Genomic DNA, 64,293 nt, shown 5'->3' with positions numbered 1-64,293 from the left:
AAGCTGGAACCAAGACAATATTGAGCAGTAACTTCACGCCAGATTCTGTGTTGGGTTCCTTACATGCACAGATATCATTTAACTTTCACAGCCTTAGTCTAAAGTCTGTATTATGCTCCCTAATTCAAAAAAATGAGGCAATTGGGGCTCTGTAGATTTTCCATTCATTAAAAAAATATTTATTAAGCCAATACTCCACCAGATCCTTTTCTAGACACTGGGGTTAGACTTGCAATCAACAATAACACACTTACTTCATGATGGCATGGAGCTCACAGACTAAGGGAGAACTCAGCTCCTTATACAATAGACACAATAATGAATGTAAAATCACAGACTAAGAAGTTGGCCCTGTAAAAATCCCAGTTTTTCCACACAGGTGTGATCAAAACATTTACAGGCAAGGGAGTTTAGGGCATTGGTATGATTATTACATAAATAAGAAGGGAAAGAAAGAAAGGAGAAGCCTGGGAGATTGGAGGGAGAACAGAGGTATCTTGATGAAGAAGTGTCCAGTGGAAGTTGTGTTGTTCGGTCGCTCAGTCATGTCCGACTCTTTGCAATTCCATGGACTGCAGCACACCAGGCTTCCCTGTCCATCACCAACTTCTGGAGCTTACTCAAACTCATGTCCATCAAGTTGGTGATGCCATCCAACCATCTCATCCTCCGTCGTCCCCTTCTCCTCCTGCCCTCAATCTTTCCCAGCATCAGGATCTTTTCTAATGAGTTGGCACTTCACATCAGGTGGCCAAAGTATTGGAGCTTTAGCTTCAGCATCAGTCCTTCCAATGAATAGTCAGGGTTGATTTCCTTTAAGATTGACTGGTTTGATCTTGCTGTCCAAGGCACTCTCAAGAGTCTTCTCCGACACCAGTGGGAGTAGCTCATCCTGTAATAAGCAAGAAGAGATGGCTGTAGTCAGTCAGATGACTGATTTCCTTATTAGAGGGGGAATAGGGTATGGTCTTGAGAGTGGGTGACTGAGGTGGAATGCAAAAAAAAAAAAAAAACGGTCTTTAGAACTAAAGAAGTTTGGAGAACCAGAAAGACAAGATGCCTTTCATGTGGCTGTTGAAGAACTTGCAAGATAATAGCAGGACTTGGGATGACGAGTTGATACCGAAGAGGTTGATGACCAAGGAAAAGAGGTCAGGAAGTCAACAAATACCAGCAACTAGGAGGAGGTGGTCAAGTTAAACAAGTTTCCAGAAAATGAACCTGTTAATGTTCTCCCAAGGAGTTAGGGATAGTTGTCTGGACACAACAGTAAGAAGCAAGAATAATATCAGTTAACATACATTAAAAGCACAAAATCACACCTAGAGAATGATGAAGCTAGTATTTAAATTCAAGAACCTGAAAAATCCTGGCAGCATTATTGGTCTCCTTATTAACTGGGCAAAATAACTTCCGTCTCCCTTCCTCCTGAAGATCACCTGCCTTCATTTCTGCTTGATCCTAGCACCTTTTCCGATTCACCACCACCATCTCTTTGAGGTGACTCTGGTCCTCTCCACCCACGTTCTTTTTCTGGGGAGTACCATGTTTCATGATAAGCATTATTTCATGATAAGTATTATTACCCTCTTTTTAAAGTGAGATTAGATTGTCACTAGCAAGTTAGTGTGAAAGTATTTATCCACATACTTTCATCTCTCAGGTACACAGGATTACTCTAGCTGATAATAGAGGCCAGGTATTTAACATGTGAGTTATTTGACACATCGAATCTATTTTCAGGCTTTCTTTTAATTTGAAGCCCCCCTGCCCCCCGCCTACTGCCCATACCCTATAACTTCATTTAGCATGGGAAGAGAGGGAGGGGCCTTGTGATTCAAGGAGAAAAGAGAAAATCCTCAGAGGTTTAGGCATGGCTGGTGGGGAAGGTAGACCTTATCACTGTAAGTCAATTAACCTCAGAAACAACTTTGAAAGATCCTGGGCTTCTTTGTTGGGAACTCAACCTCACCCTTTACCACCACCACCACCTTCCAGGGCCCCCTCCCTCCTGCAAGGAAAAAGTCTGGGAAGGTGTTTGCCTGGATTCATTTCCCATTATGGTTGCAGATCAATGTGTCGATCAGAGGCATTCCTGTGACGTTTGGAGAGGGGAAGTTTTTACAGTGGCCAGTTTTCTCCAAGGCAATTATCTTCTCTCTCTGTTTTTTTAGAAAGCTATTGGGTTGGCAAAAAAAGTTTGTTCAGGTTTCCCCGAAACATCTTACAAAAACCTAGACGAACTTTTTGGCCAAACAGCCATGAAATTGAAAGATGCTTGCTCCTTGGAAGAAAAATTATGACCAGCCTAGACAGCATATTAAAAAGCAGAGACATCACTTTGCCAACAGGGGGCTTCCCTCGTGGCTCAAATGGTAAAGCATCTGCCTGCAATGTGGGAGACCCAGGTTTGATCCCTGGGTTGGGAAGATCCCCTGGGGAAGGAAATGGCAACCCACTCCAGTACTCTTGCCTGAAAAGATTCCATGGACAGGGGAGCCTGGTGGGCTATAGTCCATGGGGTCACAAAGAGTCAGACACGACTGAGCAGCTTTACACTTACACTCACTCACTACTTTGCCAACAAAGGTCCACCTAGTCAAAGCTAGGGTTTTTCCAGTAGTCATGTATGATGGGAGAGTTGGTCTATAAAGAAAGCTGAGCACTGAAGAATTAATGCTTTTGAACTGTGGTGTTGGAGAAGACTCTTGAGAGTCCCATGGACAGCAAGGAAATCCAACCAGTCCATCCTAAAGGAAATCAGCCCTGAATATTCATTGGAAAGACTGATGCTGAAGCTGAAACTCCAGTCCTTCGGCCACCTGATGCGAAGAGCTGACTCACTGGAAAAGACCCTGATGCTGGAAAAGATTGAAGGCAGGAGGATAAGGGGACAACAGAGGATGGGATGGTTGGATGGCATCACCAACTCAATGGGCATGAGTTTGAGTAAACTCCGGGAATTAGCGATGGACAGGGAGGTCTGACGTGCTGCAGTCCATGAGGTCACAAAGAGTTGGACATGACTGAGTGACTGAACTGAACCGATACATTCAAAGAATCTGCCTGCAAGGTAGGAGACCTGGGTTCGATTCCTGAGCTGGAAGTTCCCCTGGAGAAGGAAATGGCAACCCACTCCAGTATTCTTGCCTGGAGAATCCCATGAACAGAGGAGCCTGGCAGGCTACAGCCCATGGAGTTGCAAGAGACAGACACAACTTAGTGACTAAACCACTATACATTCGTTAAAACTTTTGGTGCAGATTTTCTTGAACACGTTATCTAATAAGGAAACCCATTAAGTCACAATGGGGTTCTTTTATGATTTTATTTTCTACTTGTTAATCTCTGCTTTTAATTATTTCCTTTTGTCAGCTTCCCTGATTGTATCTTGTTGTTTTTATTTTTTTAACTTTATTTTAATTTTGGTGAGGTAACACTGGTTTATAATGTTATGTCTTAATTGCATAAAACCCAATGCAAAGAGGCCTTTCCATAAACATAAATACCCATTACCTTAACAATATTTAAATTGAAACTTCCTGAAGTCTGTAAAAATATTCTCTAACATAAGCAGAGTAAATAAAATAAAAATCACATTAAACTTAAATAATTACTGCACAGTGTCAGATAGTGTATTTTTAATGCCCGAAATATGAGTGGAAATGTTCGTATAAATTCCAAAAGTGTTCATATTATCTAGGTCCTATTAGAACTATTTCATAAGGCACTCCAGTTTTTACCATCTAAACATATTTAACATTTAATATTCTTATATGCTAACAATATTGTCCAATTGTTCTGTTTCTCTGGAGAACTCTAACTGATACAATAATGAATCTTACATACTTGCATACCATTAATTTATCCAGAAATAGATTAGTGAACATCTACTTAGTACCAGCAATATAACAGACACCAAGATGGATAAAATCCCTTCTGTAAACAAGGATTTACTATCACAGGGAAAAATACTCAATATTTTATAATAACCTACAATGGAAAAGAATCTGAAAAAATATATATATATATTATATAGATGTGTGTGTGTGTATAGATAGATAGATAGATAGATAGATAGATAGGGCTTCCCATGTGGCCCTAGTGGGAAAGAACCCGATTGCCAATGCGGGAGACCTAAGAGATGCAGGTTTGATCCCTGGATCAGGAAGATTCCCTGGAGGAGGGCACATAGCAACCCACTCCAGTATTTTTGCCTGGAAAATCCCCATGGACAGAGGAGCCTGGCAGGCTACAGTCCACGGGGTCGCAAAGAGACAGACACGACTGATGTAATTTAGCATGCACGCACGCATATATGTATAAACTGAATCACTTTGCTGTATACCTGAAATTATCAATAAACAATATTGTAAACCAACTACACTTAGATTTTAAAAATCTCTCCTGGGGACTTCCTTGGTGGCCCAGTGGTTAAGACTCAACCTTCCAGTGCAGGGGTCATGGGTTTGATCCCTGGTCAATGACTAATATCCCACATGCCTTGAGGCCAAAAAACCAAAACATAAAAAAGAAGCAATATTGTAACAATTCAATAAAAACTTTGAAGATGGGCCACGTCAAAAAATAAGTAAATACATAAAAAAGTAAATAAGCAATCCCTTCCATTATGGCTCTTCTATTTTAGAAAGTGAAAGTGAAGCCGCTCTGTCGTGTCCAACTCTTTTCGACCACATGGACTATGGCCTATTAGGCTCCTCCGTCCATGGGATTTTCCAGGCAAGAGTACTGGAATGGATTGCCATTTCCTTCTCCAGGGGATTTTCCCAACCAAGGGATTGAACCCGGATCTCCTGCATTGTAGGCAGACATTTTACCATCTGAGCCAGCAGGGAAACCTTCTATTTTAGAGGGAAGAAACAAATATAAGTGATTAAGCATATTAATATATAGCAGGTAGTAACAAAGCAAGGTAGGGAAAGATACCAGAAGGGCCGTGTTGAACAGAGTGGGTCTGAGAAGTCCTCTCTGATAGAGAGCGTTTAAGCACAATCTGTACCAAGTGATGGGGCATGGCCTGCAGGTAACTGGAGGAAAAATGCTCCAATAGGTGGAACTGAAGGTCCACAGCCCTGTATGGGGCTGTGTGTGCCCAGTCTGGGTGTATGCAGTCCTGTAGTGTTTGATCCATGTGAAAGAGTCCATTCCTAGGCAAGTTAGTCCAGGGTCCCCAATGAGGAGAAAGGGGCCTGGGGCTCTCAAGGAGGAGTTAGGGGGTCTGAAATTCTCAAGGAGGAGGAAAGGACAAACATCTTTTTTTTCTCTCCATTCAGATACGGCTTAGCGACTAAACCACCACCACCACATTCCTTAGTCTTAGTCACATAAAACGGTTTTTTCTTTAAACCCAGAACTGATGATTACCCAACAAAAAACTCAGTTTAAACTTTGGATTATATAACAACAATGTATTCTGCTTGAGGACAGTTTCTCCTTCCTGAAAACCTTCTGATTAATCCTGATAGGGTCTGGTGGGATTTTTCTATTGTTAAATTCTAATCTTGTTACCCTAAAATGTAAATTGTGGGAGTGGATCTGGTAAAATTTTGACAACTTTGAGGCATTCTTTTGATTTATTGTAATAACTAATTTTAAAAGTACATAACTTCCTTGCTAACACTAGCAAGGGGGGCACTCTCTGTCCTCCCTCTCCTGATGTCTATGTCAGAGGCTTTCTCTGTCCCTTTTAATACTTTAATAAAACTCTGCTACACAAAACTCATTGGAAGGACTGATGTTGAAGCTGAAACTCCAATACTTTGGCCACCTTATACGAAGAGCTGACTCATTTGAAAAGACCCTGATGCTGGGAAAGATTGAAGGCGGGAGAAGAAGGGGACAACAGAGGATGATATAGTTGGATGGCATCACTGACTCAATAGACATGAGTTTGAGTAAACAGCAGTTGGTGATGGACAGGGAGGGCTGGCGTGCTGTGGTTCATGGGGTCGCAAAGAATCGGACACAACTGAGCAACTGAACTGAACTGACACAAAAGCCCTTGAGTGATCAAGCCTGGTCCCTGGTCCTAAAGTTAAATCTCCTTCTCCAGAGATCATGAATCCGACACCATAAGCTATCACCGTAAGCTATCACATGGAACGTGCCCTGGGCTGTAGTCAAGGAAGAGATCCTCTCACTGTCCAGCCATCATTTTACTTTCTGGTCTCTGATTCTTTACTGGAAAGATGAAGGATTAGGACCAGATCCTTGTCTCCTGTCCAAAATACCCATAGTCATCCTTCACTCTACATCCTCCTCCCAGTGGTTCTCAGTGGACAAATAAAGGCCCTGAGGAACGTTCCAGTAAAGGATCCTGCATAACTTAATCCACTGTCTTCCAACTTACTTGGTCTTGAAAGCTTAGCTCCATTATTAATTGAGCTTTGGTTCATTGAAAACACCCGTAGAAACATGAGCCTCAAAGAGCTAATTCATCTTTCAATTCTAAAGTTGCCTGAATTAAATATCATATGATATCGCTTATACGTGGAATCTTGAAAAAATTGTACAAATGAACTTATTTACAAAACAGAAGAGTCACAGACATAGAGAACAAACTTATGGTTACCAGGGGAAAAAGGAATTGGGAGGGATGAGTCAGGAGATTGGGACTGACATATACATGCTGCTATATATGAACTAGATAACTAACAGGAACATACTGAATAGCACAAGGAACTCGACTCAATACTCTGTAATGAGTAGAGTTGGGAAAAAAATCTTAAAAAGAGTGGATATATGTATAACTGTTTCACTTTGCTGTACAAACACAACACTGCAAATCAATTTAAATTTTTTTAAAAAATTTAAATAAATTTGTCTGAAAAATGGGACATATTAAAAAGCACAGACGTTACTTTGCCAACTGATGCTTTTGAGCTGTGGTGTTGGAGAAGACTCTTGAGAGTCCCTTGGACTGCAAGGAGATCAAACCAGTCAATCCTAAAGGAAATCAGTCCTGAATATTTATTGGAAGGACTGATGCTGAAGCTGAAACTCCAATACTTTGGCCACTTGATGAGAAGAACTGACTCATTTGAAAAGGCACTGAGGCTGGGAAAAATTGAAGGCAGGAAAAGGGGACGACAGAGGATGAGGTGGTTGGATGGCATCACCGACTCTATGGGACATGAGTTCGGGCAGTTGGTGATGGACAGTAAAGCCTGGCATGCTGCAGTCCATGGGGTCGCAAAGAATCGGACACGACTGAGTGAATGAACTGAACTGAACAGAATGGAACATAAAATCTTGCACACATATGCCCAGAGCCCCGGTTCTATGACTTTAAACAGGAGTGCAGCTTTTACACTTATTTTTAGCATCAGAATCTTTCTTATACATACATTCCAATGTGAAACATGAGTAAACAAAACAGATAAAATCAAAGATGCCTGGGCTGCAGCATAGTTCAGACTAGATGGAAATCAGTAGGCTCAATTCGGTGTGTGTGCTGTGGTGATACCGCCCTCTAGCGTCTAATCTTCAAAGAAAGTAAAGCTTACTACAGAAGACTTTTTTGCAGCTTTCAGCCCAAGAGTTGACCAAGTCGGCTATTTGCTAAGCAGTGACTCTCCAAGTGAGGTCTCCAATAAGCAGCATCAGCATCACCCGGGGACTTGTTAGAGATTAAAATTTTCAGTATGAACCTGTATCTCCCTCCCCAAGACCCACTGACTCAGTTCATGGGGGAAGAACCCAAAACTCAGTGCTTAAACACATCCTCCTGATGAGAAGTAAAATCACAATCCAGCCTGGGTTAAATTTTTTTTAAAAATTTATCACCCCACCCCGAGGTGGAGCAGAAAAATTTTAAACCATATTGCCTTCAATTAAGAAAAAAATGAACTTGGGAACAGTCTGTCAAAAACCCAAAAGTTCATAAAGAGAAGAGATTCTGTACTTCGCATTTGGTAAGCAGTTTTCATCCATTCCAACAGGATGTTACATCCATTCCAACAAACCACTGGAGCCAAATTGCTGTAGCATTGCCATGAATAACAAAAGAACATTCTAGAACGGACCTAATCGACCCATTATAAACACCCATTCTAAAAAAAAAAAAAAAAATACCCACATGCTTTGCACTTTGAAGTAGTGGTGAAAACTGTATAAAGCTGACCTATGATAAGATGAACAGAGGATGATATTTCTAGCATAAGTTTTGTTTTTTTCTGGCCAGCCGTCATGAATTTATACAGTGTGCATGATCGGGGAACCAGATAAATGTGCATGAATAAATTAAATCAATTTCACTGCAAGAAAAATAAATGGCTCTCTTTCTTCTTCCTTCCCCAGAGGCTGCCTGAACTCTTAGGATGGATGAGGGCTCTGTTGGCTGAAGATATGAATTCATGAAATGTCCTGGGAGCACCAGACTCCTATACAAGACACAGCTCCATTGTCACCATGGCACACTTGTTTACAAAACTTGACAACTTGATAAAGAAGATGTCAGCCAAAAAGAGAGCAATAGCTATAAATAACCATCTCAAGTGGAAAATCAGTACAAAATAAATTTACAAGTAATGACTAAGCTATAACTAAATTTACAAATTTTTTACTTGAAAATTATAATTTGCTTTAAAAGACAGGTCACCTAAAAGGGTGAGGCAACCCTTTATCACTTCTGCAATATATAACATTACATTTAAAAAACTAACATTTCACTCTTACGAGAATGCTTAAGTTTCCAAATAGCCACCACATGGGGTGTAACCAGCATTTATTACCTAGCTAACAATACTTATGAGTAGCTGTGAAAACAAGCTGGAAAATTTTACTCCATGTGCAAATAAAGACTCACCTGTCCTACTTATGTTTAACGATAATAAAAGTATGGATACATGGAAATCCAGATAGACTATATCTAATGAAAATCTTAAAATGCGAAATGCATCTTACATTTTATCCAAATTATCTAAAACTCAGGGTAAATATATCAGAGTCTACCTCAGTTTCCTAGAGCAGCTGTAATAAAGTATCACAAAACGTGGTTTAAAGCAACAAAAATTTATTGTCTCACAGTTCTGAGGATTATAAGCCCAGCAGTACGTCAGTGGGACCATTCTCGCTCCCTGAAGCCTATCGTGGAAGATCCTGCCTTGTGACTGGTAGCTTCTGGTGCTTGCTGTCAATCCTTGGTGGTCTGTGGCTTGTAAACACATCACTCCAATCTTTGCCCCTGTTATCACATGGCCATCTTCCCCCTGTGTGCCTTTGTGTCTCTTCCTCTTAAAAACATTTCAGTCATAGTGAAGGAAGGAACCACCCTCCACCAGCATGACCTCATCTTAACTAACTACATCTGCAATAATCCTGAAAGTGAAAGTCATTCAGTCGTGTCCAACTCTTCGCGACCTCATGGACTATACAGTCCATGGAATTCTTGATGCCAGAATAGTGGAGTGGGTAGCCTTTCCCTTCTCCTGGGGATCTTCCCAACCCAGGGATTGAACCTAGGCCTCCTGCAATAATCCTATTTCCAAATAAATCCCATCCTGAGGTCCTGGGAATAAGACCTCAGCACATTTTAGGGGAGGACACAGTTCAACCCTTAACAGTCTACCCTCTGCCCTGTCCCCAAATTCACGTCCTTCCCCATATGCAAAATATATTCACCTTATTCCCAACATTCTCAAATGTCTTAAACATTCCAGTATCAACTCAAAGTCCAGAATTCACCTCAATATCATCAATTCAAAGTCCCAAATTTCATTATCTAAATCATCTAAATCAATACGAGTGTGATTCATCTTGGGATAAAATTCTCCATCTGAGAAACTGTGAAATCAGAGAATAAGTTGTCTGCTTACTAAATACATTATCCAGGCATAGAATAGACATGTTCTTTCCAAACAGGAGAAATTGGAACGGAAAAGGAGATAATAGGTCCCAGGCAAGTCTTAAAAACTAGCAGGGAAAGTTTCATTAGATTTCAAAGCCTGGAAATAATCCTCTGTGGCCTGATGCTCTGTTCCCTGGGCAGAAGATCTCATCATCACAAGCTTCTGTATTTTTGTTCTGTCCTAAGAGTCATTCTTTCTTCATTTCATGCTGTCTCTGTCCCTTTTATTCCAGGATGGTAGTATTTTTGCTGGTATATTCTCAAAAACCTTGTCAGTCTCCCATGTAACTTCCAGAGTCCTAAGTCATCAGACAAGAGTGTTCTCCTTAGAGCTCTACTGGAGAGTGAAGTCAGTGAAGTGAAGTCGCTCAGTCATGTCCGACTCTATGCAACCCCATGGACTGTGGCCCACCAGGCTCCTCCGTCCATGGGATTCTCCAGGCAAGAATACTGGAGTGGGTTGCCATTTCTTTCTCCAGGGGATCTTCCCAACCCAGGGATCAAACCCAGGTCTCCTGCATTGGAGGCAGATACTTTAACCTCTGAGCCACCAGGGAAGCCCCTGGATAACACCATCTCTATTCCTGACTTCTGCCGAGATTAGATCCACTGTTAGTCGCTCTGTTCCGTCGCTCAGTCGTGTCCGACTCTTTGCGACCCCATGAATCGCAGCACCCCAGGCCTCCCTGTCCATCACCAACTCCCGGAGTTCACTCAGACTCACATCCATTGGGTCAGTGATGTCATCCAGCTATCTCATCCTCTGTCGTCCCCTTCTCCTCCTGCCCCCAATCCCTCCCAGCATCAGAGTCTTTTCCAATGAGTCAACTCTTCCCATGAGGTGGCCAAAGTATTGGAGTTTCAGCTTTAGTATCATTCCTTCCAAAGAAATCCGAGGGCTGATCTCCTTCAGAATGGACTGGTTGGATCTCCTTGCAGTCCAAGGGACTCTCAAGAGTCTTCTCCAACATCACAGTTCAAAAGCATCAATTCTTTGGCACTCAGCCTTCTTCACAGTCCAGCTCTCACATCCATACATGACTACTGGAAAAACCATAGCCTTGACTAGACGGACCTTGTCGGCAAAAGTAATGTCTCTGCTTTTGAATATGCTATCTAGGTTGGTCATAACTTTTCTTCCAAGGAGTAAGTGTCTTTTAATTTCATGGCTGCAGTCACCATCTGCAGTGATTTGGGAGCCCTCCAAAATAAAGTCTGACACTGTTTCCACTGTTTCCCCATCTATTTCCCATGAAGTGATGGGACCAGATGCCATGATCTTCGTTTTCTGAATGTTGAGCTCTAAGCCAACTTTTTCACTCTCCTCTTTCACTTTCATCAAGAGGCTTTTTAGTTCCTCTTCACTTTCTGCCATAAGGGTGGTGTCATCTGCATATCTGAGGTTATTGATATTTCTCCCGTCAATCTTGATTCCAGCTTGTGTTTCTTCCAGTCCAGCGTTTCTCATAATGTACTCTGCATAGAAGTTAAATAAGCAGGTTGACAATATACAGCCTTGACGTACTCCTTTTCCTATTTGGAACCAGTCTGTTGTTCCACATACAGTTCTAACTGTTGCTTCCTGACCTGCATATAGGTTTCTCAAGAGGCAGGTCAGGTGGTCTGGTATTCTCCTCTCTTTCAGAATTTTCCACAGTTTATTGTGATCCACACAGTCAAAGGCTTTGGCATAGTCAAGAAAGCAGATATAGATGTTTTTCTGGAACTCTCTTGCTTTTTCGATGATCCAGCGGATGTTTGCAATTTGATCTCTGGTTCCTCTGCCTTTTCTAAAACCAGCTTGAACATCTGGAAGTTCACGGTTCATGTATTGCTGAAGCCTGGCTTGGAGAATTTTGAGCATTACTCTACTAGCATGTGAGATGAGTGCAATTGTGCGGTAGTTTGAGCATTCTTTGGCATTGCTTTTCTTTGGAATTGGAATGAAAACTGACCTTTTCCAGTCCTGTGGCCACTGCTGAATTTTCCACATTTGCTGGCATATTGAGTGCAGCACCTTCACAGCATCATCTTTTAGGATTTGAAATAGCTCAACTGGAATTCCATCACCTCCACTAGCTTTGTTCGTAGTGATGCTTTCTAAGGCCCACTTGACTTCACATTCCAGGATGTCTGGCTCTAGGTGAGTGATCACACCATCGTGATTATCTGGGTCATGAAGATCAGAGTACATCATGAGAACACGGGGCTGGAAGAAGCACAAGCTGGAATCAAGATTGCCAGGAGAAATATCAATAACCTCAGATATGCAGATGACACCACCCTTATGGCAGAAAGTGAAGAGGAACTAAAAAGCCTCTTGATGCAAGTGAAAGTGGAGAGTGAAAAAGTTGGCTTAAAGCTCAACATTCAGAAAATGAAGATCATGGCATCTGGTCCCATCACTTCATGGGAAATAGATGGGGAAACAGTGGAAACAGTGTCAGACTTTATTTTGGGGGGCTCCCAAATCACTGCAGATGGTGACTGCAGCCATGAAATTAAAAGACACTTACTCCTTGGAAGGAAAGTAATGACCAACCTAGATAGCATATTCAAAAGCAGAGACATTACTTTGCCGACAAGGTCCGTCTAGTCAAGGCTATGGTTTTTCCAGTAGTCATGTATGGATGTGAGAGTTGGACTGTGAAGAAGGCTGAGTACCAAAGAATTGATGCTTTTGAACTGTGATGTTGGAGAAGACTCTTGAGAGTCCCTTGGACTGCAAGGAGATCCAACCAGTCCAATTTAAAGGAGATCATCCCTGGTTGATCATTGGAAGGAATGATACTAAAGCTGAAACTCCAATACTTTGGCCACCTCATGGGAAGAGTTGACTCATTGGAAAATACTCTGATGCTGGGAGGGATTGGAGGCAGGAGAAAAAGGGGACAACAGAGGATGAGATGGCTGGATGGCATCACTGAGTTGATGGACGTGAGTCTGAGTGAACTCCGGGAGTTGGTGATGGACAGGGAGGCCTGGGGTGCTGCGATTCATGGGGTCGCAAAGAGTCGGACACGACTGAGCGACTGAACTGAACTGAACTGAAGACAGTCTTGGATGGTAAATTCAGTATTCCTATTTTTTTGAAGTTACAACTCCACCCCTAATTTTTAAAATTTAAAGAAAATGCCTTTGAATTGGAAAGAAAAAAAAAGCTCTAAGAAAGGAGTGTTTCATCTTTCAGGTTGAGTTTTTTTTTTTTTTTTCTTCCTTCAATGTTAGCAGAGATCACATGTTAGGAGGACTATTGTGCCCTCATGTTTTCAAAGTTCTTCCTTGAACGTCATCAGTTTTCCATAGACCATAAGGAAAAATCATTCATTTCAAAGGAGCTGTCCAGGCAGAACATCCATAGATAAAATAAAAACACATATATGGCTGGGTCGCTTTGCTGTGCACCTGAAACTGTTACAGTACTGTTTACTTGGCTTCAATATAAAATAAAAAGGTTAAGTAAAAAACATTGTCTTTTTGCAGTAATAATAGCAGGGGACAAAATTGGAGCCTATCCTATTTGGAGCATTGAAAATCTCACATATGAGGGAATTTACTGCACTATTTCTCCATGTTTTTGTTTAGTCGCTAAGTCATGTCCAATTCTCTCATGATCCTATAGACTGTAGCCTTCCAGGCTCCTCTGTCCATGGGATTTCCCAGGCAAGAACGCTGGAGTGGGTTGCCATTTCCTTCTTGAGGGGATCTTCCTGACCCAAGGATCAAACTCTCGTCTCCTTCATTGGCAGGAGGATTGTTTATCACTGCACCACCCGGGAAGCCCATTTCTCCCTGTACTCAATCACTTGTTGTTGAGTCTTTACCTTCTGGTGGTAATAGATTTCATAGTCTAGCCAAACCAATCCACCCATTTTAAGTCCAATATTCTGCTTTACAAACTGGCTGCCAACATTCGGGGTGGAATCATTTTCAGCATAAAAGCCTAAGACATGATCTCTTTGAAACCGAAGTCACTGGTCTTAGAAATGATATTTCATCCCTGCCAACACCTGAGGCATGGATTCAGAAAGATGATTTGAGATTTCCTCGATATGACCTCTGTCATAAACTGATTCTACTCTGCATTTTGTTAGTAGTATCCCAAGCATTACTAGTCTCTCAAAAGCACTTTCAGAAACTTCAGTGGGTATGACAGTGAGAAATTATGAATTTTTATAAAGTATACAGTTACTTAATATGTCACTCTTTAGGGGGTTATTTCCTGATGAGTAGAAAGCTCCCTTGGCTGTTTCCCTTGACTGCCAGCAGGACTGATCTGTGTAAAAACAATCTAAAGCACTAAGTGTATTCACTTAACACCTAATTGTCCCAGGTTCTAGAACCTCCCTGCAGGTTTAGCAGGTCATAGTCCAACAGAAACCAGCTCAATGGTGCCAAACGCCACCACTGTCTAGTATTTTCCCTGTTCATACCCACAGAAGTTGGGTGTGGATTCTCTAGCTAGAGGTGGGAATCTAGCCCATGTTATACATCTGCAACAATGACAGGCATCATACCAAGAAATTTCCACACAACTACACTTGTGTGATAGACATTACTACCACTGGGCAGGTGAAGAAAATATTGAGGTCTCAGCAGAATAGGAAACTTATCCAGGGTCACAATCGAGATTTGAATTTGCTCAGCCAAAAGCCCATGTTCTTCCCATCAGGAAATCCTCTTTTCCTTATTCCCAAACTGCTCCAAGAGTAACCTACACATTCTTGAAAATCAAATGGTGCGTAGTTCCCACTCCAGAGAACACCTTTAAATAACAACACTTGGAAAGCATCTTGCTTTTATAATTTTGATTTTTTCTGGCCAGTTAGAAAACCTTATTTGGTTCAATAGCTGTACAGCATTTCCAGGAGACCTTCAATGTGCCAGATCCTGCGCTAGACTCTGGGTGACAAAGATGAATCTCTGCTCCCAAGGAGCTTCCCAGGTTAAGGAGCAGAACTGTGCGTCCATACATTAGTACCTTTCAGGCCATCAATATTACAGATTGCATGCTCGTGCTTAGCAACTGACCTTGTTCTAACAATTAGAGGATTACTAATGTGTGTAATCCTCATCATATAAGGTAGTTATTTATCAACCTCATTTTACACACAAGCAATCTGTACAAAGAGGTCCAGAAACTTGTTGAAGGTCACATGGATGTAAGTAGCAGAGAAGGAGTTGGACCTATTTGACTCCAGAACCCTGTTCTTGTTGGAAATATAAATTCTCAAGCCCCACTCAAGATCTGCTAAATCTGAATGTCTGCTTTTTAAAAACTGAATGATAATTATTTTCCAATGCTGTGTTGGTTTCTGCCATACATCAATATGATTAGCCATAAGTACACATATGTCCCCTCCTTCTTGAACCTCTCTCCTACCCTCCACCCCGAATGTCTGTTTTTAGCCATTCCTCCAGATTAATCTGAAATTTGCTAACATTTGAGAAGCACTGCTTTAAGCCATTGGGCAATAAAAAGATTAGATAAGGAATTGTATTAGTTCAACTTTCTTCAGGGAAGAAGAGAAAAAAAAAAAACCTGTCACTAACATCTGATTTACAGCCTGGTTATTCAGCAGATGGAGCATGACAATTTTATCTCCCTTTCTTCCTTGCCTTGCCCAGCCACCATCCACATTCCTCTCAGCCCCACACCAAGGAAACTTTGCCCCCTAAACCAATCCACCATTTTTTCCTCACACTAAACACAAGTCAAACTTGAATGCCAGTAAGTGAAAATTTAGGGGGAGCTGGGAGCTATTGCTGGGCTAGATTTAGATTCCAGATTGTCATAAAAAAGCAGATTTGAAATGTAGCTTTTGCTGGGTTGGTAATTATCCCTAAAGGCCAGGAAGAGCAAGAATACCTTCTACCAAACTTTAGGAATGCATAGATAGGGCTATCTGAGAATGCTTAGATAGTGGTAGAGTAGCTAGGAATCAGCCTGCCAGTGCAGGAGATGTGGGTTCAATCCCTGGTACAGGAAGATCCCACGTGCCTCAGAATAACTAGAGCTTGGCCCTGCAGCCACTGAGCCCATGCTCTAGAACCCAGGAGCCACAGCTACTGAGACCTCTCCCCCCAGAGCCCGTGCTCTGCAAGAGGAGACGCTCCTGCGATGAGAAGCCCGCGCACCACTCTGAGAGAGTAACCCCTGCTCATGGCAACTAGAGAAAGCCCATGCAACAGCAAAGACCCAGCGTAGCAAAAAAAAAAAAAACAACATAACCTATATCTTAAAAAAAGAAAAGAACACTTAGATAAAAGTCTACTGGGGAACCTAAATGCCATATTAAAAAGCACAGACGTTACTTTGCGAACAAAGGTCCACCTAGTCAAAGCTAGGGTTTTTCCAGTAGTCGGATATGGATGTGAGAGTTGGACTATAAAGAAAGAAAGCTGAGTGCCGAAGAATTGATGCTTTTGAACTGCGGTGTTGGAGAAGGAAATCAGTCCTGAATATTCATTGGAAGGACTGATGCTGAAGCTGAAACTCCAATACTTTGGCCACCTGATGAGAAGAACTGACTCATTGGAAAAGACCCTGATGCTGGGAAATGTTGAAGGTGGGAGAAGTGGATGACAGAAGATGACATGGTGGGACATGAGTTTGAGTAAACTCCAGGAGTTGGTGATGGACAGGGAGGCCTGGTGGCTGCAGTCCATGGGGTTGCAAAGAGTCAGACACGATGGAGTGACTAAACGGAACTGAACTGGGGATCTCAAGAAGTGAGGACACAGATTCTGTCAAGACAAAGGACATTCTCGGGCTCAGTAAATCAGTGGGTTTATTTCAGTTGTTTGAGAGACACTAGGATTCGAGCGGGTATAAGCCAACCCCCTCATGTCGTATTCTGTCCACTATACCTTCCTCTTAAGGAAACTGAAATAATCACATGTTACTGATCCTTGGAAGAAAAGTTATGACCAACCTAGATAGTATATTCAAAAGCAGAAACATTACTTGCCGACTAAGTTCCTTCTAGTCAAGGCTATGGTTTTTCCAGTGGTCATGTATGGATGTGAGAGTTGGACTGTGAAGAAGGCTGAGCGCTGAAGAATTGATGCTTTTGAACTGTGGTGTTGGAGAAGACTCTTGAGGGTCCCTTGGACTGCAAGGAGATCCAACCAGTCCATTCTGAAGGAGATCAACCCTGGGATTTCTTTGGAAGAAATGATGCTAAAGCTGAAGCTCCAGTACTTTGGCCACCTCATGCGAAGAGTTGACTCATTGGAAAAGATGCTGGGAGGGGTTGGGGGCAGGAGGAGAAGGGGATGACCCAGGATGAGATGGCTGGATGGCATCACAGACTCGATGGACGTGAATCTGAGTGAACTCCAGGAGATGGTGATGGACAGGGAGGCCCGGCGTGCTGCGATTCATGGGGTCGCAGAGTCAGACACGACTGAGCGACTGAACTGAACTGAACTGATGGGCTCAGGTAATTTTGCTGATACAGCCAGTGTTCCTTGGGAAACTGTGACCCAAACTGACTTAAGCAAATGACTGACTGAGCAGTCTCTCATGGCTCCTCCGGTACAGCCAAGTGAAATAAGGCCAAGAATGTGGAAGAGCAAGACACACCAGTAAATTTCTTTATTTGACTCTCAGCCTTGAAATATCATTTGTTTTATAGTTGCCTGATTACTATGATGGTATCTCAGTTTGGTCTGGGCATTTACACTGATGCAGATCAAAGGTGAAGGTGCTCAGGTTCTTCCAGGACTGAAACATCCTTTTTACCCTCATGGTTCTGACTTTGAAGAAGAGTAAATGACTAAGTGCTCACAGGCAGCAGTACCTGAGCATGAATTGCCCTGGAACTACCACGCGGTGTGAGAGATGAATGAATGTACGCATGGTGACCTCTTTTCCCAGCCTCCACAGCTTATGCAGATCAAATCACATGTTAAAATGTAAGAAGCACTTAAAGACTACGGGCAATAGCTGCTCTTTCCTTACACTTGGAGGAACGAATCCACATGTCATAAACGTCTATTATCTTTGCAGTTTGTTTCCTCAAATTTCAGTTGTCTTTTGTTTTTCATTCTACTATCAGAAAAGCATGTAAAGTATCAAAGTGGACCCCCTTGGTCAGAGGCCAACCGATGTGTCCTCAGATTGATACATGCCATATGCTAATGTCACGATGCATTTCTCTTCCTGGAACTTTGTCCTCACATCCTGTCCATTTAATCTTGTAGATCACAAAAGACATCTTTCACTTTGAATTTTTTTTGTCAAGTAGGGGAGTCTTTCGTTTTGAACACACTTTTGTCTGGCATTGCCGCTCCTGATGTTTTTCCTCACTTATTATGTCTATTACAAGCCAGTCATCCTCCAGGGAATTAGCTTCATCATTTGCTGGCTGCTGCTCTTGTTTGGCCAAGGAGTCAGGACCATGCAGGTGCTGGAATTCTTCTATGGGATGGTCACCGCCACCGAGGTGGCCTACTATGCCTACATTTACAGCGTGGTCAGCCCGGAGCACTACCAGAAGGTGAGCGGCTACTGCAGGATGTCACGCTGGTGGCCTACACGGCGGCCTCTGCGCTGGCCCAGCTCTTGGTATCCCTGGCCGGCCAGTCCTACTTTTACCTCAACGTCATATCCTTGGCCTCTGTCTCCGTGGCCTTCTTCTTCTCACTTTTCCTACCCATGCCTAAGAAGAGTGTGTTTTTTCATGCAAAACCCAGTAAAGAAGCTCCCTCATAGCCACCAGGTGTGAAATGAAAATACTTCCTGTCATATCAACAAACAAGAAATGTCACAGCCATCAGTGATTTCTGGCCTCCAAATGTGAATGAGGCCTCCCCAAACTGAGATCCAGTGCATGCTGCCACCTTGCTGAGGAGCAGCTGAGGAGCTAGGGGAATGCAAGAAGCAAGGTGAACAAGGAAACAGATTGGCCCCAGAGAGCTGAGGTGCCTATGAAAGGAATGGAAACAGTGAGCCCAGAGGCTTGCATCTTCCCATACATACCATGCTAAATTCCTTAACTTGATACCTGATCTTTGATGTTCAGACTGCCCAATCCGTTTGTTGCAAACTTGTGTACAGCCTGATTTCCCTCCTGCCTCCTTGGAGCAGTTTCCTCAGAGCTACTGAGATGCTATCTCCCAGGCCCGGAGTCCTAAACACTCTCACCAAATAGAATAACTACTTTCAGGCTGTGACTATATCATTTAGTTGACACAGGAAAGGATGCTGTCCCAGAGGAACATCAAAAAGATCACAAAGCAGCGGGGAAAGAAGTATTCATGATTTAAGGAACCCCGATGGTGGCCAGGTAACCGACCCAAAGCCATAAAATGTAGCTCTGAGCGTGTCCACAGAAGTTCTGAGACTTGAATGAGTGTTACTCCTTTATTCATCATTTTTACTGGTCCCAATCCGGTACACTTTCTCCATAGCAGGTTTTAACCAGGTTTTGAATTATGTTCAAATCCTGTGAGACTACAAGGCACCATCTCAGAGTTCCATGATACAATATAGAACAATAGAAGCCCTTACAAGCTATGGGGGTAAGCATAGTTTATCTTTGTGGCTATGTATAGTTATCCTATTTAATTATCCTATACATACCCCCAAAGATAAACTATACTTACCCCCCACAGTTTGCAAAAGCTTCTACACTCCATTATATATTATGGAACTCTGGGAGGTTGATATAGTCAAAGCTATGGTTTTTCCAGTAGTCATTTATGGATGTGAGAGCTGGACAATAAAAAAGGCTGAGCGCCAAAGAATTGATGCCTTTGAATTGTGGTGCTGGAGAAGACTATTAAGAGTCCCTTAATAGTCCCCAAGATCAAACCATTCAACCCTTAAGGAAATCAATCCTGAATATTCATTGGAAAGACTGATGCTGAAGCTCAAGCTCCAGTACTTTGGCCACCTGATGCGAAGAACTGATTCATTCGAAAAGACACTGATGCTGGAAAAGATTGAAGGCAGGAGGAGAAGGGGACAACAGAGAATGAGATGGTTGGTTGGCATCACCAACTCAATGAACATGAGTTTGAACAAACTCCAAGAGATGGTAAAGGACAGGACAGCCTGGCATGCTGCAGTCCATGGGGTCGTGAAGAGTTGGACATGATTGAGTGACTGAACAACAATCAATGTGCAAGAAATGTCTTCTTTCAAATTGTATTCTTGGATAATCTTGTAGTGATTTCAACAATGAATACCAGCTACTTTGGAAAATAAAAGAGTTTTGTCACAAAATGTAAAAGAGACAAGGAATATAACAAAATGTTTTGTTGAAGCTATATATGAGTATCACTCATCTCTAAAAACAGGGGCTGCAAATTGGTGTCCCACGGGTCAAACACCATTTGACCACGGAAAGTTAAATAGTTCAAGGACAGACCGTCAAAACTCTTTCCTCTCTTTAACCTTTTAGTAGCTCTAATCTTTAATCTGTGATTTGCAAACCATTAATATGAGGTGGCAAATGATGGCCAATGGGCTACCATAGCTAACAGTTTTTACACCTTTAAAACATTGTAAGGGGGAGAGGGGACTTCCCTAGTAGTCCAGTGGTTGAGAATTCTCCTTTCAATTCAAGGGACAGGAGTTCGATCTCTGGTCAGGGAACTGAGATCCCACAACTACTGAGCCTGTGTGCCACAGCTAGGGAAGCCTGCTCATTGCAAACAAAGAAGAGCCTACAAGGAGAGATCCGGCATGCTACAAGTAAGACCTGACACAGATTAATTAATTAAAATAATAAAACATTGTAAGGGAGAAAAAAGAATATATGACAAGGGTTGTGAAAATAAATAGATCCCATCTAATAGCCAAGTAAAAACAAAGAAAGATATGTGGCCCACAAGCTTGAAATACATACTATCTGGCACTTTACAACAGACAGATCTTAAAATCAAGTTAGGGGATCTCTAATCAGAATAGAATAGACTAGAGCATATCGACTTATAAGGATGAATTCTGTATTGTGACAATTCAGTTTACAAATGCACATGAACTAACGTGTAAAATATATTTCTTCCTCAGACTATAGTCCAAGAAGTTTGGAAGTTTACTGCTCTAGGATCTATCTTATCATTTCAAAGATTCCCAGTTGAGACAACTGAAATAATTGTATCTTTCCCTCACTATACATTTAGGGATTTGCCGAAGTTTTTGCCCTCTATTAAGACTATTTTCCACACCCAGCTATCCCCTTCCCTACCATATCCTGATATATGCTAGAATAAAAGTGAATCCAGCCTGGATTCTAATAAACTTCCATCCAGTCTCCTCTCCACAATCAAGTTATTGTGTTATCCCATATACTTGTCTCACCGGCCTTTCATTCATATAATACTTCTACTCAATTGTCATTAGTAAGAACAAGGACACAGTGCCCTTAGCAAATAAACAGTAATCCTTGATTTTTGGTGAAAATGGCAGCAGAGGACAAACAGCATTCTAGAAAGGCTCAGGCCCTTCAAGAGGACATGGTGAATCTGAGTGTTTACAGCTTTTCCTTGAGTTGTCTGATATATGCCTGTTTCATCCTTATTTACTACAGACAGATTTCTGACATTGCGTCTTGTCCAGTAGAAAGAAGCCAGGGAGAACAAGTGGCCTGGAGAAGCCTTGGGAAGGTCTCTAGTGGGTGGAGGGCCTCCAGCTTCTGTTACTGGAGTGGGTATTACCTTCCACCCCTCCTGAGCTTTTCATTTTAGCAAAACTTCCCTCCCAGCTGAGAAGCTATGGTCTTTGGTGGTTTTAGATGTGTATCCAGACACCCTTCCTTGTTCCTAGAACATATTGTGAAATTTGAAACACTTTTCCGGAAGGAGTAGTGTGCAGAGAGAGAGGGAAGGTGGGCTGATGCAGGAGTTAATATCCTACAGTCTGGGCAGAACCCAAAGCCAGCTTTGAAATTAGCCCAACAATGCACACGGACCTTCCTGAAGAAACAAAGCCTTCATATCAAATAAGACTTTGAAGATACTTGTTTTTGAAGTTGGGGTGTTCCACACCCACTTATTTATTGAGCATTTCAGGGTCCATTGTTGAGCTCATATTCTTCTCATTTCCCTTTCTGGAAATTCTATTTTGACTCCTAGAAAACTGTTCTGGTTGGTTCTCCTCCACGTATTTCCTCTGTAAGTACTTGGTCCTGGGGAGAAGCAGGGAAAAAAATTGTCTTCTCTCCAGGTAATGTACCCTTACTTAGGCCATGTGTACAAAAGATAAAATTCTCGTAAAATGTACTATTTATAAGCCCCTTAAACACAGTCTTTATAGTCTCTTGGTAATAGGGAAGACCTTACTTCAGTTCAGTTCAGTCGCTCAGTCGCGTCCAACTCTTTGTGACCCGATGAATTGCAGCTCGCCAGGCCTCCCTGTCCATCACCAACAGAGTTCACTCAAACTCACATCCATTGAGTTGGTGATGCCATCCAGCCATCTCATCCTCTGTCGTCCCTTCTCCTCCTGTCCCCAATCCCTCCCAGACCTTACTTAGTGTCAAATTTTTAGGCAAAACAAAGTAAAGTAGGATTGGGTTGCTGACTTAAAGATGCATGTAAAGTAAACCACACCTTTAAGAAAGAAAGCCTTCCCTGGTGTCTCAGATGGTAAGAATCACCTGCAATGCAGGAGACCCAGGTTTGATCCCTGGGTCAGGAAGACTCCCTGGAGAAGGGAATGACAACCAACTCCAGTATTCTTGCCTAGAGAATCCCACGGACAGTGGAGCCTGGTGGGCTACAGTCCATGGAGTTCCCAAGTCATGACTGAATGACTAACACTTGAAGAAAGCAAGCTGAGAGTAGTAAGAAATTTGACAATTGACTACTTGGCTCCCAGCGCATTGTGGGAACACACTGGAAAGACATCTGTATAATGTATATTATAAAATATAACTCTCCTAAGGATGTGTCCTGTGGCCACATGTGTTTCCAAGCACTCCATTAGTTGGGCAAGGGCTTGGGTCAGGGTTTCTCATCCTCACACTATTGACATTTTGAGAGGGGATAATTCTTTGTCATGGGGCAGGGGGAGGTGGGGGAACGGATCCTGTCCTGTACATTGTAGGATGTTCAGCACATTCTGCAGTCTCCAGCCCACTAAATCCCACTAGCAACTCCCTCCTCCAGTCACGACAACAAAAAATGTCTTCAAATATGGCCATCTTTCCCCTGGAGGCAAAAACAATCCTGGTGATAACCATTTGGTTAGGGTTAGGTTCCATTTGAGTTAGGGTCAGAACTTTTACAATCTTTATCACAAACTATTAAAACTATAGATTTATTACTACATGGTATCACTTATATGGGGCTTTGCAGGTGGCACTAGTGGTAAAGAACCTGCCTGCCAGTGCAGAAAACCTAAGAGACACAGGTTCAACCCCTGAGGGGGTGGGAAAAATCCCTTGGAGAAGGAATGGCAACCCACATCAGTATTCTTGCCTGGAAAATCCCATGGACAGAGGAACCTGGCAGGCTACAGTCCCTAGGGTCTCACAGAGTGGAATATGACTGAAGCAACTTAGCACACATGCACACATCACCATCAAAAATGTGACATGTTATCTATGAAACAGAGACAGACACACGGTCATAAAGAACAGACTTGTGGTTGCCAAGGGGGAGAGGAGGTGGGGAAGGGATGGATTGGAAGTTTGAAATTAGTAGATGCAGACTATTATATATAGATTGGATAAACGACAAAGTCCTGTTCTATAGCACAGGGAACTGTATTCAATATCCTGTGATAAACCATAATGGAAAAGAATATGAAAAGTAATACATATATATGTATAACTGAGTCACTTTGCTGTACAGCAGAAAGGAACACATTGTAAATCAACTATAATAGATTTCTTTAAAAACTACTAATTTGTCTCATTTTCCCGGTAAGTTATATGATTTTCAAGAGCAAGAGTCAGCCCTGTAAAGATCCAGCGGGGTGGGATGGGGGTGGGAGGAAAGCACAAGAGGGAGGGGATATGTGTATAGCTATGGCTGATTCCCATTGTTGTACAGCAGAAACCAACAAAACATTGTAAAGCAATTATCCTCCAATAAAAAATAATTTTATTTTTTTAGAAAAAAAGAGCCAGGGTCCATAGTTTAGCACCACAATTTCCCACAGAGAAGCTCAGAAATTCTTGGTGGGCAAATAAGTGAATGAATGAGGAAGTGAAGGAATAAAGAAGAGATGAGCAAACGCACAAGTGGGGAAGAAGTGTGTAGAGAGAATTCTGGAAGAGAAGTTTGGTATCTGTCGGGGATCTTGAAGGAATATTTTAAATGATATTTCCGAGACAAATAGAACCAAATAGAGAAAAATAGAACCAAGGGCAAAGAGAGAGGTCATACTTGCTAGAGCATCACCACATGGCACGAAGGAATGGTGTGCTGGAATGAGCTGAGACTTCAGTTGAGAAACTTGGCACCTCACTGGATCACGTTGTAACTGTCCATTTCTTACCTATTGCTTTTTCTTGACCAAACTTTAATCCGGCTCCTCTCTTTCCTGCAGGTCCCTACAGCCTGCATGCCCACAACCCTGAACAATGATGAAAAAATGTGGACCGCGCCCAAACCCTCCGCCACGGCCTGCCCCTCCTTCTCAGCTTCTCCCGGGAATTGGCTGACCACAGCGGGACACCTTCCTGTCAGACTCCACCGGTCACTTCCCCTGGCTTGTCCAGCGTCCCCTCCAAAGTTCTGCCGACCTCTGCTTGCCCATAGCAAAGGATTATCTTTGAAAAGAAACCCCCTTTTCAGATTGATTTTAAGACACTTGCAGATTCCAATAATCGCAGCAATTCTCCCAATTCCAGTAGTCTTTCTCATCAATAAGGCTCTCCCTGTAGAAGTCTGGATTTGCTTTTGACACCAGATTTCTAGCCTGAGTTTAACGTCTAGCAAAGAGAAGAGAAGAGGAGAAAAAAAATGGCTTCTATGGGTCCTTTCCAGTCTATGATTTATGGAGACCCGAATTTAGGTGGTCTATTTCAAATGTTAAGAGAAAAAAGCTATGTGCAGTTCACAGAGTTGGATCAAGTGATTTTTCATTCAAAGTTCACAAGTCAACCTTATGTACCATAGCCTAGAAACGCTTCAGTGCTTACACAGTTTGAATTTTGGCAAAATGGTGCACTACTTTATTATGCAGAGAATAATGAGGTGACTGTTGTTTCCTCTCTCTTCAGGGGCAGAGGGCAGTGGGCCACACGAGTGTCAACTGAAATCTTCTGGGAGAGTGGGCTTTGGGAATCCCTCTGCAGCTGATGCAGGTGCTCTTTTTCTCAACCACAGCTAATATTCGGGTGTGCTCCGCTGGTCTATAACATTCAAGTTACAAGCTTCTTATAACTAGCAGCTTAGGTATTTATCATTTCTTTATTTAACTGTGTAAATCTGAAGCAACAAAATACATTTCTTTCTTTTTTCGTCCAGTTTCTCTGCATAGCATTTTGCATTATTTATATATAATGCTTCACATAAGAGACGATGGAACTATATTCCTATTTTTAACCAACTTTCTCTTGGGACTTACTGTTAATTAGGCAAGAAAATTCAGAGTTCTCACAGTTAATAAACAGGGACATACATTTTCAGGTTTTGATTTTTTATCATTTTGGTATTCTATTTATTTATTTGACAGAATGCTTTTATTGATTTTTTTTTCTTTCATAGAGCTCCCCCATTTTTCTGGTAAGAACACTTAACATGAAGTCTGTCCTCTTAACAGATTTTTCAGTATACAATACAGCATGGTTACCTATAAGTACAATGTTGTACATCTGCTCTCTAGAACTTTATTCATGTTGCGTTACTGAAATATACACATTTATATTACAGTTCCTCATTTAAATGTACAGTTTAAATCCCCAGTTTAAATATACAGTTCTTCATTTTCCTCTCTACCCAGCCCTTGGAAACCACCATTCTTTGCTTCCATGAGTTTGATACAATGGAATATATCAGAATAATGGAATCAGGCAGCATTTGTCCTGCTGTCACTGTGGTGTAATGTCATACAGGTTCATCCATGTCATCCTATATTGCAGAATTTCTCTTTTTAAAGGCTGAATAATAGTCCATTGTGTGTATATACCTCATATTCTTTATCCATTAATCCTTCAGTGGACATGTAGGTGGTTCCCATATCTTGGTTTATGTGAATAGTGCTACAATGAATATGGCAATGCTCACAGCTCTTCAAGACCCAATCTCTGCAACTACATTCACATCTAATGGTTATTTTAACTTCTAAGCAAATTTTAAAATGAACTTAACAAGTGTAGGGTATTAAGTGTATCTCTAATGCACAGGGTTAGTGTTCAGGTTTGGAAGAAAGTCTGAAAGTCATTGACCATGTTTTCAACCATCATGTAATATAAGAAGTTCACATAAAATAATTGTGTTTCTTCTATAAAAAATATATTACTTCCTATTTCCTTTTCACAATACAAAAACTGATAAATTTCATTCAATATCAGACAAAGTAGTTCAGTTCAGTTCAGTCAGTCCAGTTCAGTTACTCAGTCATGTCCGACTCTTTGCGACCCCATGAACTGCAGCACACCAGGCCTCCCTGTCCATCACCGACTCCTGGATTCCATCCAAGCAGTTATCTAGTACCAATTACTTATTCTCTGGTACAGTGTGAGCCCTGGGAGGGTAGAGTCAAGCTTCTGCATGATTATATACCTGGTGTTTACCCTGGTTCTTGCTCCACAGTGAGTACTTGACTAGCATTTCTAGAGGAAAAAAAAGAATAAATACAACATTAAAAAATAAAAGTTTGGGCTATTGAATTTTCAAACATTCTATTTTCATATAAGCACAAATTAGTGTTCTTATTACTTTCCTTGAAGTTACAGGGTAAATTGGTAAATGCCAATCTCATGATTCCATAATACATGGGACATAACCAAATGACAATTCAAGGTGATTCTATCTTTTAAAGTATCAGTTAAGTTCAGTTCAGCCACTCAGTCGTGTCGACTCTTTGCGACCCCATGAATTGCAGCATGCCAGGCCTCCCTGTCCATCACCAACTCCCGGAGTTCACTCAGACTCACGTCCATCAACTCAGTGATGCCATCCAGTCATCTCATCCTCGGTTGTCCCCTTCTCCTCCTGCCCCCAATCCCTCCCAGCATCAGAGTCTTTTCCAATGAGTCAACTCTTCACATGAGGTGGCCAAAGTACTGGAGTTTCAGCTTTAGCATCATTCCCTCCAAAGAAATCCCAGGGCTGATCTCTTTCAGAATGGACTGGTTGGATCTCCTTGCAGTCCAAGGGACTCTCAAGAGTCTTCTCCAACATCACAGTTCAAAAGCATCAATTCTTCAGCGCTCAGCTTTCTTCACAGTCCAACTCTCACATCCATACATGACCACTGGAAAAACCATAGCCTTGACTAGATGGACCTTAGTCGGCAAAGTAATGTCTCTGCTTTTCAATATGCTGTCTAGGTTGGTCATAACTTTTCTTCCAAGGAGTAAGCGTCTTTTAATTTCATGGCTGCAGTCACCATCTGCAGTGATTTGGGAGCCCCCCAAAATAAAGTCTGACACTGTTTCCACTGTTTCCCCATCTATTTCCCATGAAGTGATGGCACCAGATGCCATGATCTTCATTTTCTGAATGTTGAGCTTTAAGCCAACTTTTTCACTCTCCACTTTCACTTTCGTCAAGAGGCTTTTTAGCTCCTCTTCACTTTCTGCCATAAGGGTGGTGTCATCTGCATATCTGAGGTTATTGATATTTCTCCTGGCAATCTTGATTCCAGCTTGTGTTTCTTCCAGCCCAGCGTTTCTCATGATGTACTCTGCGTAGAAGTTAAATAAGCAGGGTGACAATATACAACCTTGACGTTCTCCTTTTCCTATTTGGAACCAGTCTGTTGTTCCATGTCCAGTTCTAACTGTTGGACTATCCCAAAGACTCACTTGTATTAAGTGCTAAATGCCTAACAGAAGAACATGAATACTATTCTTTTTCTAAGAACTTTTTAGCTGGGACCAGGTACTCTGCATGGTAGCATTATGGTGAATAAGCAGGTGCCATTGAGAAATGACCCAGCAGGAATTTTGAAATAGGTCTTAGATAATATGATTATACATGCAATTTCAGGTATCTGGAAAAGTAATTTCTGGGTTTAGACTGAGAAATCTTAGGAGTCAATGCCACGCTCAGCCTGCCCTCAAAATTGTGTTTTCTTCCAAATTCACTATGTGTATGCTGCTAAGTCACTTCAGTTGAGTCCGACTCTGTGCAACCCCATTGACGGCAGCCCACCAGGCTCCGCCGTCCCTAGGATTCTCCAGGCAAGAACACTGGAGTAGGTTGCCATTTCCTTCTCCAATGCATGAAAGTAAAAAGTGAAAGTGAAGTTGCTAAGTCGTGTCTGACTCTTCGTGACCCCATGGACTGCAGCTTACCAGGCTCCTCCGCCCATGGGATTTTCCAGGCAAGAGTACTGGAGTAGGTTGCCACTGCCTTCTCCTCATATATGCTAGTCTTGTCTAACTAAATTTAAAAGCCAGTATAATTGCCAGATTGTATCACCTGTGAAAGGAAATAATTTGTGAGTTTTCCAGAGAAAAAATTCACCTTTAGACTCTGAAACTGCTAATTTAGACAATCAGTGATCCAATGAACAGTCTTCAAAGAAGTAAATGTTCATCAATTGACCTGTGTTTTCACTCACTGATATGGCTCATTTAAAAAGGCACTAATGCTCTTTAAGGGGCTTCCCTGGTGGCTCAGATGTAAAGAATCCACTTGCCAAATGCAGGAGATGTGGTTTCAATCCCTGGGTTGGGAAGATCCTCTGGAGAAGAAATGCACTCCAGTATTCTTGCCTGCAAAATCCCATGGACAGAGAAGCCTGGAGGGCTACAGTCCATGGGGTTGCAAAGAGTCAGACATGACTTAGCAACTAAACAACAAATACACTGTAATGGCTTATATGGGAAAAGCGTCTTTAAAAGAGCGGGTATATGTATTTGTATAAAAGATTCACTTTGCTGTAATATGAAACTAACACAACTTAGTAAATCAATTATGCCTCTATAAAAATTGAAAAACTAAAGAAAAGTCTTTAAAAAGTGACGGCCGAACCTCAGCTACATCACATAATGTTCATGTTCTTTAGTTTTGGAGGAGTGGAATACTTATCTTAATTTTAGAACAAGTTCTTATCATAATCTATCACATCCCATGGAATGTTAAAATACAACATTTCACTATCCCATTTATCCTTTCCTTCTTCTCTGCTAGAAGAGTTCTTAAGAAGAAACTGTCAACAAAAGCCTGGGCTTCTGAGCAAAGCAATACCATTTACCGCTCTGTATTTAAAACCCAACATATGTGCTCTTTCAAAACTCTTCCGCATGTACCATATGAGATTTCAGGTCATTTTTAATCTCAGCATGGAACCCTGCTCTCTAGTATTGGAGGTCATGTCTTCATTGCTTTGCTGACCCAGACCATCCTGACGTGCCATGGTTGATAATCAGGGACCTGGGCTTCCAGCCAACATTCAGGTAAGTGCATTGCTTCTGGGTCCACACTGACACAGAAGCATATCTTTTAAAATACATATTTTAAAAAAAATTAGATTTATTGAGGGACTTCCCTGACTGTCCAGGGGTTAAGACACCAACCTTCCAACACAGGAGGTGTGGGTTCTATCCCTGGTCAGAGAACTAAGATTTCACATGCCACGTGGAAAGGCCAAAAAAATTTTTAAAAGAAAGAATACTCTAGATGAGGGGGTAGCAGTCAGCAAGTTTGTCCATTTGAATAAAATTCAGACTTAAAAAAGAAAATGTCCTAGAAATGCAATCACATATTATACAACCTTTTGTTTCTGGCGTCTTTCATGTCTCATAGTATCTTCAGGTGGAATAATTCTGTACTGAGAAATAGAAATATAATGTACTTAAGATGCATTCTGTTTTTTAAGAATCTTTTTCATTAAACAGATGAACTTTTTATTCAACAGGTGAAAGAATTAGAAAAATAGAGCCATAAAGTCACACCAGTTTAAGTGGATCTCATTACTTATTGAGTTTTTTCCTGGTTACTTGTTTTTTCCTTTTTACTTGTTTCCATTACTTACACAGGTTTTTCCTTGTTTTGGTTAAAGTTCATTCTTATTAAAGCTTAGTTCACAAACTGTAAACCTACCCAATCTCATTAACAAAATGGTTAGTCTTACATATCTCTATAAATATTTACTTCAAAACATTTAGTATATTGAGCCACTTTGAAAACAAAAAGATAAAATCAATTCATAAAGCACAATTAAATAAAATAACATCAGAATATTTTTTAATTTATTTTAATCCCCTACATTTTAATAGAAGGAAGGATATCTTTATTTAGTAAATATTAAAAGGTTCATAAGGACTCAATAATATTTGGGATAATAAAGCAAGCAGTTTTTACTTTATAAAATTATTTTTGAATTCCCAATTTATTATCTGGCTGGAAATTTGCTCCCCTATTTTTCAGAAATTATTCAGTGTGTGATGGAGAGAATACAAGCTTGAAATGAGAAAAATAGATTTGAATCTTTGAATCTTCAAGTTTGTTAGTAAGTTTTTAAAAGCTCCTCATTGTGGAAAATTTCAAATACATTTTAATAGAATAGACAACGTGGTGAAACCTCACCCAACTTTAATCATTATCATTTTGTGGCCAATCTTGTTTCATCTGTTCTCCCCACCCAGTTCCTCATCTTTTTTAATGTCTCAGTTTTCTCATCAAGAAAATGAAAAATGTAACATCTACTTCATGAAGTTTTGCAGTCAAAATGTCAGCCTTTAAATGCATGATTCCTGGCCCACAATGTACTCAATACATGGTACTTTTCTCTGAGTTCCTAACTGAATAAATATTCATATTAGTCACACTGCTAGAATGCACTTACTTTTTCTAAGGACTTTTATACTAATTATCTCCAGATAGTTCCTTTATTTTTTCACAAACCCATTGTGTCTTAATTTGAAATGAATGCATCCCTATGACTGAAGTAGGCAAAACAGAACTTGAGATGGGAATTAACCCATCAATCTCTCTATCCTCCTTCTGCTGCTATTTTGTATAACTCAATTGAAATGCCTGCTTTGTTGGCAAACGATGGTGCCCTTTCTGAGGAGTTCACGCAGGCATGAGAGACTTAGAAAAAAATTAAATTGGGTGGAAAAAGTCAGGGTTCACCTTGTTTCTCCTGATAATTCAAGATTTTTAATCTTTTAAACTTCTCAACTAAGGGAAATATAGATTTTTAGAAACATCTCCAAAATCTTTCTTTGTATTCCTGTAATATATTTTCCTCTAGTTTCTGTCAACATCCTCAATGCTAGAACAACTTTCATTGAGATCCTTTCCTTAAAAGTTACTTTAAAACTCAGCTCCCAAAGGAAGGACTTTAACCAGGTGCCAGAGCAGAATAAGCAAAAAAAAAAACAAAACAAAACAAAACAAACCCACACACACTCCAAAGGCATAACAGAAAACAAATCTTATTTCAATAAAATATTTCCCTAAACAAAAATGTGTTATTGCAAGCTCCTGGTTTTGAAAAGCAAAGTTCTTCAAAATTGATTTTTGGTAGGAATCTAATTAAATGTACTTGAATTAAACTTCTAAGTGACAAGGCTATTGAGACACATTGATTAATAACTCCCCAATCTCCATCATAAACATTCATTTATCATTGATTATACACTTATGATATCCCATGAGCTCTTCAATGTAATGCCACTTTAAAAGATTTAAGCCAAAAAACAGAAAATACCATGTCAGCATTTTCACATGACACAGAGATTCATCAAATAGAAGATTACATTGAAACATCCTAAAGTAATTCTTCTATTTTCTCAGCATTTCTCAAACCATTATCACAACATAAGCTATTTATGAATTTCACAATTTAGAAAAGCTATGCATAGCTTACAAAGAGATTTCAAACACATCTTTGAAGATTAATGAAAGCCTAGGGGTGGGGAAGGCCCATAAGAAAAGCTAAAAAAAATCCTTTTACCTCATCTAGAAAAAGCTGAGAAGTAATTCAACATCTTTAAATATACAGCCAGTTAGGCAAGAAGTGCCACTATAAACTAGCTTTACTGAAAGCATAAGAATATATTGTTGTATACAGATGATATAAGATAATTTTCTGGGGGAATCTTGTTTTTTAAAAAATAGATGAAATTTCTAAGTCTAAAATACGGGCTGGGGGCAAGTGTTGTTGGAGAGGGAATAATCACACAACCTCTCAATAAAGGTTAATTTCTTAAAATAACTCTTTACTTAGGCAAATGAAGTAATAACACTTCACTAGTATTGCACCAAACACCCAGCTATTGACAGACTGGTTGCCTGTTACCATCTCTCTCACACAGACACACCATTCTACGCTCCACCTTGCAAAGATACCCCTCTGAATGGGAAACAGATCGGGTGAACACTCGTTTCTTCTTGATCAAGGGAGTTGACAGTAAAAACATCCTTCCATATATGAATCTCATTGCCTTCATGGTCCTCCGCCCTGGATGGTCTGGAGACTTGAGCTACAAAAAAGCAACTGTGTAGTTTTAGAAAATTATTTTTTCCTCCTACCTCCTTTGGTTCACAGCTGAGTCTCTGTATCAAAAGACAGAATAACAAGAGAAAAGCATACAAATTTATTTTCCATAAGTTTTATGTGACACCAGAGCCTTCATAAGGAAATGAAGACCCAGAGAAAAGTTAAACCTGTGTGCCTTTATCTTAGGTTTGATGAAGAGTGGAGAGTCATGGAAAAATGTGATAAGACAGAGAGGATATGAGCTAAGAGTAGTAAACCGAGGGGAACTTAGCAAGGCCTGGGCACTCACATTCCTCTCTGTCTCTTGGAGGTAAGGAGTCTCCTTTCCCGTGAGTGGAGGGAGGGCATCTCTCACGTGAATGTCTAACGACCTGCTCCAAGGGAAAGTCAGTCTTTCCCGCATGGGCAATGTCTCCAATTTCTATTAAAAAATATTTAATATGTCAAGATGCCATATTTGGGGGTAGCATGTCCTGAACCCCATCACCACCAAGTCTGGAAAGTACAGATGAGAAAGAAAAGGGGAAGACCAGTGGTGCAGAGTGGGCCCTTGATGTCAGGATAACCACAGCTGCTGTGCTGCCCTGCCTCCCTGTCCTCACTGGGAAATGCAAGGTGATCTCTTCTATCCATCCTGGCAGGAAGCCATTGCACTCAGCTACGCTAGGACCAGCCAGATGGATCCTGATTATACTGTCCATTAGATTATCTAGCTCGGGTAACTGGTGCTTTCGTCTACCCTAAATTAAATAAAAATTAGAATCATGAAAATGGCTTTTTAGTTGTAACCTCCAAGGGCTTAGTAAAGGAAAGGTCACTGTAAACAGAGAGACGATCTCACAGAAAGTAGAGCAGCAATGCTGTTATTTTAAGTGCATGAAACAAGGATGTGTTCAAATTTGGGGCAGCCTCACATACACCAAAACTGAAAATTTTCAGATGTGTTTAAAGCACATAATATTTGCAAAAGTGTTTTCACCTCATACCCATTCATTCAAACCTGTGATGTATGCAGTTGCTCAGCCTCAGGCTTCACTACTTCATATGTTATTTTGGGGTCAACTCAAAGTATAGCTGAAGTTGAAAGCCAGATTTTAAATATCAAACAAAATGACAATATATATGGATTTTTAATAAGTTTGGCTTCTGATCATTAGGACAATTTTTTTCTTATCTTTCTGTTCTCATGGAGATGGCCTCATTGCAGTTATTCAGGGGAATAGGATTGAGGGATTGAACTTGAAGAAGGATAAGAGAATTTAAACAAATTTCAACAAGTGCTTTTTTAAAAGGCCTTTAAAAAAAATGTTAAAATAAGAAAGGCTTATTTCCATTAAGGCAATGATAGACTAGATATCAGAAAAGTTCTTACACTACAAAACACCTAAAACTTGTGGATATAATTTTAACTTTTTAAAATAAAAATCTGAATTGGTGATAAGTAAGAAAAATTCTCAGAGGCCAAAGCAAGACAGGAAACCAGATAAGGAAGCACTGAGTCTGTCATGTGCTCAAGGCATCTGCTGATTCAGTGATGTGCAATTTGTGTTTCAGAGGCATCCCCAAAAGACTGCACCTTCAGTAAGTGGTGAAATAGAATAAAATGGAGTTGGGGGGAACCTAACAGAAAAGATTAATTTGGATAGAGTTGAAGGAATTTACTCTAGGAATTTGTCTTCATAACCTAGAACTCCTAACTTTGGAGCCCAATTCCTACAACCTAATTTTTTTTTTTTTTAAAGCTGAGAATTCAGTGTAAATTGGTGCTCAGCAGCAATGGCCCTATGTACATATATGTATTAAAAGCAAATACTCTCAGGAAGTGTCCGTCAAAACAAGAATCAAAAATTGCCACAGATAAAATTCTACCAGATAAGAGTTTATGATAAAAAATTCAAAATCACATAAGGATATAAAATATCATAGACAAGTCAACTGAAATAACAAACAGCATAATCAGACCAACAAAGATTTTAGAGTAATTATCAGCATTAAAATATAAAATGATATGTAGTATGTTTTTACACAGAAGGAAATAATAGCAAAAGAGAGAAATATGATTCATAAAGAAATGATCATGAAACAAAGGGGAAAATATAATTAATCAGAATTTAAAACTTAATAAACCTGTTAAGAGCAGTATCAATTCAGTTCAGTTCAGTCGCTCAGTTGTGTCCGACTCTTTGCAACTCCATGAATCGCAGCACGCCAGGCCTCCCTGTCCATCACCAACTCCTGGAGTTCACTCAGACTCACGTCCATTGAGTCAGTGATGCCATCCAGCCATCTCATCCTCTGTCGTCCCCTTCTGCTCCTGCCCCCAATCCCTCCCAGCATCAGAGTCTTTTCCAATGAGTCAACTCTTCTCATGAGGTGGTCAAAGTACTGGAGTTTCAGCTTTAGCATCATTCCCTCCAAAGAAATCCCAGGGCTGATCTCCTTCAGAATGGACTGGTTGGATCTCCTTACAGTCCAAGGGACTCTCCAGAGTCTTCTCCAACATCACAGTTCAAAAGCATCAATTCTTTGGCACTCAGCCTTCTTCACAGTCCAACTCTCACATCCATACATGACCACAGGAAAAACCATAGCCTTGACTAGATGGACCTTAGTCGGCAAAGTAATGTCTCTGCTTTTGAATATGCTGTCTAGGTTGGTCATAGACACATATAAAAGGAAGTTATAGAACTGGAAAAATATCACTTAGAATGTAGCACTTTTTTATGAGAGATAAAAACGGAAGAATTAACACAGAGAGAGATTAAAGTTTGAATGTTTAACAAATCTCTCTTTGGAGTTCCCAATAGAGGTGATAGAGTGAGGAAGATTTTAAAATTACTGAAGAATTTTTCAGAAGTGATTAAAGTTATATATTCTCATGCCTTTGACTACTTCTGAAAGTAATCAGAAGTAGTTACTTTGAGGAAGCCCCCAAAATCACACACACATAAAAAATAATTGAAAACAGATTCATGTCTAAGCACACTGATATGTGTGCAGAAAAGCAAGGGAAAGACAAGCAGAGAAATGAGAACTTCCTCTACAAAGAAATGACAATCAGACTGACAGTTGATTTCTCTGTGGCACATAATGGAAGCCAGAAAAACAATGGCTTTGAAGTGTTAGAGAAAATAATTGCCAGCCTTCAATTATATGCAAGGAGAAACTACATTTCAAAAATGAGGGGGAAATAAAGACATATTCAGACAAACAGAAATGGAGTGACTGTACTATCATCAACAGATCTTTTCTTGAAAGCAATTTCTAAAGGATGCTGTTGAGGAAGAAGGCAAATTATCCCAAAAGGAAGGCAATCCCAAAAGAAGGAATGCAAAAAAGGAGGTTAACAAAAGAAACACTGACTCTGTTTTTCTAAAGAGGACAAAATACTGAACAACAATATATCAGTCAAAGAATGTTCCAAAATTAAAGATTTTTGTATTGTTTTGAAGGAGGGCAAAAACTACACTGACTAGACACTGCTAGGATCGCATGCAGGCAGGGAGCTGGTAAGCAGTCCATGTGGCAGGGAGGCATTTGCTTATCAGCATCATTGTTTGAAATTGCTGATTCGTGGCAATAATAAAATGTAGACAGAGTTTTAAGTAGTTTTATTATTGCTTTTAAATTCTCTGCAGGCAATTCTCTCCCTTACTACCTGTACCCAGGGCAGACAACTCCCACCACCATCATCCTTATACATCCCTGCTTCATTTATTCAAGAATTAATATGTCCAGTGCAACTACCAAAAACTTAGAGATAAATTACATAATTTATAAACAGAAGGGAGGAATAAAACATATGGGAAATGTTAACACTGAAGAACTCAAGAAAGGAATGGGAAAATTAAGGAGCATGAAAAAATAGGAAATGAGTAGTAAGAAATGAATGCAAATAATAAACATGCTCCTAGATTGAACTACCAATTTACAGAAAACAGAGGAAATAGGAGTCATTAAATGACATCCAATGATATCACTCAAAAACACCAGAATCTGGGAAAGTATGGCTTTTTTCAACAAATGGAATTTGAGGGGAAAAGAAAAAGAGGTTGATGATATCTTAGGAGATCTATCTATCAGTCGCCATGTGTGAATCTTGTCTGAATCCTGTTTCATACCAAGAAACTAAAAATATGAGATAATCAGGACATTCTGAACACTGACTAGAGATATTAAAGAATCATTCATATTTTTAGGTGTGATAGTAGTTGGTGGTTAGGCTTTGTGTGTGTGCTAAGTTGGGTCAGTCTGAGACCAGCCAATATTCAACAGAGGTGATTTCATGAGTCAACCCGAGACAGGAATCATGGGCACCATCTTAGAGGCTCCCACTATAAACAGCTTTTGAAACGGGTTTGCAGGGAGGTGTTTTTGATATTATTTTCATCTATTTCTCTTCTTGCCTCAATGCCCCACTCTCTTTGCGTCTTCCTGTCAAGAAGTTTTGTATTAAGAGTTATCTTTCCTGCCCCATCCCATAGTAGTTACGGGATAGCATAGGTGATTCTTGAGCAAGATTGTTGTTCACTCACTTTGTCGTGTCCGACTCTTTGTGACCCCATGGACTGCAGCACGCCAGGCTTCCCTGTCCATCACCAACTCCTGGACCTTGCTCAAACTTATGTCCATAGAGTCAGTGATGCCCTCCAACCATCTCATCCTCTGCCATCTCCTTCTCCTCCCATCTCCAATCTTTCTCAGCATCAGGGTCCTTCCCATTGAGTCAGTTCTTCGCATCAGGTGGCCAAAATATTGGAGTTTCAGCTTCAGCATCAGTCCTTCCAATGAATATTCAAGACTGATTTCCCTTAGGAAGGACTGGTTGGATCTCCTTGCAGTCCAGGGGACTCTCAAGAGTCTTCTCCAACACCACAGTTCAAAAGCATCAAAATCAGTGTCTCTGGTGAACAGCAGTTTAGAAGCCATAGCTCCAGGCAACAAAGAGCAGTAGATTATTTTTTAAGATCCAAGAGGACCCCCCCTGGCACTTAACCCCAAAAGTGAGCACAACTCTGGTCCCCCATATCAAGTGAGATATACTGGCTATACGATCACATCCCCACTCTCCATTTAGTTACTGACAGGCCCAGAACCCAACACATGCAACCTCGTATTCTGCATTTCCATTCTGAGTCTCTTCCACAGAGATATTTGATTTTGAGCCCAGCTTTACCGTTAACTTGTTTTATTTTTCTGTTATCCACACTGGATTTTTTCCACTTTTTTGAACATAGAGGTTGGATCAAAGTGAAAAGACTGAACTATTATGATCCAGATCTCCTCAGCCTCCCATCTCTACTGCTAATAAAACAGCAAAATCTCAACAACTGGCAAAAGTTGTAGAAAATAATCAGACATGATCGGGCGCATTCAGGTTGATATGGCTGTAGACCACAGAAAATAATCAGAAAAAGAAAAAAGAAAAGGAAAGGCAGGTAAAAGGACACGGGAGAGAAAGAAGGGAATAGGAAAGGGAAGGGGGAAGAAAGCAGTTACCCTGTTACTTTTAATGAAATTTAAGCAGTGGAAGAAAAGACTTCCTCTTGGAAAAATACATTGAAAGCTTCCTTTCCCCATGATGTCCTTTCATTCTTCCTTTCCTTCATTTCATTTATTACTTTTGCTAAAGATAATTGAGAAGATAGAGGCATTGGGAGAGTTTGTGGCTATTTAATGTGTTTTATTTTTAAATATTTCAGTGTGTTTTTATTGAATGTTGCAGTGTACTGAAAAAAATTGAAAAAAGAAACCATCACACACAAAGAACAGGAAGAGGCTAAGAAAAAGATTGAATATATCAGTAACAGAAACCCATCAAAAGCTCAGATAGTCTTATTCCAGCCACTGAATTCTGTATTTGGGTCCTGAAGAGAGTGGCCATGCTTGGCTTTCAGAGCGGCTGCTGATGGGCCATGTTGTGTTGCATCAATAAAACAGAGGCGTCAACACGCTGGGGTGTAAGGGAGGGAAGGGTCATGGAGGCACAGTCATGTTTCACTGGGATGAGAGGCTGGTCCCGCAGACGTGGCAGAGCTTCCCGTATGGCCTTTGCTTGTGATGCTGCCACTGCGAGGGAGTTAAAGGCTTTGTTCAAGATAAAGTCCCTGAAGTTTCAGAACAGACAAACCAGGATTCAAAACACAATGAAAACAAAAAGACTGCTTTCTTATGGGTATCTAGTTTTTATTTTATTAGGAAATTTGGACAATATTATGGGATAACTAAGAACAAGAAAGGGAAAAAAGAAAACCATGCCTGCAGGCAGGGAAAAGTAGATCAAGGAAGGAGCTGAATGGTGGTATCCAGCTGGATGTATTCATATCCATCAAATCAACCATTAGGAATCAAGATTTTGTTCAGCTGAGTTTACTGATGTGCACAATCACTCAGGTGCTGGGCTGCAAAGAATTTTTCCGTTAGATGTTTCCTTTTCGTTGGGAAAATTTCCAGATGGAGGGATTTGCGGTACCAAAGAAAGCCAGGAAGAGGGTCCAGGACCGTAGAGTAGAGGAAAAATGGGTGAGAAGGAGGGAAGTCTTACTAACAGAATGGGTACCAGCAGCACCCGAAGAGCAGCCCGCCTAGTGGCAGCACTGCTTCTGGCAGCTGCACTTCTGCTGGCAACAGCCCTTCTGCTGGCAACAGCCCTTCCCACACGAGTGGCAGCTGCAGGTGCGGCGGTGGCAGCAGACCACGGGGACGCTGCAACAGCCCCCACAGCAGCCGCAGCAGCAAGGGCAGCAGCTGCTGCAGCAGCCCACCCGGTAGCATCTGCAGCTGTTGCAGCTGTTGCAACTGCCACAGCCACCACCACAGCCACTGCCGCAGCCACGGCCACAGCCACCACTGCAGCCACCACCGCAGCCACCACAACTTCCACAACCACAGCAACCCATGGTGTCAGTAGAGAGGACTCAGGAGAGGTGAGGAGGGAGACTCAGGAGGGCAGGGAGGTCTGATGCCACCTTCTGCTGGCGAGGCCCTTATATACCATCTTGGGAGACAGGGGAGGGAGTGACCCAGGACTCATGACCAGTGGTCACTTCCTCCTTGCTCCCATTGCAGCTTCCAAATAGGGTTGTCTAGGCTTCTTCCTTGTTCACATTCTTACGGACTACATTTAACCCAACACATTTGCTAATTTTAGCTTTCCTCTTTAAAGTCATTTTAGAAACAAGCCAAGAGGTGCCAACCTGTTGGAGCGGATCTTTGCAGAAGCACAGTTGAGTCTAAGATTCTGAATTAAGAAGGCCCTGGATTGCTACGAGCTCCCGTTCTGTTTCTCCTTAATGGTTTTCTCTCCAAAGAATCAGTTGAAATCACCCTGCTTTCACAGAAATTTTGAGAGGCAGGCAAGTCAACATGAATGTCCATACTGAACAAGCCATTCTCTTTCAGAAACTTCCCCTTTGTTAGTACTGTGTACTTTCTGCCTCATTACATTGGCCATTTTAGTTCTTATGAAGCTATATGTTCACAGCTCTATTTCCAAAAATTGCTTTTGAATAAAATTAACTTCTTTCCTTTTTGTAACCTCAAAAGTTGTCTCCTAGAAGCCTTGATCCATGCTCTCCTCTCTCATTATACACTATCTCCCTGAATGCTCATGTCCACACCCATGGTTTCCATTTCCCCATGTATATGCCTGGATTTGATCCTCAGATGCACACATCCAGCTTGGAATCTTCTTCAGATTCCACACTTAGCTAACTTGTAGTCCACCTTCTCCCTGCAGGCATCTCAGAGGCACCTCCAGTGTCACTTGTCCCAGACTCAATTCATAATCTTCCCTGACTCCCCCTCCCCCCAAAATGTAAATTTCTCCACAGTTCCTTACCCATCAAGTTGGCAATCTGTTTTAAAAAACCCCTTTGTCACTTCCCTGGTGGTCCAGTGGTTGAGAGTCTGCCTGCCAATGCAAGAGATGTGGGTTTGACCCCTAGCCTAGGAAGATCCCACAAGCCCCAGGGCAACTAAACCCGTGAGCCACAGCTACTGAGCCCAAGTGCCCTAGAGCCTGTGTTCCACAGCAAGAGAATCCGCTGCAATGAGAAGCCTGCGCACCGCAAAGAAGACAGTCCCTGCTTGTTGCAACTACAGAAACCCTGTGCACAGCAACAGAGACCCAGCACAGTCATAAAGAAATAACTAAATGAAATTTTTAAAGTTGTCTTTGAATCTTTCCTTTCTCTCAGCCCATATCTGGTCTTTCACAAAATTCAGTTTATTTTTGCCCCTTTAAAAGCTCTCACATCTGTTCACCTATCTCTGTCTGCTCCACTGCCCCCCTCACCCCCGATGAAGCACCCCCTGAGCAGCTGAAATGCTCTTCAGTCCACATACAGAAACAGTCTGTGCTCATTGATAACACCAGCTATCAGCCCTGGGCCCACAGCCTTTCCTTTCACTCAGATTCCCGAAGAACAGTCTCACCAAATTGACAACATGGATTCTGAGCAGCAAGCCTGTTGCCAGAGAAGCTCCAGGAGACAGTCAGCCAGCAAACGTGCCCACCAAGGTCTCTGGACTCAGTGATGGCGAGAGATGATGAAAAGACCGCCGGCACTCTCATTTTTCCTTCCTTATATTTTTACAGCCTCTGTGTTGGTCCCCAGCGCTCACATCCCACCAAGATCCACGGCTACATGCTTCACCTCATTGCCACAGACTCCATTCTTCCCCTACTTCTCTGGCCTCTGTACCTGTACTCCTCGGGTATCCGCCCTGCTCTCAGAATCACCTAAGTCAGCTACTTAGCACAGGGATGCTTCTCTCAGACATCAACTGATGTCATACCATCATAGACAAAAGCAGTCCCTCACCCAAAGCTACACTATCAGTATGCAAACTCTTCAGAGGATCTGTTGGGCTGGCCAAAAAGTTTGTTTGGGTTTTTTCATGAGAGGGTACAGAAAACCCAAATGAACTTTTTGGCCAACCCAATATTTCTGTTTTTAAAAGAATCATTACAGTCTGGCTGTGAGAAGACAACTCACAGTCAGTTCAGTTCAGTTCAGTTCAGTCGCTCAATCATATCTGACTCTTTGCGACCCCATGAATTGCAGCACACCAGGCCTCCCTGCCCATCACCAACTCCCAGAGTTCACTCAAACTCACGTCCATCGAGTCAGTGATGCCGTGTAGCCATCTCATCCTCTGTCATCCCCTTCTCCTCCTGCCCCCAATCCCTGCCAGCATCAGAGTCTTTTCTAATGAGTCAACTCTTCACATGAGGTGGCCAAAGTGGTACACTTCAAATGAAGAGGTGGAGAATGAAAATTTCTAGCCTTAGCAGTTCCCACTGGTCATGAAGCCTGATCACAACATCTGGCCTTGTTTGGAATTTGTGGCCATTTCCACATCCCCAGCTTCTAATGTCACTATATTGCAAACTCTTTGAGGTGAGGGATTGTACCTTAAGCTTCACTGTCCTGACCCCCTTGGAAGCTCACAGATCACCTGGCCTGGGGGCTGTCCAATGGCAGGTGTGGGCCGTAGACAACCCCGCCCAGCGCTCACACTCATAGTGATAATCCCCTGGTATTGCAGGATGATAGAGAAGTCTGCCCATTCCGGTTGACAGCCAGGTTCTCAGCATGCTTCCCTGGAACATGTAAGCCTTTTCAAATTGCATTGGAATATAGTTTTATGAAAGAAAAAAAACATTGAAAATTGGGTAAAGACAAAGATATCTAAAAGGGAAGTAAATAAGAGATGATGCAGTCTTCCATGTAATCCAGACAAATAGCAACAAGGAAGTGGTCATGTGTCTTCCTCTCCTGTCCCCAGAGCTGGTATATAAGGCTCCCCTCCAGCAGAAGCTGACGTTCGACCTCCCTCACCTCCTGAGACTCCCTCCTCAACTCTCCTGAGTCCTCTCTACTGACACCATGGGCTGCTGTGGTTGTGGAAGTTGTGGTGGCTGCGGCGGTGGCTGCGGCGGTGGCTGTGGCGGTGGCTGCGGTGGTGGCTGCAGCAGTGGCTGTGGCGGTGGCTGCGGTGGTGGCTGTGGCAGTTGCAACAGCTGCAACAGCTGCAGATGCTACCGGGTGGGCTGCTGCAGCAGCTGCTGCCCTTGCTGCTGTGGCTGCTGTGGGGGCTGCTGCAGCGTCCCCGTGGTCTGCTGCCACCGCCGCACCTGCAGCTGCCACTCGTGTGGGAAGGGCTGTTGCCAGCAGAAGGGCTGCTGCCAGCAGAAGTGCAGCTGCCAGAAGCAGTGCTGCCACTAGGCTGCCAGTCTGGCCTCTGGGAAGGTGCTGCAGGGAGCCATGTTCTAGGTAAGATTCCCCCTCTCTTTCTGTCTGCTCCTCTTCGACTTTTAAGTCACAAGCATGACTGGATCCTTATCATCAGTCCATGGAAATCTCACATTTCTGGAGTTTCTGTTTTCCTGCCTGCATTTAATAAACACCAGCCAAAATAATAAATCTTCTGTTTCAGTCTTCTCTGTTTTGTGTGTGGGGTGTGTGTGTGTGTGTGTGTGTGTGTGTGTGTGTGCGCGCGCACATTCATTCGCTCGGTCGTTTGACTCCTGGCAACCCCATGGACTGTAGCTGACAGGCTCCTCTGTCCATGGGATTTGTCAAGCAAAAGTACTGGAGTGGGTTGCCATTTCCTACTCCAGGGGATCTTCCCAACTCAGGGATAAAACCTGGGTCTCCTGCATTGGCAGACAGATTTGCCACCTGAGAAGCCCCCTTCTCTGTCAATTACTGTTCAAATCATGTTCTCAACAAAACCGAGTCAGGATAGTTGATGTTCCACATTCTCAAAATGCCTCTAACTTTGTGTTTATTTGTGTCCTGTTTTCACCATTGCATTGACATCCCTGTAAACACAAAGCAACTGTTGTCTTAATAAATTGCTTTAGTGTTAGTTGTGGCTTCCCTGGCGGCTCAGAGGGTAAAGATTCTGCCTGCAATACAGGAGACCTGGATTTGCATTACAGCAAGACCCATCTCTTTTCTCTTTCAAGTCTCTCCACAGTCTATCAGGAGAACTGTGTTTTGATCCCAGTAGACAAGGCAGATGTTATATAAGTAAAGGGAGTAATGAATCAAAAACTAGATCCATTTTTTGTCATAGATGTAGTTAGGGAATGAGTACTCTGTGTGGGTTTATAAAGAGGCAAGGGATTAGGGGCACATCCTCAGTGTTAGCACTTCAATATAGTACACCAGACTCTCCCCAAATCTCTCCCTGGATCGAGTCTTAGCAGCAGAAGTCTTAGGGCATCAGTCAATATTTGTACAGGTCCTGCGTGGTCGTGGGGTCACTCAGGAGCACGGTCACCTTCGTCTCCTCATAAAGTTTCCTTCTCCTGCACGTTGATCTTAATTGTCATGCCTTATTACTGAGAAGAAAATGGCCACCCACTCCAGTATTCTTACCTGGGAAATCCCATGGACAGAGGAGTCTGGCGGGCTATACTCCATGGGGCCTCAAGGAGTTGGACATGACTTAGCAACTAAACAATAACAACAGCAACAACTTCAGAAAGCAACATAAATGGATGTGTTGGGTCCCACATGTTCCGTTGCCACCAGCTCTACAGTTCACGTGTGCTTTCCAACAAGGCATCTCCCTCACTGAGCATCCACATCCTCCAGCTCAGACCTCCCAGAGCCAGACCACAAAGTTCAGCTCTAGCCAAGACTGGCACCATGGGTGTCTGAGACCAGCCTCTGAAAACAACAAGATCAGCCCTCGGTTATAACGTGAGACTGTGAGCACTGGAATCCAAACAATCAAAAAGGGCAATTTTCAAGCACCCCGTTCCCCGAAGGGTCCATATACATGATAAAACGTGTCCCCAAACACCCCTTCCATCAATCACTCTCCCATATCTTTCCTTGGCCCTTTTCTGTGGACTCCAGCTGTTCAATCCATCATGGTGGGTTGGGGGTTCCCAACTGGGTTGGACAGGAGAGTCAAACCTGAGGGAAGCCAAGCACCTAGGAAATGTCTCCCAGAAGGACATTCTGGCAACAACCCCACGAGCTTCACTTGGGGCATTTTCTTGTCCCTCTACACAGAGCCTGACACAGGCAGATGTTTAAACAGGTTGAACTGACCAAATGGAACGAAATAACCAAAGGAGACATGTGTGAAGTAACCATGTCAGGTGAGACTTCCAAAGGAGGTCTTCCTTTCCAGCTCCTTGAAATTCAGAAGACAGCATTTGACGAGAGTGTGTGTCTCCCCCAATTCTAAGTTGATGAGGTAGGTTTTGGCAGCCATCTGACTCTGTTTTCATGTTTTTTCCCACCTCCAAGAGCCCTGATCCTCTGCTGCTCTCTGGTTACCCATCTCCCCTTAGTTAATCTCAGCCTCAAGGATTTATCCCCTGGAACCTCGACCCTCTGACTTGTCCTTCTGGTCCCACTCTCCACCCTTAGAACCATAATCATCACATGGCTATTCCCAGCTAGGAGGGAGTGGTCAAGAGAGAAGCCCCATCCCCAACTTTTCCTCACTGGGGATCCTTGGGGCAATTTTACCACAAAGAAAGGTTGAGCAGACAAATCCTGGAGATACGGCCACTCCTCCCATGGAAGATAGAACCCTTTTTAGGCTGTTGGTCCCTTGTCCTTCTCATTAGACAGGTACATTTGTTTTCAGTCAATGTAAATAAAAGACATGAGGCTGTCAGGATGAAAGAGATGTCACATTCATCATTGACACTGATTTGTGAGGAAGGGACCCAGGTGGCCAGTCAACCACTGACAGTTAATGAATGTTTATTTACCAGGCACGGATCTGGGTCTTACGGGGGGATACAATGAAGACACCATTCCTTCAGTTAGATAGGTGGCAGTTTGATATAGAAAAGAAGATATGTGTAAATCTCTAAAGGCTATGGAGAAACAAAAAGCAAAGCAAATATAGGTCACAAGCAAAATCACAAGAATGAAGGACATGTGATATGACATCTCTAGGCTGTGTTGCTCTTTTGTTATGAGTTGAACTATGTCCCCCACTCATGCTCAAATCAACATGTTGAAATTGGAGTCCTAACCCTTTGTACCTCCGAACCTGACTATATGTAGAGATAGAATATTTAAGGAGGTAATTAAGTTAAAAGAAGATCATTAAAGTGGGTCCTAAACAAATACAGGGGGTGCCCTTCTAAGAAGAGGAAGTAAGGACACAGACATGCCCAGAGGGAAGGACAGGCAAGATGGCAGCCATCTGCAACCAAGGAGAGAGACTGCAGAAGAAATTTAACCTGCTGACATCTGGATGTTGGACTTGCAGCCGAGGAACTTGAATTTGACCTTGGACTTGCAGCCTCCATAACTGTGAGAAAACAAACTCCTGTTTGAGCCACCCAGTTTGTCCTACTTTGTTATGGCAGCCCTTGCAAACAAATCTACTCTCTCGGTAATGCGTGATGAGTATCAACCACATGTGTTTCTGTGAGTGTTGAGCTGTAGGCCTAAAGAGATGCTGTGACTTGGATGAACCTGTGTAATGAATCATTCTTGATGTTTAAATGAAAGAAACACGCTGCTGTTGTATCCATGATGTGGTCCAGGTGTGCAGCTTGGTTCCTGGCTTTCCTTGACATGCTCTCTCCCTCCTTCTGAACATGGTCCACACTAATTCCCATCACGTGAAACTGCCATGAACAGACTCTATGCATGGACAGGGTGGGGAGAGGGTGTGATGGGGCTTGGAGAGTGTAGGAGGAGCACTCTGATTTCACCCATTCTACACCATAACTCAATTGGTAAATAGTTTGCTTTCTGGAATCCTACTGAAAATTTGGATCTTCACTAGGTTATCCAAATAATTGGCATAAACAGTCTGTGTGCCTTACTGTGGGAAGCGGATAAGCAGGGCCTACAGGAATTTGCAAATTAAGTGCAAATATCAGATTGAAAAATGAAAAGATTTGCTGAGCTCAACTGAGCTACAGAAAATATTTTCTTTCTTACATTGTGACTCATCACTTTCTTCTCAGTACTTGATCCATCTGAGAAACTCATGCTTGTAGCAAAGGAATGAGGAAACTTATGCAAAAACAATGATGCTGACCACCCCATCTAGGGACAACAGCCTCTGCCACTCTCTGGCTCTTGTCCAAACTGGACCACATGTGATGGAGAAAACATACACTGAAAAGGTCACATGGAACAAGAAGCCACACAGTTCAGTGCAATGAACCTGTTCTGTGTGTTTGTAAGAGTGGTCTTCCTACCTCTGATGGAAACACCTACAAGGCCAGGCATCACACTTAGCCTTGGATTATAATTATTTGTGTGCACATTCATCCCCCGTGAACATCCAAGGCAGAGTCTGCTCCATCTTTGAACTGGCATCATCTCTTTAGACCTATCTTTATACCTAGGAGCCTTTCAATGAACATTTGTCAACAGAAAGCAAACTCTTCTGAAATATTCAAATCCTTCCAAATACTGTCATGGTTTGAATTATAAAATATCACTTGTATTTCAACTTGAGTCTTCAAAGTGAATGATGATTATCGAGGATTAACTAAGGTCTAGTTTCCTCTAGGAATGAGAGGGGTAGATCTTACCCATATAATGACCAAAAGGAAAAGACTTCCAACAGTCTGACAAAGGGACACAGATTAGATGACTGCTCAAAGTCCCGATAGGCTTAAGAGTGTAAGAAATGGAAATAAATACACAAAAGCATAAATTATATCTTAAGCTATTAAGATCCGATATAAATTAGAAAGAAACCCTAAGTCTTAACAATAAACCCCAAATGAGGGTAAATTATTTGGTTGGTCAAAAAGTTTGTTTGTGTTTTTCATACGATCTTACCCTTTGGGCAACCCAATAACATAAACAGAAAAGCAAGCAGCAGTTACTTCAGAAGAACCAGTGGGGCCTAAGGCTCGTGCAAGAGAACTAACATAACATAAATACCACATCCACCAATGCCAACTCATTTAGCACAACCTGATGGTATTGATTTTTGTAGTTGTTTGGTTTGTTTTAGTCATTAAGTCATGACCCACTCCTTGCAACTCCATGGACTATAGCCAGCCAGGCTCCTCTGTCCATGGGATTTCCCAGGCAAGAATACTGGAGTGGGCTGCCATTTCCTTCTCCAGGGGATTTACTCCCAACCCAGGGATCGAACCTGTGGCCCTGCAGTGGCAGCCATATTCTTTACCACTGAGCCACCAGGGGACGCTAAACTAATAATAGCAAAATTCTAACTATACACTGCTGCCTGAATTTATATGAGGAAACAAATGAAAGGGCCTACACTGCAGGGGTGGAACTCTGCCCTCCAAACAAAGAGTAAATGGCCCCAGTGGATGGAAATCTTAATCTATGTAGTCATCCATATTTTGGTAGTAGATGTATTTATGAAAACTTTGTTTAAACTGGTTCTTTGTGAATAGTACAGGACTTTTAATAAACTAGGGAAACATCCATCTGTAAACAAAACTGTTACCTCCAAACTGAATTCAAACTGTGAACAAAGCCACACTTTCAAGTATGTTTGTTCTGCTTGTGTTGAAGCTGGAGTTCAAAGACAGTGGAGACAGAAATACTGTTCTCATGGCCCTTCCTGGCTCCACTGTCTCTGCCCCTCCACCAAGAGACTTTTAAGAGATTGAGATCTTCTAGGAGGTGAAATATGATTAAACCAAAACAAAAGCAAAGAGAAACTTCTACATGATAAATTGAATTATTTTATTAGGAAATTTAGAAAACAGTTGTTGATAAACAGGAATACATGATCGAAAAGGTACAGAGATAAAAGCACATACTTGAGAACTAAATGTGCACCTAAAGGATTTTGGGAATTGTGATCCTATTTGACGGAGCTCAGTGGTGTTGACTTTTCTTTAGGAGTCAGGTTGTACTTGGGCTTTTATTTTGGATGTTTGCTAATTGATTGGGAACTTTTCAGAGAGAGAAACTGAAAATACGCACAGCAGAAGAGATAGGAATCCAAATCCAGGAGCAAAGTTGCAGCCCAGAAATGTAAGTCCTAGAATCCCAGGGGATGTCAGGTAGGGCAGGTGAACAGGCGAGAGAGACATCCAGAACAGAGACTGAGCTGGTCACCTAGTGGCAGCATTGCTTCTGGCAGCTGCACTTCTGCTGGCAGCAGCATTTCTGCTGGCAACAGCCCTTCCCACATGAGTGGCAGCTGCAGGTGCGGCGGTGGCAGCAGACCACGGGGACGCTGCAGCAGCCCCCACAGCAGCCACAGCAGCAGGGGCAGCAGCTGCTGCAGCAGCCCACCCGGTAGCATCTGCAGCTGTTGCAGCTGCTGCAGCCACCACCGCAGCCACCGCCGCAGCCACCACCGCAGCCACCGCTGCAGCCACCACCACAGCCACCACAACTTCCACAACCACAGCAGCCCATGGTGTCAGTAGAGGGGACTCTGAGTAGAGGGGAGAGGTGAGGAGGGAGACTCAGGAGGTAAAGAAGGTCTGATGCCTGCCTCTACCAAGGGCCCCTTAAATACCATCTCTGGGGAGAGAAGTGACCTAAGCCTCGAGGTCACTTCCCTGTTCTTGATGCAGATACCCACAGTAGAATCTCACATGGCCTTGTGCACTTCCTTAGTGGATCCTTCTCACTTAAAAAACTTGCTAAATTTAGCTTTCGCTTATCTTTTTAAAGCCATCTTTAAAAATAGAACAGGAAACAACTATTAACCCCATTTTCTCTTTCAGATCAGTTCAGTTCAGTCGCTCAGTCGTGTCCGACTCTTTGCGAGCCCATGAATCGCAGCATGCCAGGCCTCCCTGTCCATCACCAACTCCTGGGGTTCACTCAGACTCGTGTCCATCGAGTCAGTGATACCATCCAGCCATCTCATCCTCTGTCGTCCCCTTGTCCTCCTGCCCCCAATCCCGGAGTTGTAAAGGTCTGAACGGACCAGAATTCTCTTGGCTGCTTTTACATCTCTCAGCCCTGTCAGCCCAGGACAGAGATTGTTCATTCCTGATTACCAGGTTGGGAAAACATTGTTTTAGGGGAACATTTTGAACTTGAAAGGGAAATGGGATCCCCGGTCACATTATTTCATCCTGGGATGATTCTTCATCCTCTAACGCAGATTAGGACTCTGATTCAGAAGGGAATGGTCCTGTGTTATCAGGGGTTACTCCAGGGCATGCTTTCAGTTGTGTCAGATGATAGAAGCACATCCTAAGAACATTCCCAAGTCACCTGCCAAATTTAAGGACACTTCTGCTATCATCAGCCTGTTAAAAGAGGACAAGCAGCAACAGAGACGCAGACACAGAACAGACTTGCAGACAGAGCGGGAGAGGGTTGGACAGGTTGAGAGAGTAGCATTGAAACATATGCTTTACCATGTTTGGAACAGATAGCCAGTGGGAATTTGCTGCATGGTGCAGGGGTCTCAACCCAGTACTCTGTGACAGGCTGGAGGGCAGGGAGGTTCAAAATGGAGGGGACATGCTTCAGCCTATTCCCTGGCGGCTCAGATGGTAAAGAATCTGCTGGCAATGTGGGAGACCTGGGTTCAATCCCTGGGTTGGGAAGATCCCTGGAGATGGCATGGCAACCCACTTCAGTATTCTTGCCTGGAGAATCCCATGGACAGAGGAGCCTGGTCCATGGCAAAGAGCCAGACATGACTGACTGAGTAACACACATGGCTGATAAATGTTGATGCATGACAGAAGCCAATACAACATGGTGAAGCAATTATCCTTCAATTAAAAATAAATAAATAAATGAAAGAAGGACAAATCAAAAAGCAGATTTCTGACATCTCTGTGCTGCTGGGGTGGTCAGAGACCATCCACGTGGAATACTTACGTGAAATCATTGCTTTCACATGGCTGTCACTGCACAGACCACTCTTTCCTGTTAGAGGCAATCACTGGAGTCTGCAGATCAGGTTCTATTAGCCATTCTCAGCAGATTAAAACACTCCTATGGGTCACCCTCAGAGAACTCTGCAGTCACGAAGGAAAATACTTTTTGCAGCAAATGAAACTTGAACCCATGGGCTCTTCAGCTGCCTTCACATACACCCAGAAGACTAGAAAGTTTCCTTATCCAGTGACTGTACCTTTTTGACTCCAAAGAACATGTAGCTACTTCTGTAGTGTTGGGCTTCAATCAGTTACTTGTGTATTGGTATCAGAGTTTACTACAAGATGGCAGAATAGATGGATGTGGGCTCATTTCCTCCTGTGTAAATTCCAAAATTACAACTCACCTGCCACAGGGGCAGAGGCTCTGGGTGCAGAAGACCTGGGTATGGCATAAGCCCTCTTGGAGGAGGTCGCCATTAACCCCACCACAGAGCTGCCAGAACTCACACAGGACTGGGGAAACAGACTCTTGGAGGGCACAAACAAAACCTTGTGTGTACCAGGACCCAGGAGAAAGAAGCAGTGACCCCGCAAGAGACTGACCCAGACTTGCCCCTGAGTGCCCAGGAGCCTCTGGTGGAGGTGGGGGTCAGCAGTGGCCTGCTGCAGGGTTGGCGGCACTGAGTGCAGCACTGTGTGCCCAGGACCTTTCGGAGGAGGTCACCATTATCTTCATTACCTCCACCATAGTTTGGCCTCAGGTCAAACTGGGAGGGAACACAGCCCCGCCCATCAACAAAAAAGTTGGATTGAAGATTTACTGAGCATGGCCCTGCCCCACCACTGCTGACCGTACCTCTGCAGGAGACACTCAAACACAGTTCCAACTCAGTCTCTGTGGGGTCTCTGGGTCCTAGTGCCCACAAGGTTTGTTTGAGCCATCTAAGCATCTCTGCCGGATATGGGGTTTGATTCTAAAGGTGATTTCACCCCTCCTACCATCTTGCTGGGGCTTCTCCTTTCCCCTTGGATATGAGGTATCTTTTTTTGGTGGGATCCAACATTCTCCTGTTGATGGTTGTTCAGCTGCAAGATGTAATTTTGGAGTTCTCACAAGAGAAGATGAGTACTCTACCATCTTGTAGTAAACTCTGATACTACAAGACCCAGACGCAGACTACAAGAACAAGACCTAGTTTCCCCCTCAGTCTCTCCTATCAGAAAGCTTCCATAAGCCTCTCATCCTTATCCATCAGAGGGCAGACAGAATGAAAACTGCAATAACAGAAAACTAACCAAACTGATCACAGGGACCACAGCCTTGTCTAACTCAATAAAACTATGAGCCATGCCACGTAGGTCCTCCCAAAACGGACGGGTCATGGTGGAGAGTTCTGATGAAACATGGTCCACTGGAGAAGGGAATGGCAAACCACTTCAGTATTCTTGCCATGAATAGTACGAAAGGCAAAAAGATAGGACACTGGAAGATGAACTCCCCAGGATACTAGGTGCCCAATATGCATACGCTACTGGAGATCGGTAGAGAAATAACTCCAGAAAGAATGAAGAGACAGAGCCAAAGCAAAAACAACACCCAGCTGTGGATGTAACTGGTGATGGAAGTAAAGTCCAAAGCTGTAAAGAGCAATATTGCATAGGAAACTGGAATGTTAGGTCCACGAATCCAGGTAAATTGGAAGTGGTCAAACATGAGATGGCAAGAGTGAACATCAACGTTTTAGGAACCAGTGAACTAAAATGGACTGGAATGGGTGAATTTAACTCAGATGACCATTATATCTACTACTGTGGGCAGGAATCGCTTAGAAGAAAAAGAGTAGCCATCAGAGTCAACAAAAAAGTCTGAAGTGCAGTACTTGGATGCAGTCTCAAAAATGACAGAATGATCTCTGTTCATTTCCAAGGCAAACCATTCACTATCGCGGTAATCCAAGCCTATGTCCCAACCAGTAATGCTGAAGAAGCTGAAACTGAATGGTTCTATGAAGACCTATAAGACCTAGAAAAAAGATGCCCTTTTCATTATAGGGGACTGGAATGCAAAAGTAGGAAGTTGAGAGATACCTGGAGTAACAGGCAAATTTGGCCTTGGAATACAAAATGAAGCAGGCTAATAGAGTTTTGCCAAGAGAACACACTGGTCATAGCAAACATCCTCTTCCAACAACACAAGGGAAGATTTTACACATGGACATCACCAGATGGTCAATATCGAAATCAGATATTATATTCTTGGCAGCAAAAAAGATGTTCTATACAGTCAGCAAAAACAAGACCGGGAGCTGACTGTGGCTCAGATCATGAACTCCTTCTTGCCAAATTCAGACTTAAAGAAAGTAGAGAAAACCACTAGACCATTCAGGTATGACCTAAATCAAATCCCTTATGATTATACAGTGGAAGTGAGAAATAGATTCAAGGGATTAGACCTGATAGAGTGCCTGAAGAACTATGGACAGACATTCATGACATTCTACAGGAAGAAGTGATCAAGACCATCCCCAAGAAAAAGAAAGGCAAAAAGGCAAAATAGTTTTCTGAGGAGGCCTTACAAATAACTGAGAAAAGAAGAGAAGCTAAAGGCAAAGGAGAAAGGAAAGATATACCCATTTGAATGCAGAGTTCCAAAGAACAGCAAGGAGGGATAAGAAAGCCTTCCTCAGTAATCAGTGCAAAGAAATAGAGGAAAACAATAGAATAGGAAAGAATAGAGATTTCTTCAAGAAAATTAGAGATACCAAGGGAACATTTCATTCAAAGATGGGCACAATAAAGGACAGAAATGGTATGGACCTAACAGATGCAGAAGATATTAAGAAGAGGTGGCAAGAATACACAGAAGAACTATACAAAAAAGAACTCCATGACCCAGATAACCAAGATGGTATGATCACTCACCTAGAGCCAGACATACTGAAATGTGACGTCAAGTGGGCCTTAAGAAGCATCACTACAAACAAAGCTAGTGGAGGTGATGGAATTCCAGTTGAGCTATTTCAAATCCTAAAAGATGATGCTGTGAAGGTGCTGCACTCAATATGCCAGCAAGTTTGGAACACTCTTCAGTAGCCACAGGACTGGAAAAGGTGTTTTCATTCCAATCCTAGAGAAAGGCAAAGCCAAAGATTGCTCAAATTACTGCACAATTGCACTCATCTCACACACTAGTAAAGTAATGCTTAAAATTCTCCAAGCCAGGCTTCAGCAATACGTGAACCGTGAACTTCCAGATGTTCAAGCTGGTTTTAGAAAAGGCAGAGGAACCAGAGATCAAATTGCCAACATCTGCTGGATCATGGAAAAAGCAAGAGAGTCCCAGAAAAAACATCTATTTCTGCTTTATTGACTATACCAAAGTCTTTGACTGTGTGGATCATAATAAATTGTGAAAAATTCTGAAAGAGATGGGAATACCAAACCAACTGACCTGCCTCCTGAGAAATGTTTATGCACATCAAGAAGCAACAGTTAGAACTGGACATGGAACAAACTGGTTCCAAATTGGGAAAGGAGTACGTCAAGGCTGTATATTGTCACCCTGTTTATTTAACTTATATCCAGAGTATATCATGAGAAATGCCAGGCTGGATGAAGCACAAGCTGAAATCAAGATTGTCAGGAGAAATCGGGAGAAATATCAATAACCTTGGATATGCCGATGACACCACCCTTATGGCAGAAAGTGAAGAATTAAAGAGCCTCTTGATGAAAGTGAAAGAGGAGAGTGAAAAAGTTGGCTTAAAGCTCAACATTCAGAAAACTAAGATCATGACATCTAGTCCCACCACTTCATGGCGAATAGATGGGGAAACATTGGAAACAGTGACAGACTTTACTTTTGGGGGCTCCAAAATCACTGCAGATGGTGACTGCAGCCATGAAATTAAAAGACACTTGCTTCTTGAAAGAAAAGCTATGACCAACCTAAACAGCGTATTAAAAAGGAAAGACATTACTTTGCCAACAAAGGTCCACCTAGTCAAAGTTATGGTTTTTCCAGTAGTCATGCATGGATGTGAGAGTTGGACTATAAAGAAAGCTGAGAGCCAAAGAACTGATGCTTTTGAAGGTTGGTGTTAGAGAAGACTCTTGAGTCGTTGGACTGAAAGGAGATCAAACCAGTCCATCCTAAAGGACATCAGTACTGAATATTCATTTGAAGGACTGATGCTGAATCTGAAACTCCAATACTTTGGCCACCTGATGTGAATAACTCACTAATTGGAAAAGACCCTGATGCCAGGAAAGATTGACGGCAGGAAATGTAATAATTTCCTATGAATGTTTGGTAGTTTTTCTTTCCTGTAACAGAGTAAAGACAGAACTGTAAAATTACTTGAAGAACTATACCAGAAAACACAGGATAAACAAGCATTTCTTTCATGCCTTCAGCTAGTATACAGTTCTTTCCAACTCTCTAATCTTCAGGATTGTTTATTTTTATTAAAAGGGCACATGAACTGCTGCTTTAATGCATCTTAATACTTTCCCATTGTATAAACTGAGAGGAGGGCAATGTAATCAGCTTAATAAATAATTGTTGAGTTACTTCTCATCCAAGGAAGTGGCTCTGCATGGCACTATGAGAACTTGAGGCGGTGGTTTAGTCTGAAAGTCATGTCCGACTCTTGCAACCCTATGGACTGTAGCCCACCAGTCTCCTCTGTCCATGAGATTCTCCAGGCAAGGACACCAGAGTGGGTTGCCATTTTCTTCTTTGGGGGATCTTCCCAACCTAGGGATCAAACTCAGGTCTCCTGCATTGCAGGCAGACTTTTTCCCAACTGAGCCACCAGGAAAGCCCATGAACATAACAAGATGAATCCACAAGCTCTTTGTCTTGTACAAAATGCATATAAAGAAATCTCAATGCAATGGGACAACAACTAGAATAACCTTGTAAATAGGCATCTTAGAGGCATGGAGTTTGTTGGTTCTAAGTGTGTGAGAGAGGAGAACTGGGGCGACTAGGACTGTCACGTGAAAGGCCTGCTATGTCAGAGCTGCGGTAAAGACTGAAGACGGGAAAGTGTGAGCGGTGGTCAGGCAGCAGCTGCTGTAGGTCTATGGGTGGGACCTGCAGGACAGGACTTGGGAGAGGCCCAGAAGGCTAAGGACAGTGAGAACAGAATCTGGAGACAAAGGTACAGTCAAAAGGGAGACATCCTTGGGTATCACATTGAAGACTCATTGGAAGGGTGGAAGTCAGTGAGAATGTTACCAAGGCTGTTGCCCCTCCCCTGAATGGAAATGAGCTGTTCTTATCTGGGTTTCAGGCTCAATGATAAAAGCAGGAAGCTCAAAAAGAAAAAAACAAGAACTGGCTTGAACTAAGCTCAAGATGGTGGAAGACTGGACTTCCAGCAAACCTTGGGCCTCATTAAACGCTCCCAGTGACTTCTTAGGTGGTTCAGTGGAAAATAATTTGCCTGCCAACGCAGAAGACACAGGAGGTGCGGGGTAGTCCCTGGGTCTGGATAATTCCCTCGAGGAGGAAATGGCAACCTATGCCAGTATTCTTGCCGGGACAATCCCATGGACAGAGGGGCCTAGTGGGCTACAGTCCATGGGGTCACAAAGAGTTGGACACAACTGAGCAACTGAACACACACACGCACACTCACTGTAATGCATTAACAAACTAAATGGCACACCTACTAGTGCCCTAACAGTTGGCAGTTTCCATGGCAACAGTGGGAAAACCCCACCCAAGAACTGAAAAGTAGTGTCGCCTCAGTTCTGGGTCCCAATCACACCCCTGTTCTTGGATAAGTCATGAATATTCCTCCCTCTCTTTACTCAATTCCCTCCCTTTTACCTCAACCTTCCTATTTATACGGTGCCTATGCCTGGATGGAGTTGAGAAGTCAATATGTGTACTGTGTCCCCACTTTTCCATTCTTTGGCCATTGAATAAATTTTCCCATCTCAGCTTCAGTTTCACTGTCAGCTATGCAAATCTGAGCAGAAAAAGAACCTCTCCAACTAAAACAAGGGATCCCAGCCTGGCTTAGGACCCCGGCACAGGCCCAGGCAACCAATTTAATAACAGAAAACGTGATTCATGTTTCAAGAAAATGACTAACAGCAAAACCAGGACTTGGGAAGATGAAACTGAACATGGGAGTGAGTTAAAAGATGTTTGCAACAGTCCTGGCCAGACAGAGTGTGGCGTCCAGAGGGCAGAAGCTGGGGAAGTGAGGGAAGGAAAGAGTGGTAAATTGGGGATGGAACGTTTCCCAGGGGAGCATCATCACAGGAGAGAAAACAGGGTCACAGTAAGAGTTGCAAACAGCGTTTTACTAGACCTGCTATTGGTCACTTAGTAGGTGGCCAATAAACACGTGTTGAACGTGTTGATCAATTGGTTGATGAATTAAATGAATCCACCTTTATACTCCATGAGTGTCTTCTCACCCTCTTCAAAGTCCTCCTGCTTCAACAACCGTTAATCCAGGTGTCCATGTGCTCGGGAGCATAACACACTCAGCTGTCCTGTGGACTGGCTCTTTCCTTTGCTTCGTTTTCCACCCTGCACAGTCTCCCAGGCCAGCAGTGATACAACTCTGAGGCCTTTCGGCAGGAAACACCATGAAAGTCCTGCAGGTACCAGACAAAGGTCCTAAACTGGAGCCCGCCAGTGTCACCAGCTACCAGGCTGTGTTGTATGTGCTGCCACGGCAACATTTCTGGCCACATCTGTGGCATGTCACCCTGCCCTGATGTCACTCTGCCACCTGGAAAGAATGCCCTGCCCCCACTTTTTGGCACATTTTGGTATGTGGTCCCAAAATGCGGACTCCCCGTGACTCACAGGGAATTGTTTTCACTGCCCTTTCTCTGCATCGTCAGGTTTAAGTCCATAGTGGGATACCACTGTTATAGTTCCACGACTTGGACTATTCAAAAGATCTCCAGTAACTAGGGCATTGTCATTAAATCAAGCTTCATTGTTGTTTAGTCACTAAGTGGTGTCCGACTCTCTGCAACCCCATGGACTACAGCACACCAGGCTCCTCTGTCCTTTACTATCTCCCAGAGTTTTCTTAAATTCATGTCCATTGAGTCAGTGATGCCATCCAACCATCTCACCCTCCACTGCTTACTTCTCCTTTTGCCTTCAGTCTTTCCCAGCCTCGGGGTCTTTTCTAATGAGTCGGATCTTCACATCAGGTGGCCAAAGTATTAAAGCTTCAGCTTCAGCATCAATCCTTTATGAATATTCAGGACTGATTTCCTTTAGGGTTGACTGGTTTGATCTCCTTGCAGTCCAAGGGACTCTCAAGAATCTTCTCTAGCATCACAATTCAAAAACATTAATTTTCCAGCACTCAGCCTTCTTCATGGTCCAACTCTCACATCTGTACGTGACTATTGACTGGAAAAACCATTGCTTTGACTAGATGGACCTTTGTCGACAAAGTGGTATCTCTGCTTTTTAATACGCTGTCTGGTTGTTATAGCTTTCAAGCTTCACTGTCTGACTCCTTTCCTTTAAAATAACTTTATTTGCTTTTCTGACACAGTGGGGGAGAGGATGGTGGGATGAATTGGGAGATTAGGATTGATATATATACACTACCCTGTGTAACAAAGCTAGCTAGTGGAAGCTGCTATAAAGAACAGGAAGCCCAGCTCAGTGCTCTGTGATGCCTGGCGGGTGTGATGGGGGTGGAGATGGGGGAGAGGCTGAAGAGGGAGGGGATATGTGTATATGTATAGTTGATTCACATTGTTGTACAGCAGAACTGATACAACACTATAAACCAATTATATTCCAATTAAAAAAATAAAATAACTCTACTTGCTTTTGTTTTTGTTTAAACACTCCTCAGTCTTCATCTCAAGGGGCTCCTGGCAATCTCCCTTCACCATTTCCCTAAACCTCACCAGACACATCAGCACCTCCAGACCAGCGAAGCTGAAGTTCAAGCTGGACAGTCACTGGTGTCAGTGACATCATGGGAGTAGAACTGATAAAAATCTGTGGTTATTCAAGAGACTTTCCATTTTGTGCATATAAAGACGATATGCACACTGTCCTAGAGGAAAGAGCAGAAGCTGAGGGATGTGGCAAAAAGGTGTGTCAGGGACACTTCACAGAGTCAAAGAGGTGATGGAAGGATTACACATTGAGGAAAGGCAGATAGAGGCTAGAGAAATAAGGACTCAGAGTACACCAAGGTCACCCATGGATCCTGGACCATCATTTTTAATCCTAACAACACCTTGCATTGCAAAAGAATGCAGGAGTCCCTATAATTACCTGAAGACTAAATTAGACTTCCAAACAGATGCCATATAATGGATTCTTTGCTTTTCTTGAATTTTTTTAACCAAACTCAGAAAAAGTAACCTTGGGCAATAATCCAAACACATTCAATTCACCTACGTACAGAGCCATCAGCTTGGCCCCACTCTGTGGGGACAGACAACAATCCCAAACCCCATTCAGCCAACTTGTATGACAAAGGTCATTGAGAACCACAGGGCTTTCAAATGTGGGACCCATTAATCAGTAGCACAAATGCCTACTTAAAGCATGGATCACAATATATAAGCATACCAGTTAAAAATAACCAGGTGCTGCTGACCTAAATATAGGTAATTGTGTAGCACATCTATCAATTAACTTCCTGCTTACAATAAACACTTTAGGGACTTCCCTGGAGGTCGAGGGGCTAAGTCTCTGCCTTCCAGTACAGGGGGCACAGTTTCTTTCGATCCCTGTTCAGAAAACTGAGATCCCACATGCTCTCAATGTGGCCAATAATAATAATAATAATAATAAACTTCAAAGTCTTTTTTTTTTTTTTTAAGAAAAAGATAAACACTTGAGCAAAAGCAAACCAAATCAACAAATATTTGTGGAACCTCTGTTATGTGCCAGGCTACATAGGTGATACATAGAAATGTGCTTCTAGTAATAAGCAATTCCAAACTACTTTTTGCAACATTTTGCAACCCCATGGACTGAAGCAAGTCAGGCCTCCCTGTCCATCAACAATTCCTGGAGCTTACTCAAACTCATGTCCATTGAGTCAGTGATGCCATCCAACCATATCCTCTGTCGTCCCCTTCTCCTCCTGCCCTATCTTTCCCAGCATCAGGGTCTTTTCAAGAGTCAGCTCTTCACATCAGGTGGCCAAGTATTGCAGTTTCAGCTTCAGTATCAGTCCTTCCAATGAATATTCAGGACTGATTTCCTTTAGGCTGGACTGGTTGGATCTCCTTGTAGTCCAAAGGACTCTCAAGAGTCTTCTCCAACAATCAATTATTTCGTGCTCAACTTTCTTTACAGTCCAGCGCTCACATCCATACATGACTACTGGAAAAACCATAGCTTTGACTAGACAGACCTTTGTTGGCAAAGTAATATCTCTGCCTTTTTAATATGCTGTCTAGGTTGGTCATAGCTTTTCTTCCAAAGAGCAAGTGTCATTTAATTTCATGGCTGCAGTCACCATCTGCAGTGATTTTGGACCCCCCCAAAATAAAGTCTCTCACTGTTTCCATTGTTTCCCCATCTATTTACCAGGAAGTGATGGGACCAGATGCCATCATGTTAGTTTTCTGAATACTGAGCTTTAAGCCAACTTTTTCACTCTCTTTTTTCACTTTCATCAAGAGGCTCTTCTTTAGTTCTTCTTTGCTTTCTGCCATAAGGGTGGTATCATCTGCATATCCAAGATTATTGATATTTCTCCTGGCAATTTTGACTCCAGCTTGGGCTTCATCCAGCCTGGCATTTCTCATGATGTACTCTGCATATAAGTTAAATAAGCAGGGTGACAATATACAGCCTTGACATACTACTTTCCCTATTTGGAACCAGTCTGTTGTTCCATATACAGTTCTAACTGTTGCTTCCTGACCTGCATACAGATTTCTCAAGAGGCAGGTCAGGTGGTCTGGTATTCCCATCTCTTTAAGAATTTTCCAGTTTGTGGTAATCCACACAGTCAAAGCTTTGACATAGTTAATAAAGCAGAAATAGATGTTTTTCTCTTGCTTTTTTGATGATCCAGTGGATGTTGGCAATTTGATCTTTGTTTCCTCTGCCTTTTCTAAAACCAGCTTGAACACCTGGAAGTTCACTGTTCACGAATTGTTGAAGCCTGGCTCGGAGAATTTTGAGCATTACTTTGCTATTGTGTGAGATGAGTGCAATTGTGCAGTAGTTTGAGCATTCTTTGGCATTGCCTTCCTTTGGGACTGGAATGAAAACTGACCTTTCCCAGTCCTGCGGCCACTGCTGAGTTTTCCAAATTTGCTGGCCCAGTGAGTTTACTGTACAAAATCGACAGAAGCAGAGAAAGAATACACTGTTGTGGGAGGCAAGGCCAAGGACATCAGCTAGAGCAAGAGCCTTGCAGAACCGTCCTCGGCACTCAAGCTGGCCACCCTGGCCAGGAATTCCCAGGCTCTTCAGAAACCACCAGGCTCCACAGGGTAGGGGGCTGTGTGAATTCTGCCTTCCTTTGGGGCCCATCTTTCATCTCCTAGATTTTACAAAAGAAACCAAGACCCACCACCACCACCACCACCACCACCACCACCACCACCAGTTCCCACCCTGGAAAAGCCTTGGGCGAGTCTGAGCACCGAGAGACCCCAGGAAAAGAGTCATTAGGGGGCAGCATCAGAGGGGGCTGGGCTGATAAACACACATAATCGGCTGATAAGCGGCTCTGCAAGCGGGAGCAGGAGATGCCACACCAGCGAAGGAACTGATGATACATGTGACAAGTGAACAGTCTTCCTTGGGCATTGAGTCATTTTATTACACAGTGTAAAACAGCAAGTGTACACACACAGCAGTGGAAAAGAATCCACACAGGCAGGAAACGCCAAGATGACCCAAATTTGGGCCTGAATGGGTTGAAAGATTAAACAACACAATCAAATATCCTAGGGTTTATTTGTAAATGAGGGTTCTCTGTAAACTTGGGCTTCGCCCAGCTATCTTGTCATCAGTTCTTTGCAGTATATTTGTTTCCTGCCGTGATGTGTGGTTTGTGAGCAAAGGAAGATCTCAGAAGGACAAGGCATGGAGCACAGGAAGGAGAAGAAGAAAAGCTGGTGATGGAGACTTTAGGGGAAAGAAATGGACCGAAGAGCGTGAAGTAGCCTTACCAGCAGGAGAGGGCGTGTCCTCCGCAGCTCCTGCGTGGAGCCGGGCGGTCACCTAGTGGCAGCATTGCTTCTGGCAGCTGCACTTCTGCTGGCAACAGCCCTTCCCACCGCCACAGCCACACGAGTGGCAGCTGCAGGTGCGGCGGTGGCAGCAGACCACGGGGACGCTGCAGCAGCCCCCACAGCAGCCGCAGCAGCAGGGGCAGCAGCTGCTGCAGCAGCCCACCCGGTAGCATCTGCAGCTGTTGCAGCTGCCACAGCCACCACCGCAGCCACCACCGCAGCCACCGCCACAGCCACCACCGCAGCCACCACAACTTCCACAACCACAGCAGCCCATGGTATCAGTAGAGAGGACTCAGGAGAGGTGAGGAGGGAGACTCAGGAGGGCAGGGAGGTCAGGTGTCACCTTCTGCCGGAGGGGACCCTTATATACCAGCCCTGGGACAGGAGAAGGCAGACACGTGACCACTTCCTTGGAATTGTTTGTTTCCTTTTCTCTAGGAAAACCTCTTGCTCCTCCTGATCATTTTCCTTCTAGACACCGTCTGTCTCATTAAGTCACATCTCTTCAGTTTAGTTAAATTTACCTTTGTTTCACCCAATGGGAGCATTCAGCAAAGGACCTGTCCCTGTTTTCAAATACAGCCAGTTAGCAAAGGTGAACTGGGAATACCTTCCTACTCACTAGCGTTTTCCTAAGTCACTAATATTTTCCCAGGGGAACCATGTATTTCCCGTCACCTCTCCAGAGAAAACTCCTAGGGGTCTTTTCAGCAGGAGAAAGAGAGTACAGAACCTTAAATAAAGAAGGTAACTTTCAACATGGCTGTTGCCATCATCGGTCTGAAAGCCATAGATGCACACATATAGAAACTAGCGGGTATGTCTGTTTCTCTAACGTGGGATACAAGCTCCGATTGCAAACGGTGAACTCGCTCAGCATATTATAAAAATCACCCTCTCTGTGGGGAAGCCCAGATCCATGTACAGGACCTCCTAACCCTCACATTTCTGTCTTGCAGTTAATACTTCTTGCATGAGTCACATATGCAGGTCCAGTCTTAATCATGGAGCAGGTGACAAGGCAACCGTGAGATGAGAGATCACAAGCCCTAGGAAACTCCTGTCCCCCAAAAGACCTCCCCCTCTGATGGCTGACTTCAGCAGTGTCAGCTCAGGACTCACATTAGATCCTTGGCTAGAGAAGGGCTACACTCAATGTCGAAATAAGAAAGTGAAAGTGTTAGCCGCTCAGTCCTATCTGTCTCTTTGCTGCCCCGTGGACTGTGCCCTGCCAGGCTCCTCTGTCCATGGGATTCTCCAGGCAAGAATACTGGAGAGGGTTGCCATTCCCTTCTCCAGGGCATCTTCCTGACCCCGGGATCCACCCTATGTCTCCTACATTGCAGGCAGATTCTTTACAGTCTGAGACACCAGGGAAGATCCTATACTCAACATTGGATTTCCCAAAATGTGTCTGGTAGAACACTAGTTCCACAGGATGTTAAAACTTACAACAACACAAAAAAAGAGTCAGTTATGTTTGAAAAATAATCCTTTTAAATAAAGCTAACCGACGTTTTGATTAGATCTTCTCAGAGCTCCAATGAGTCCCGTGACCCTCAGCAGAGCAAACCTACTAGGCCACAGAGCCTACTCTCAGCTAGAAAGCTCTGCTTTCCTTCACTCCTCAGGTGAGAGAGCTCCCAGGACAGGCCCAAGTTCAGATTCTTATGGTGAATTTAGAAAAACACTGACCACAGGAAATGGAAAGGGTAGAACAGCGGTTCTCAAACTTTTTGGTCTTGGGACCCATTATGCTCTTTTTTGGTGTCTGGTCTGCTTTATTTGTCACTCTCAGAACACCTCATTTTTGACTGGACACAGACTTGGAAGTAGAAGCTCTCAAGGAGGACAGCCTCCGTCTCTTGGCGATCTGCTCCTGCCGTTTTTCTTTGGCCTCCTTCCTTCTCTTGGCCAAAAGTTTAGCATATTCTGCAGCCTCTTCCTTATTTTTCTTAGTACGCTGTTTCTTCAGAGCAATACGCCGGCGTTTGTGTTGCAGAACTCTGGGAGTCACGAGACGCTGGATCTTGGGTGCTTTAGTCCTAGGTTTCTTACCGTCTTTGTTTAGGGGCTTTCGCACAACATATTGGCAGACATCATCTTCTTTAGAGAGATTGAAAAGTTTGCGGATTCTACTAGCTCTTTGGGACCCAGGTGACGAGGCACTGTAGTATCAGTGAGTCCAGGAATATCTTTCTCCCCTTTTTTCACGATGACCAAATTGAGAACACTCAGACTGGCATCCACAATGCAACCCCGCACAGATCTGCGCTTTCTCTCTCCAGTCCTCCTTGGTCTGTAACAGGAATGCCCCTTACTCAGAAGCAGGCGAACTCGGCCATGGGTCAAGACACCCTGCTTCATGGGGAAACCCTGCTTATCGTTCCAGCCACTGATTCAGACCACATAACCCTTCCATTCTTCACCCAGAGCGTCAGCAGCAACTTCTTTGGCCATACGCTTCTCGTTGAAGGTATGACGTTTTCGTTCATCGTCCACTTCAATGAGCTTCTGGCAGCCAGTGGCCAGGAAAGAGATGTTCAGCTTCATTCTGAAGCGGCCGACAGCCTCCGAGGCGCCACGAAAAAGAGACCCCATTATGCTCTTAAAAAGCACTTATGACCCCAAAGAGCTCTTGTTGTATGACTGGTATCTATTGCTACTTACTATATTAGAAATTAATACTAAGACATTGTTAATACTTAATTATGAATTCATTTTAAAATAACAATACAATCCCATTACTTGCTCACATAAAATAACACATTTTGGGGACAAAAACACTTTCCAAACAAAGAAAAGTATTTG

The 64,293-nt window shown here is 42.8% G+C and overlaps 2 protein-coding genes and 2 pseudogenes across 2 annotated transcripts; 2 read left to right on the top strand and 2 right to left on the bottom strand.

The window, feature by feature from the left end:
- The first annotated feature begins 18,156 nt into the window (after positions 1–18,156).
- Positions 18,157–25,191, top strand: LOC128061173 (thiamine transporter 2-like; annotated as a pseudogene).
- Positions 25,192–42,349: 17,158 nt separating this feature from the next.
- LOC128061167 (small cysteine and glycine repeat-containing protein 4-like) lies at positions 42,350–42,688 on the top strand. Its single transcript, XM_052653428.1, has one exon. The coding sequence runs from the start codon at positions 42,350–42,352 to the stop codon at positions 42,686–42,688; it is 339 nt and encodes a 112-aa protein (XP_052509388.1).
- Positions 42,689–48,513: 5,825 nt separating this feature from the next.
- Positions 48,514–63,235, bottom strand: LOC128061158 (antifreeze protein Maxi-like). The gene is made up of 5 exons (XM_052653413.1): positions 63,178–63,235; positions 61,525–61,733; positions 60,813–60,971; positions 58,171–58,264; positions 48,514–48,842 (listed from the first exon to the last, which is right to left on the bottom strand). The coding sequence occupies exons 1-5, from the start codon at positions 63,233–63,235 to the stop codon at positions 48,514–48,516; spliced, it is 849 nt and encodes a 282-aa protein (XP_052509373.1).
- A 51-nt stretch (positions 63,236–63,286) lies between these two features.
- LOC128069335 (40S ribosomal protein S6-like) lies at positions 63,287–64,071 on the bottom strand (annotated as a pseudogene).
- Positions 64,072–64,293: the final 222 nt, after the last annotated feature.

Source organism: Budorcas taxicolor, chromosome 2 (genome assembly GCF_023091745.1).
Source record: "Budorcas taxicolor isolate Tak-1 chromosome 2, Takin1.1, whole genome shotgun sequence".
Taxonomy (NCBI): domain Eukaryota; kingdom Metazoa; phylum Chordata; class Mammalia; order Artiodactyla; family Bovidae; genus Budorcas; species Budorcas taxicolor.
The sequence above is the reverse complement of the archived record's forward strand: the minus strand, read 5'-3'. Positions and strand labels throughout refer to the sequence as shown.

Coding starts and splice junctions, on each gene's coding strand:
- LOC128061158 (XM_052653413.1), bottom strand. CDS start 63,235: ATGGGTCCCAAGACCAAAAAGTTTGAGAACCGCTGTTCTACCCTTTCC. Junction 61,734..63,177: donor TACCCTTTCCATTTCCTGTG/GTCAGTGTTTTT, acceptor TGGTTGTGGAAG/TTGTGGTGGCTGCGGTGGTG. Junction 60,972..61,524: donor CCACTCGTGTGGCTGTGGCG/GTGGGAAGGGCT, acceptor TCCCGCTTGCAG/AGCCGCTTATCAGCCGATTA.
- LOC128061167 (XM_052653428.1), top strand. CDS start 42,350: ATGGGCTGCTGTGGTTGTGGAAGTTGTGGTGGCTGCGGCGGTGGCTGC.